General features: G+C 35.3%; 1 protein-coding gene across 1 annotated transcript; it reads left to right on the forward strand.

Moving 5' to 3' along the window:
- The first annotated feature begins 18,251 nt into the window (after positions 1-18,251).
- On the forward strand, positions 18,252-48,570 carry LOC110686823. Its single transcript, XM_021863413.1, has 9 exons — positions 18,252-18,559; positions 25,347-25,415; positions 25,498-25,622; positions 25,714-25,874; positions 26,202-26,271; positions 29,978-30,032; positions 31,477-31,560; positions 45,393-45,436; positions 45,588-48,570. Exons 1-9 carry the CDS (start codon positions 18,488-18,490, stop codon positions 45,688-45,690), a joined length of 783 nt encoding a protein of 260 aa, XP_021719105.1. The 5' UTR covers positions 18,252-18,487; the 3' UTR covers positions 45,691-48,570.
- The last annotated feature ends 23,519 nt before the right edge of the window (positions 48,571-72,089 follow it).

Here is a 72,089-nt window from a genome sequence, read left to right on the forward strand (position 1 = left end):
AGTCTACTTTTCAAACCAATTGGAATCAGATTAAAATCTTTTGTAGATAAAAAGATATGGCCGAAATAATGGATGGAAGTCTACTTTTGGATAGAGTATTCTAGAAGACTATAATAAATCCTAATAGCTTTAGGAATGATAATTAATAATAGGCCCTCCTCTACATCATTGGACCGTATGTAAGAACCAAACCGGGGCCCAGTTTAGTATTTTGGTCATAACTTCCACATTATTCATCGGAATTGGGCTTATAATATATCGTTGGAAAACTCTTTTCGAGCCCTATCCAACTACACTATTATTGGACCCTTATCATGGAAAAAACTAAACTGGATTGGCTATTTTCATAAAATAGAGCAGGTTTTTGAAAACAGAAAGAAAGATTTTAATAAAAACTAACCGCAACACTAGACTTTTCACACTTTCACTTCATTCGATTATCATTCGACGCAAAAGGTATTCATCACTGGGTTTGGTTTTGGAGAGACACAATTGGGTGTCTACAATTTGCAGAAAACTTATCACAATTAATATTGCTAATCCAAGAAACAAGCATGGCAATAATTGTGTTCCAATCCGATTTTGTGCACGGTGGAATAAGCTCGATGATTGTTCCATCTAAGAACTCAAATTTCCTTCGAGATTCTAGCGCCATCTGAATATCCGCGGCCCAATCATCATAATTTATTATCTCCGCGTAATCAAGTTGGAGTTTATAAAATCACTGGGTCGGTCTGTGTACCAAGATAAAAAGGAGAATTCGGTTCCATTTTTTACGGTGGTGGTGGCGGTGGTGTATTGCCGACCATGATGTGTTTTGATTAATTTTTAAGAGATGGCTCTAATACCATGAGAAATATTTGTGAGATCAAGCTTGAGTTTATTCATCAGTTAGCCAAGAATATAAATCGAGTACAAAACATTATAACCTTAGGAAATATACCATATTCTATCCTAGGCAAAAGATATCATATCACAACTTAACATAATTATCATATCTTCACATAATTCTATCTTAACATTTTCTTCCTCTAGCTAGCTATTATCTCTAATATAATTACTTAAATATATTCTTCCTCTAGCTAGCTATTATCTTAACACTTTATTATTACTTAAAGTCACTTCTAAAGCCTCATCTTATGATACTTCTATGTAATCCCGGCTACCTAAGACTTCCATTAATTTATGATTAGATTTCTTACATTCATTAGCATAATGTTCTAATTCTCCACAAGACCAACACTTGCATGTTTTCTTTTTCTCAGGGCAATATGTTGCATTTCTGAAAAACCTAATTGGTTTTCTATACTTGTGTTTATAGTACTTCTTCTTATAGGTTTATCCACTTGATCCATCAAATTTATTTTTCTTATAATTCCTTTTCTTACTATAGTTTTTTTCTTTCACATCCATAGTTATACACTACAAGAAAATAACCTTTTTGTAGCGATTATTTTAACCTTTAGTATCGATTGTAATTGCAACAAAAAGTTTTCCCAACGAATGGTCATTCTATACAATATCCCCCGTTGCCTTAGCCTTTAGTAGTGGTTTTCAATATCGCTGGGGTTGGCCTCAATAATCGATACGAAAAACTCCATCCAATCGTGGTGATTATTGTAGCGATTACAATCGCTATAAATGTTTAACTCATTTTCTTAAAGAAAAAAAAAAACATGCGTATGATCTTTACAAGATTCGAACATGCAACCTCAAACTCTTATATTAAATGTTTCACCAATAAGCTATGACATATTTTATGTATTCTTTGTCAAACAATTTTTATATATCTAGTGTTGAAAATGCTTTTCGTATCAATTTTTAGGATTTAGTGGCGATTGTAAATGATACGATTTCTCAAAATTATATAAATGTGTAAAAATAGTGTGGATATGTATTATTATGTTTTCCGTATCGATTTTATATGGGAAAACCATAGCGATTGTAAAAATGATACGATATCCTTAATTATTTCACAAACATACTTGCATATTGTAGAGAATGTACAATCGCTACGAAAAGAGATTTTTCTTGTAGTTATTTGGGAAATCCCAACAAGTGAGAAATTGTCTCTTCATTTGTTGAGTTCCTGCAACCTCTCTACATTTCTTTTCAATCCACTTTCTTAAGAAGGAAATCCTATTACCTAAGGCATCCCTAGCTAAGAACCTCTCTATATTCTTGATACTTTTCACTAATTTTTTCATTAAGATGACTTGGTAATTTATCACAGAACATTCCAAGATTTGTTTCGTTTTCACCAATTTTATAATAATAAATAAATTTCAAATTCCATAATATAGTTCTCTACATATTTCATATTACAGATGGACAAATTACTTAACTTTCTTTGATATTCCATTCTTTTCTCATTAGGATCAGCTCTAAGACCAATAAATTTCAACTCAATGTATTGACATTGTTGTCTAAACATTCTAGTAGGAGATTCAATTCATCAGCTTAGTGTAGTTTTGACTTCTTCCTCTATACCATCATACCAATCTTCTACACAACCATAGAAACTATGTTCGATATAATTTAAGAAATTTTCATAATTCCATTCAGTGTTTAGATTAAGTACACTACTCATACTCTTTTTTCATTGATTTAAAACATCTTGTCTATCTCTTACACCATCTATTTTAAGCTTATAACCAGTTTGACTTATAGGTTCAAGAGTTACTTCTTCCTATTTAGGAATTTGGTTAGGCATAACCTTGATACTAAACCAGGTAGTCTTCCCTGGTATGTATCTTGGTCGTGTACAACTTCCTTCTCCTTGGTACCTAGGTCTTTGGATAACATTGTTTACATTATTAATGTTTTCATTAATAATTCTTCTCCAACATCATTATTATCCATTATTCTTTTACCTAGTTTATTTTCATCTTTTGTTGGACAACTTCTATGGGTAGAAAGTCTAGATCATTTAACTTCATTCACTAGGTGAAAAAAGGCCTTTGGCCGCGGTTCAAACCCAGTCTAAGGCATCGGTTTGAACTGCTGCCTATGTGAGGGGTGCCAAAAACCATATATTTAGCACCGGTTCAAAACCGGTGCCATAGGGTAAAATAGGCACCGGTTAACCGGTGCTATATGCCCACTTAGGCACCGGTTAACCGGTGCCTTAAACTGCTCTCCCGCCAATTTTTTTTTTGGTGGTAGCTATTTTAGGCACCGGTTGCTGCCTAACCGGTGCCTATTCACCAATTTTTTTTTTTGTTTTTTTTTTCCAATTTTCGTGCAATAATATTTATAAAAAAAAACCTGTTTCCAGCAATAATAATAACCTATAATTCCAGCAATTATATTAAATATAATAATTAATAATATTATTATTATAATAACTAATAATAATAATATTATTAATTATTACAATAAGATACAAAAATAATATTAAAAATAAGAATTAAATTATATATATAGATATAAATATTCCCAAACGCAATACAAAAAAAAAGTTGCTTACATATACAAATAATAGTAAGTACATATATAATGAACAATAAGTTATATAGTTCAAAAGTTAACATAAATAATTTACAATTACAATGCCATTTACATGTTGAAGGCAAAACAATATGTATTTTATCAAATATTACCTATATGACTTCTATGTAGCCCATTTCCTACATTACTTATCAAATGAAGTATTTCTTTCTCATAACATGTCAATGTTGGGTAGTTGTATGTGTGTAAGCCCTAAAATTGTATAGGAGAGCATTTTATTAAGGTTTATGACGCTTTTTACTCAAAATGGCCCGAATATGGCCTATATGACTTTACTTTGCCCATTTCCTACATTTCTTAAATGAACTTTATTTATCTCATAACATGTCAATACTATCTAGTTATAGGTGTATAAGGAAAGAAATCACATCAAAAGAGCATATTAACACAAAATGGCCCTAATATGGCCCATATGACTTCTATTCAGCCCATTTTCTACCTTTCTTGTGAAATGGCCTTTTTGTTTCTCATAACATGTCATTGTTGGGTAATATTAGGTGTCTAAGGCTAGAAATCACATCAATATAGAATTTTAATAAGTTTTAGGACTTACCTCATCAAGCTGTTGAGTGTCCGTACAATGAGTCACAATGTCAAGCATGAATCTCATCACATACAAAGCACAATCAAGTCCATTCTCTTGTTGTGCGCACTAGCATATGACAAACAAATCACATCAGTGAAACATGCAAAGGAAATGAGCAAATATTTACTAACATAGATTTTCAAGATAATCACAATATCATGTAAATTACCAACGGTGACTTCCATGTTGGACCCTTTGGAGCACGACAATGTAGCTTCTTCATAACACTGTAGTAAAAAAAAAAGTACATTCAAATTTGATTAGTCGTATGATTACTAAATTAGTTATTATTAGCAATAATCATCACTAGGTTGCTATATATATTTACTTTTTCAATATAGACTTCACGAGCCACTTCTCCGATGATCGAGCTGAATCAAGGTGATAAATTATGTTAGTGGAATTACAAATCATCATGAGGCTCCAATGCTCCCTACATAAGTTCATAATATACAAGGTAATTAATATTTAGGAGTCAACATATAATGAGGCCAAATCGATTGAATTTGACATGGTTAGACTTACTCTCTATAACATGGGGCGAATATGAACTTGTCTCCCGCACGCGCTGATTCTCTGATACTCTGTTCAACATAGTACAACACGTCATGGGGGTTGCCTATGATTCTAGTAGTGGATAACTGCTCAGGGCATAACCACCCAACTTTACAAGGAGAATCAGTGTCAGTTAAGTGCTCCTGTAGTGCTCTGCGTGCATGAACATTGAATAATTTATCAGATGTAGGATAATCACCATCAATTTGAATAACTTGAAAAAATTATAGATTATGTGGGCATTGAAGTACCTCATGAATGTTTGAATGAGGGAAATGTTAAGCTGTGCACCACGTAGAAATTCCTTCACATCTTCTTTGCTGATCCATGCAATTGCATCCTCATCATAGTGGAACATTGCCTTAGGAAGTGCAACTTCCATGGGATCGACTAAATGACAAGCACGGTTGTGAAGAAAGGTCATGTCAGCAGAGAGCGATTGAAGAACAATGTCTTCAACAAGTGGAGTAGGTGGCATGGGTGAACCTTTCGAAGAGTGCAACTTCGACGCTTGTTCACTATTGGACCGTTGTTCACTTAGCTTCTTCTTAGGTTGATCAATTCTTTTAGGCTTCTCCACCCTCTTTCTCTTTGAAGTTTTTCTTCCATTCGAAATCTGAAATAGTTTGAGAAAGAATAAGTTTCAACTCATAATCACTTATACATATGTAATTATGATATGGTTTGAGAATGTATAAGTTTATTAGTTGAGAAATGAAGAAAATAGGCAAGTGAGTAGCCATTTCGGCTCAAAATGGCTTTATTTTGATGAATTGGACCCAAAACCTTAGAATTTGGCGATTTTTATGTAATTTCTAATGACAAACACTTATAAATATGTGATTATGAGTTATTTTGAGATGCAAGGAGTTTATAAGTTGATAAATGAAGAAAATAGGCAAGTGAGTAGCCATTTCGGCTCGAAGTGGCTTTATTTTGATAAAATGCGCCAACAAAATTAGAACTTTGCTTCTTTTATGCAATTTCAACTCACAATCACTTATACATATGTAATTATGATATGGTTTGAGAATTTATAAGTTTATTAGTTGAGAAATGATGAAAATAGGCAAGTGAGTAGCCATTTCGGCTCAAATGACCTTGATTTTGATGAATTGGACCCAAAACCTTAAAACTTGGCGATTTTTATGTAATTTAAAATGAAAAACAATAATAAATATGTGATTATGAGTTGATTTGAGATGCAAGGAGTTTATAAGTTGATAAATGAAGAAAATAGGCAAGTGAGTAGCCATTTCGGCTCGAAGTGGATTTATTTTGATAAAATGCGCCAAAAAAATTAGAACTTTGCTTCTTTTATGCAATTTCAACTCACAATCACTTATACATATTTAATTATGATATGGTTTGAGAATGTATAAGTTTATTAGTTGAGAAATGAAGAAAATAGGCAAGTGAGTAGCCATTTTGGCTCAAATGACCTTGATTTAGATGAAATGAAGAAAATTGCTTAATTTTTTTTTTAAATATGCAACTTCCGCCGCACCGAGACACCCGAGGGAGCCGCCCCCGCTGCCGGAACAGCGAAGGCAGCCCGCGCCGAGGCCACAGCAGCCCCGACAGGTGGCTGCCAAGGCTGTAGCAGCCACGGCAGGTGGCTGCCAGTCTGCTGCAGCCTCGGTAGCAGCCTGCCTGGGCTTCTGCTGCCTCGACATCACTTGCTTGTGCTTCTACAATAGAATTCATCCACAAGAACAGAGCTAGGCTAAGTCCTACCACTATTATTGCTTAAGCGCATTCATCCACAACAGAATCGACTCACTAAACAAAAGTCGAAAAAAGTCCGTACGCGAAGCCCTACCCCTACGCTTGAATGAACTCCTGAAACATCCACTTTAATTGATTCTACTTCATCTCCCCCGGGCACCCCTTTCTCTCCTTACCAGCCTGGACAAGACGGATGGGATGAAGGATAGCGGACAAAGCAAGCCAGCCAACAAAGATTGATCCAGTTGCTGTTCGGGACTTTCCCGGGGATGGGAGTCCTTCATATCATATGAGGATTCACCTCTGAAACTCGAAAGAGGGTCCTACCCTACGCCCGACAACAAGAATCGCCTGAGCCAATCAGTTGTTGCCGACCGTGCTTCACTTCTGGAGGCCTTACGACGGCTACTTTTATTGAAGAACTCGGCGTAACGACAGCTTTCGATGGCAATCCTTGATTTATTTCGGAAGGGGTGCGAAAGAGTTCAACACTACGCTCATTTCGTAGATCTACGATTTCAGGGTAAAGGATTTTTGCTTAGCTGCTTAGCGAATCCCCTTGCTTTTATGAAACTGTTAACATTATCTTTGTTTTTCTCGATGCTTTGAATAGCTATCCGAATAGCAGAAGTGCAATCATTTGCGAAAGCTCTTTCTTCGCGCTCTTTTGAATCTAAGTTCTATTCATCCTCGGGCACTCTTCCGAAAACGATCTGATGTCTATATGCTTAACACATGAAATGGGCCTTGGCTAGAATAGCTAATAGGCGGGTAGATTGGTTGTCATACCCCTGTCTTTCCTCTTTCTTACTTCCGAGTTGGTGAGTCACTTGCTAGTGTCGACATAAGCACTTTCTCGGTTATAACTGTTAGTCCTTCTTCCAGCGTAACCATTGGATTCCCAGGAAGAGACGAAAGATATTCACGAAGAACAACCAAGTGGATGGAAATAGTAGAGCCAAGCCTTCTCTAAAAGAAGCAAGTGCAAGTCCCAGGAAAGCAGTTACTAGCTAATGCCAGAGGATCTTTGCTTGATTCGACTTCTGCCTTGATGTGCCTCCTCCTTTTTCAATATAAAATTCGAGATTCACTAGGTTGGTCAGTCACACAAAAAGGAGTAGCGAAGGGTTCAGTTGCATTAACTTCTGCGGATACGAGGGAGAACTCGCTATTCCTAATACTAAGACTGCGTCTCTTGCATACACTTACAAAAATGCAGATAATCTTGAATGATCGTCGGGCATTTTCAGGTGGCGAAAGCCCAATGTATTCATTTTTTCTTTGATTTCGCCCGTAGGCGCTAACAAATAAGTAAGAAGCAGGTCCGATAGTGAAGGGAGAACACTTGCTTGGTACAACTCTCATGCGGACGTCCTGCTTGATACAAGCAATCAGTAGAAAATAAGACAATAGGCAGAGGCTATTAGTCAAGCGGGGGATTCCCTTAGGAATTTAGTGAATATGATAACTTCTATTCTATTGATCTGGAATTGGGCCAATACGATTGATAGGTAAGGTAGTCGCCTTTTCAGGGAATGGGCTAGAGGCTCGAGAGACCTCTGTCCACGCGTGGACTAGACCGATTGAAAAGATTGGAAGGCCGGGTCAGGCAAAAAGACGGGTATGACTCTCCTAGAAGAATGGACGTGTAGAAGCATCTCGATTAGTTTATACCATTTGTAATTGGTAACGAAAAGGATTGTTGATGCTCTGCTTGTACACAAGAAGTCGAATCCGGCTTTTTCTTTTTATTATTAGGAGTATGCCAGGTACTGCTTTTGGATGATCATAGGCCCTCAGATAATGATTGTGTCAGTGCATGATGACCCGAAGTCTTAGTGTGGCTGACAAAGGGGCTTACAAGAATGAACTGTTGAACTAGCTCGCGCGGAAAAGATATATCTGTTAGTAACAAAGAAAGTGCTAATCTCGCAGTCAACTGTTAAGAAGCGGCGGAGAGAGGTGTAAATTATGAATCAGCAAGCCTTCCAACAAAGGATTTCGCAGTGGAGATTTGGTGATAGGCCTGCGTTGGCACATAAAATAAAGACTTTCCAACCCGACCATTCAAGGGTTGTAATAGCTAAAGCTATGCTTTTGGAAATAGACAAGATTGAAGCTCCTTGCTTGGGTTCGGTTATCATTAATGTATAGGGCCACTTTGGGTATTGAAGTGAAGATACTTGCATAAATAGAAACTTCGGGCGTAGAAGAAAAGCCCTTTCTGATACGTCAAAAAAAAGAAGCCGATTCTACGCCGTAAAGGAAGCGTGTGCCCAATTACTAACCAGGAGGTGGTGTTCATCAAGCCCTCCCTCCGGACTTAACCTAGACCTTTTTCCGGCCTAAAAACCCTTTCTATCTAAGCTGGAGTTCCATGGCTCCTCACTTAGAGAGCACCCCAACCCCATTTTCGTTCGGGTGATAAAATAATAGAATATTCACCGACATATTCGATTTAGATAAACTGCGCCGGGATTAAGCCCTCTGTAGTTCAATTTCTTGGTCAAGGCTTCCAAAAGCATAGCTTTAGCTATTACAACCTCGAGGTAAAGTTTGTTTTGTAACAGGTAAGCCCGTCTTACGGAGCTCGGCCTGCTTTCGCATTAACTCACTATTTGGTGATTTGGTTCATAGCAGCCTAAGGAGCTCTTTTTACACGCTACGCTCATCCTCGATGACGATATCGTCATCGGAGATGAGCGGATGGCTGAGCGTTATCGCGAGCTAATGTCGTAACTGGAATGTCAAAATTTCGTTAGAAAAATCGTTAATATCGTCAGTTGGTGCTTTGGAGTTTGCTAAGCGGTTCTTCGTACGCGGAGTGACTAAGGACTTGAGTCCTGTCTCCTGCTGGTGATAGTCAAGTCTCTCTCCTGTCTTGTGCACGAATGGGATTATATGAATATATAAAGAAGATATAGGTCTTTGGATACCCTAATGTGAACTCCTTTTCTTCCTACTAGGAGTTCAGTGTGCCAATTGCATTCGAATCTAGATCGACTCCCCAAAAAGATTCTCCACCCTATGAAAGAAATCCTATTGGCCCTATCCCCTATTTGAGTAAGGCTGAAAGCATCAGCACGCACAAAAGCAGAAGGAATCCAGACGCCGGCCAGAAAGATTCAAAGTGGAAGAATCCGTGCGTGGAAACAAATGGGGAAAGTTGAAAGCGGATCAGGAAGCCCCCGCCCGCTATGCTCTTTATCAACAACGCATTCATTACATTCATTCCATCATTCAATACACACGGAGAAAAGGAGGAAACACTCTTTTTACTACCCGGCTGCTCTATGTATTAGCACTAAAGACGTCGGTAGTCTCAAATCCGTCTCTATTTCCACTCTTTATTGGCTCGTTTCGTAAGAATAAAGTAGTCAAAGTAATTGCGTCTATCATTGAAGGCAGCCAAGAGTCACTCAGGGCTTTATTCAGCTCGTTATAGTCCATTAGTGGGTCTAAGGCTAATCTTTCTTGTCCGGTAAGGAAGCAAGGGAGCCTCTGGCTTCGCCCCTTCGTCTTGCCGCAGCTGTGATATAATCTGTCTATACCTTACTCGGTTAAGTCAGATTATTCAGTAAGATATGGTTTGATGTTTGAGGCTTCGCTTCACTGTTAGCTAGGTTCAGGTCTTTCCCCCTCCTAGTAGTCAGTCTGTTCTTTCGAGGTAAACGAGAGTCTACGTTTAGTTGAACGTAGCCCGCAGAAGTCAAGAGGTTGGTTATAAGGGCGACTTCCAAAGAAAATTAAGACGAGGGAAAAAAATGAGCATTCCGGAGTTACGCGCCTTTTCAGTAAAGGAGCGAAAGGTTAGATCTTAGAAAGTCAGCGAACAACATAATGAAGAAGACTGCGAAAGTCAAGTATGGAAAAAATCTGGGAAGAGAACAACGAGATCTCTGAAAAGGAAGAGGCAAGGAAGTAGTCAAAATGTTTAAAAGGATACAACCCGTTCTTGGGCTTAAGACTATGCGCGTCGCGTGCTCGATCTAGCAATCTTGGACAATTGTTTTGATGAACTGTCATTAAACTAAAAAAGAAAGAAGAGAAAGAACTGGGAGTTGGCGCCTGGTTGCTTGTTTACCAAGCCATCCCGGCAAGCTCCTCCAGTTCGATTATTATTCTTGACTTGACTTATTATTATAAAAAATACTCACTATCCAAATGAAAGACGATCGATTATCTACCCAAGAAGATAGAAAGTCCCACATACGAGAAAAGGTCACAAATAGAGTTGAACCAAGTAACATTGCAAAGGCATAATGATAGTAGGGTCGGGATATCCCCGCCCTCCGAACCGGACGTGAAGGTCTCCCCTCATCCGGCTCTCTGCAGGATAATCTCCACTCACTGCTTCCCCTAATATCCTCCCTTTACCACATCATGGGGGTTTACAGGAGATCCTAGAGGCTCGCTCGGAAAGGCTGCTATACTATACCTTTTGACTTAACTCTACTCTAGTAGTCACTAGACTCACTATACTAGTCCGTCCGGCTGCTCTTGCTGAAATCATTACTCTTCATTCTCCCGTGCTCTAGCAATTGCGCTCTCTAGACCACTACCATGTAGTTAGGTAAGGACAATCAATCCGTAGTGACGGGAATGACGGAATGAATGGGGATCCCTATCAATATAAAAATATTGAAAGAATATATAATTAGTTACACTACCTTTCTCTCACTCAATAGATCTATCTGGTCTGATACGGTACAGTACAATACGAGACGATAAAATGCAATGGGATGGATGGTAGAAGGCTGCCTGCGCTCAAAAGCGAGAATTCACTTGTCCCCTTGTCCATAGGGACCTCGTGGCATACAACCGAAACGACTCCCGCCAGATAGCCGCCCCTTTCTTTCTTTCAGAACCTCGTGGACGAAAGAAAAAAGGGAAGTTTTAAAACAGGGCACAGAAGGCTCGCGAAGTAGACAGCTCAGCCCCCTAACCTTGATATTCTATTAGTAAAGGGGACTCTATCATGATCTTACGAATTTAAAGATCTCAAAATGGAAGAACGAGTTCTTTTGCTGGCCCCTCTCTCTAAAGGGGCGTAAGCACTTCACTCGCTAGAGTGAAGAGAACGAGAATGGAACAGCGAAAATGAATGAAAGAGAAAGAGAAGGAAGAAGGGACGCGGTTTTTTTTTTTTTTTTTAATTAGGCACCGGTTCATTTGGCACCGGTTCAAACTGGTGCCTTTTAAAATTTTGGCACCGATTCAGGCCAAACCGGTGCCTTTTCTCTTGTTATAAAATCCCGCCCATTTCTAGCTCGGTTTTGGGCACCGGTTTGGCCTGAACCGGTGCCATATGGGGGCTGCCTATTAGTGATTGGTCCCATTTGTTGATATAAAAACTCTTTCTCTAAAGTAACATAGTTATTTTCCTCTATTTCATTATCAAAAGCAATTCCTTTTTGTAACACCCCAATAATTCTCTCTTAAAACCTGTAAATACCTTGAACAAAATCCAAGAGAATTACTGGCGTGCTACCGCCACGTGTTTAAACGTTAAGGCTTTATCAGAAAATAGCAGCGGAAAAACTAACTCAGTTATAATTAAGTTTCAAAACCAATAACCAAAACCAAATTAAATCATACAACTTGGAACCATTAAGGCCCTTATTCAAAACCCCACAAAAGTAGTAAATAAATAAAACCAGAGTTTAAATAAATTCAAACTTATGAAAAGAAATAAACTGCGAATAATAACCAACTCTCTACTCAAAATCCCACAACCCTGATGCGAATGTTGCGTATGTAAGAACCTGTGATTAATCTGCTCCCCAATATTACAAGTGTAAAAATTGGATCGTCACAGGGTCATTGAAAGGCGAAGGTCATGACCAAAGAAAGACACACAAAGCACGCAATCAGCAAAGCTGAGTACATACAAGCTGCAAAACATTAAAGAAATCTCTAACATGCTACTAATAATCAACCATTACGCATCATTAGTTTATAGACTCGGCACATGACTCAACTATTTATATTACTAAGACTCCATTAATTAATAATAGGTAAATCATTATTTTTATTCATTGGATTTGGCAATAGACAAGGTTGTCCAACCCGTGCTCCATTTGGAACATCAATAAAAGAAAAACCCCATGCCTCCTTTCGGAAACATCAATAAACACCAACGACCACGGGCGCGACTTCGTGACCGTAGTTAGTATGAGATCTCACCTAACTCCTAGTTTTAAAAAAATATATTTGAAATAAGAGATTCGTAGATTAGACGACCTCGAGAAAAGTACACGGCTAATACCCCGTGTACCCCAACCCCTGATTGTCATTACTCCACAAGTGCACCAATCCAGAGTTTTATTGCTCATCCATCTTGCACTTTACGTGATTTACAGGTTTAGACTTGGTGATGACTCATACACATAACAATACAAACATTCTAAACACAATTCAATCAAACAAGACAAGTTTACAATTTCAATTCTTGATTTATTAGTGACTGTAGACACCCATTTGTGTCTCCCCAAAACAAAACCCAGTGATGAGTGCCTTTCACGTCGAATCATAATCGAATGAAACGAAGTGTGGAAAGGTCTAGTGTTGCGGAAAGTTTTATTTCTTTTCTCTTCTCCCTGTTTTTGAAAACTTTATTTTTAAGAAAACAGCCAATCCAGTTTGGTTGGTCCATGATATGTGTCCAATAATGGTGTAGTTGGATGGGGCTTGCAAAGACCTTTCCAACGATATATTATAAGCCCAATTCCGTTGAATATTGAGGAAATTATGGCCAATTTACTAAACTGGGCCCGGTTCGAGCTTTATGTACGGCCCAATGATCTAAGGGAGGGCCTAATATGATTTATCATTCCTAATGCAATTAGGAATGGTTTTGGTCTTCTAGAATCTTCTAGAAGGTTCTTATCAGTCCTAATTCAATTAGGACTCTTCAGAGTTTTAATCAAGATCAAATAGCATTTTTGAAGAAATTATATTATTTTATCTTCCAGTACGGTAAATCTATCAGATTTTCGAAAACGAGTTGAAAACCAGTTTGGCGTCCAACCCCAGGCCTTGGCGCCAGACGCTAGCCATTGGCGCCTGGCGCTAGCCACTGGTGCCAACTAGCCAGGCTGGCGCCAATGTGTTTTTTCGATCTTCAGACTCTGTTTTGTTAAATTATCTTTTTTGGATGATTTTCTCTATAAATATCGTATCAAAAACTCCGTTTTCATTCACGAATTCTCATCAACAACTAGTTTGAATTAGCATTCATCAATTCTCTCATTCTCAAGTATTCTTTAGCATTCAAAACTTTGATTTTCAAATACAAAATTCCGCATTCGCAAGATCTAGAAACACCTAGCCATATTCGAAGTTGCCTTCGCCCTAGACGTGAAAGGTTTTAATTTCTGAGGGTTTGGTCCCAAATCTCTCTTTCAATTATTTAATTTAATTGTTTTGATTATTATTTTCCTTGAAGTTACTAACGCGTGTATTTTGTTATTAGAAAGAGGTACGAGGCATCCAAGTAAGTACTTTAATGGTTTAATTGATATTATGATGTAGAAATCATGCTTAGATTGTTATTTTGATTCCTAGTATCATGTCTAGGGTAACTTTAATATTAAGTATGATTAAAAGTACGATGCTTCTTATATTCTTCCTAATATTTATTCATGCTAGTATCATGTTAGGGCTAAAGATTTGATTTTTATTGCTTAGTGACATGCTAGGATTTGTTATTAATCTTGTTAGTATCATGCCTAGGATCTTGCTATGCTTTAACATGATTATGATTATAATTATGATTGATATTATTATTATTAATGATGTTGATTATTAATGATGTTGCTTGATATATTTTATTTGTTATTGCTTGATCACCTTTCATGCATGTTTAAAGGGAATTTGGTACTTGTCACCACGCTTAATAAGATAATTAATAATCTTGTTAGGTTAATTGTGATTATAAATTCAAGTGATCGCCAATAATAGTTTATTTGTGCATTAAATTCAACCAACATAGATTAAACAAGTTTAGGGTTAATCCTATTGATTGAATGTTAGTCAGAAAGCGCACATGAATACGAGCAGAATAAAGTAGAGGTCTATTATTAGGGCAGGTTCAATCTCTTTTAGGTTGGATTTGTACCATCATCCCCGAACCCTATTTTGGTTCATGACCTTATGGAGTTGACGATCTCTTGGATCGTTAAGGGGTGTAACCTTCACCTCGTGAACGGTTTATAAGTTCCTTAAAAACTTGTTGGCGACTCTTTTGCTTTATCTTCTTCTCTTTTGGACGCCACCGTACTTTAGTGTATGGTCACAGTGGGGTTCAAGCTAGTGGGATTTTAAAGGCTTGAAATTATTCCCTACAGTGACAAACAACACTTATTATTTAATCCTTTACTACCTCGGTGTATAAACACCTTGAGTGCATAAGGCACCCCAAAACCTTAACCTCGTCTTATAAGACTTGAATTCTTCCTTTACTCATCCTGTTTGCATAATCATGAATGAGTAATAAATAAATCATTCCACAAATCACATACCTTTGCCTCTAAGCGCACCTTGCATAATTAGAGCACAAATAATTCTTGCAATATAAAATAGTGCACGTCATACGAAAATTCACAATGTATAACCAAACAATTTAACTCAGTCATCCCTATACATGATACTAAGTTCTCGATCCGTCCTTAAACATGCACCTAAAAGAAAGGTTTCGTAACTCGTACGTACCTTGAATAATAAATGAATTGGTATGCCACTTTACTATCTAGAAATCACCTTCAATAAACTCCTCTCCTAAACCAAACAATAACATCTCAATCAATACCCAATCAATCAAATTTACAGCAATACTAACTTATTTTAAAACCTTTAAAATCCAAATCAAACAACACTTTAAAACCTTCCCTTTAGTTAAAATTAAAGGCTTATATATAGTTCTTTAAATTTTCTTCATAAAAACCTTAAAATACACTCTTATACATGAAATTACAGCAAGTTTAAAGTTTAATAAAAATCTTAAAATTATTTAAAAACCCCTAATAATCTCCCTTTTTAATGGGTGATTAAACCCTCTTTATAAAAAATCAAAAGTAGTACTTAGAAACTATTTCCAACACTTAAACTTCAATAAAAACATATATTTATGCTTAATTAACTTTAAACATAATTAATTTTATTAATCAAACTCAAGGATAATATTTTAATTATAAAAAAACTTCGTTAAAATAAAAAAAAAATGCCCGAAAATCATATTTAGAGGCTGAATTTGGCCACGAGAACACATGGAAAACACTATTTTTGTCAAAATCGGATGAGTTCAGAATCTGATCGGGATTAAAACGGGATTAATATTAACAAAAGGAAATCTAAAAATTAAAACCCGAATTTAAGTTTTAAAATAATCTGAAATTAAGTTAAACTAATCATTAGTTATAATCACCAAAATTTCAAAACATCATTATTATAAAATCCCTAAATCAATTGTTCATAAAAACCCTAAAATCATGATTTTCAATAATTAAAAACCCTAGGTTATAAAATTTACAAAATCTGAAAATTATGACATTATAAAATCTGAAATTATAAAGTTTAATCATCAAAATACAACTTGATACTAATTAAATTACTTTCAAACAATAAAATCAAAATCCATAAATCAATAATTATAATTATACAAATTAATAAAACAAAGGAGAGAGAAAATAAGACTAACCTTTTTGTGTGGGAAATTTTTGGGGATTAATGGAGTATTTATAGGAGAGAATGTTGTAGGGTAAGTAACAGGATTGGGCCTCATAAAATTAATGGGCCAATTAGGTAAATGAAATGGACTAGGCTTTGTTTGTATGATCATGAATTGTAGAACATTGGTTCATAAAATAGTTTGTGCTAAAATAATTTTCGACCAATATTAATAATTTGAAACTTTTGTAATTAAATTCTGGAAAAGTACAAATAAATATTATAAATAAAATAAAATTTCATTTATAAAATATTGAAAAATACGGGGGATTACATTTTCGGAAATTAAATTTATGATTTCGTTAAGCTTATCAGGGTCTTCTTTTTTATCGAATAAGACTTGTAATTCTTCAAGCGTTTTCTCCTGAAGATGATGGCTCATTTTTAGCTTCTTTGTTTTTTTTTTCTTGGTTACTAGTTGGTCTTTTAGGGAGTGATCCCGTAAACTTCTTATTTTTATCTAGATTTTGAAAATGATATTTTTATTTATAAGGAATAATTTTTTCTTTACTAGGTGATACTTCTTTGTTAAATTGATGTCTAACTTCGTTTGTTAAAGCAAGTTGTACTTGTTTAACTTGTTCTTTTAGCTCATCACTTAAATTTTTATTAGTCTCTGATATTGTTGTTAATAGCTTATGTTCACTGCTCATGCGACGACAAATGTATGTTATCAACTTCAACTTTTACAATATAATAAAGGACTGGACCAAAATTATTAGTATTTTCAGGTATATGATAGTAGTGCTTAAAATCAGGCTTCTTACACTCAGTAGAAGGTCTAGTATTTTCCAGTGTTACTTAATTGTTAATTAAATTAACTATTTAGATTTATATTATGCGTATGGCTCTAATACCAAGTCGACACAGCTACTAAAAGTAAGATTGAAATTTTTTAAAATAGTTATTAACAAGACAACTAGTAAATTTGCTTAAGAAAAATCAGGTTATTTAAGATCTTTCACTAGATATTATTTTTATACTGCTGAACTGTAATTTTCTACCACTAAGACTATTAATTATATTATTGAAGTTTGACAAACTTAATAGCTTATTTGAAATTTTCTCTAACTATTAAATTGAAATCAGCTATCTACTACTATGAAATAACTTAATAGTATTGAACAATAAATTTGTACTACTAGGACTTAAAATACTACAAGGGGGTGTTAAATACCGCCGTCCAAATTTATTTCCACCACCATCATTTCAAGCAAATTGACAATCTAGCCCTTACTATTTTTTTCCCATTTTCATTCTCTAACATTAGTCGATAAACCACAACCGTATCAACCACCACCTTCTACACCGCACATCCACAACGACGGCGAAAGTCGACGAGAAATGGATAGTGATCGAGGTGGTTTGATGAAAAAAGTATCAAGGATCAACCAGAGCTCCACGATAACCGGTTTTGACCTCCGGTTACCGTGGACGTTAAGCGGTTTTGGGCTCTAGTTACCATGGTCAACTAGAGGTCAAAACCGGTTACCATGGACGGTAATTGGAGCCTAATTCAAAATTTGCTCAATTTTCTTAAAAAAAATTTAATATGGTGTGGTTGGTAACCAGAGGTGAAAACCGGTTGACCACCACCGGTAACCGGAGGTGAAAATTGATTACCGGCTGCGGTCAACCGGATTTGGTCGCCGGTTAGGTGTTGGCAACCGGTTTTCACCTCCGGTTACCACCCACTTATTTCATAAAAAAAAAAGAAAATCAGAAAAAAAAACTAATCGGAAACTACTTACCTCCTTTCCAACCATTCCACCGTAGCTGTCGCCGCTGCCGCCGCCGATGTCTAAGTCCGCGCCGCCTCCACCGCCTGAGCTCGCCGATGCCTGAGCTCGCCGCCAATTGCTTCCTGGTAAACCCCAAATATGTGGTTGTGGAGTAAAAAATGTGGGTGGTTGGTGTTTGAGGAAAGAGAAAAAAAAATAAGGGTGAAAGATGGGTTTGGGTTTAGTAAGGGAAAAATTGTTAGTTTGCTCGAAATGATGGCGGTGGCGATAAATTTGAAGGGCGATTTAGCATTTCACAACAACAGTGGTACTACTTTGATTTATGAAATACTTTAGATATTTATGGTTTGCGAAAAGTCTGAATTACCCTTTGTTATATATTTTCTCATTATCTCATACATCATAGACTTTGATTAGTACTTTACTCTTGTGGGTTGTGGGTTGTGGCTTTGATTAGTCATTCCCCATCAGACGATTATCCAACTTTTCGTATTCACCATCTCACTTTAACTGTTGTTTGAATTTCACAATTCAAACACTGTTCAAAAATTCACGAAAATTGATTTAATCTTTGTATGAATCTCATAATTTTTGCGGAAAGACGAATGATTCTCACTGCAACTCCAAACTCTTTGAAACTATGAAATCAACGTTACGACCCTGTAGCATCGTTGTTGTTGCCGGCAATGTCAAGAAATCTCAATCCACTAAGGTACATTTATTTTTATTTTTAATAATTGGTGAGTAATTTGCTAATTAAATTGCATGTCAGCTTGATTATGGAGGAATATCTGTTTACTTAATATTTGAGGATTGAGTTGCATTTGTTTGGGGAATAATGATTAAAATTGTTGGTAAATAATCTGTACAATTTTAGGATGTTTGGAAATGATTGCCTATACATTTTTATTTTTTAGGATGTTTGGAAATGATTGCCTATACATTTTTATTTTTTAGGATGTTTGGATTTTTGGAAATGAAACTAGATTATTACTGCCTGTTATATCCTATTTGTTCTTCACATTTGAAGGCGAGGATCTAATTAAAAAACAATGAATCATGGTAAGGGGAAACAATTATAAAAGTGATTCTATTTTCCCATTAATTAGTTCCACTATTTAATACCCAAAAAAAAAAAGAAAAAAAAAGGGATAAGAGGTGATTGTGCAGAGATGATGATAAATAAAAATTGAAATCAGCATTGGAAAATTCAATTAGTGGAAATTTGTTTAAATTGTTATATTGAAAAGAAATAATGCTCTATATGGATACCTGAATTTCATTTGAAATTCTGGAATTGGGTTAATTATAGTGTTTGGATGAGTTGGAATTTGAAATCTGAATTTAGCCCAAATTCTGAAATATTTAAGAAAACTTCATAAAACTAAAAATTTGAAATAATGAGTCAAAACATGTCATTTGAAATTCCCAACCTAACCCAGCCCCAATACTCAAACACCTACCTTATATATTTAACCCCAGTTCATCCCTTTCATCAAATCCTTTCTTCATGATGATGAAAATATTTATGTTCGCTCGTCAAGTTCGTCAAACTATTATCGCACTATCATCAACTTTCTTTCTCTCTCCTCCATTAAGCAGTCTCTATCTTTCCTCCACCACCTTCGCCTTTAATGACGGCGGCTTCGACGACGGGTTAATGAAATCTTCGGATCCTATGTATAGCAGTGGGTTTGGGGCTACAAAATCTCAAGTCTGGATATGATTAACCATTTTTTTGGATAAGAAGTGAGTAGAAGATCTTTGGAATTGATGATGATGAAGGTTATTGTTTTGGTTATTGAAAAATTGAGGATTTTTATACACTAGTTATTAGTTAAATTAATTAATTTGTTATTAAAATTCTAAAGTATTGCCAAACACAATGGATACTTTAAAATTCTGGATTTAAAATTATTGTTTTTCCAAACAAGTAATTTGGAATTGAAAGCAAGGATTTAAATTTCTAGAATTGAAATATAGAAATTGAAATGAGATTATTGTTTCCAAACACTGCCTAAGGTTATTTAATTTGGCCCGTGGCGGATCCAGGAATTCTAACTAGGGGTAGCATAGAATAATAAAGGGAAAAAAATGAAAATTAAAAAAGCTCTATATTATATACTAGTATTATCATTAGCCTTTAAATTTTAAAAATTCATTTTTGTAGATGATCAAATTATATTCTATTTATGAATATGGAATAACTAATATTCTATTTTTGGATATGACCAAATTAAAAAGTATTTCATAGGTTTAATAGTATATTTTGTATGTATTCCTCCAAATTTACTATTCAAAAGTAAATATAAAACTATAAAATTATTTTATTTAATATAAATTATTGATTTACTCAAATTAAACTAAATAGTAAATATATTAATTAATTACCAAATAAATATGTGCATTGAAAAGTGCAACAAAAATTGGAAGAAGTTTTATCAAAGAAGGAGTTTTTAAGGATAATATATTATTATTATATTTGGTATTATGTACGGTGATTAAAATAATTAAAGTATAGGTATATATATTTTGTAATTTAAAATTTTAAGATTCTACTAGTATATAACTTAAATGAGAGTTTTTACAAAAATTAAATTATGTACAAATATAACTATAGTTAATCTATTTCAAAAAAGAAAAAAAAAATCAATCTAAGAGACCTGTTATAAACAGGTCTTTTTTCTTTTAACAAGGAAATCATAGAGAGAAAAGGTTAGAACCTAAAAGACATGTTTTATATAAACAGGTCTCTTTTCTTTTGACTTGGAAAGAAGCGGTATTGTTGGCATTTGTTATAGCAACTCTAAGAGACTAGTTATAACAGGTCTCTTAGAACTAATTCAATTTTTTAATTTTTTTTAATTTAATTTTTTTTTCCAGGGGTAGCATGTGTTACCCCTTGTGCCTTCGTGGATCCGCCACGGATTTTGGCACATTCACCAAATAAATAGAGGAAAATTGATTAGGCTTTTTTTTACCATACATGCATGAATAGATTATACATGAGAACTTTTTGAACCTTCTTAATCGGGAAGTGAGTAGAACCAAAAGGATCACCAGAAGTATATTGTAATTGATTTTATTATCATATTTGTACTTGCTCCGTTCTATGAAGATGTCATTTTACGTTCAAAGATCAAGAATTAAAAAATGTAAGTAGGTTCCATTTGACTTTATAGGGTAGAGTGAGATATTTGTATAGAGACAACTGCAATAATTTGACTTGTATATATGCAAAAGTTTAACTATAATTATAAAATTAATTATTAATAGAAGTATACAAAAATGATAAATGAAAGTATACATTGAGGAGGTTGTCTAAAGCAAAAATTACTCTTTTTTTTTTAATGACAATAACAAGTGTCCATTGGTACTTTTAGTACGAACAAGACTATTGGTACTTGAAGACCTCATGTTGGATTTTGTACCAACATGAGGTCTAAAAGTACAAGCGGATATTTGTTATTCTCATTAGTGAGGAGAGTAATTATTGGTGGAGACTTTCTCCCCTAAGACCGTCCTGTCACACAATAATAATTGATTTTAATCTTTTAGTAAAATGTGGTCAAAATTGTGTTAAAGTCAAATTATTGTGAGAATTTAGGAGCAAAGGGATTATTAGATAGATAAAGTGGACCTATGAGGTCGGGTAAGGTTAGAGACTTTTCATTGTCATTATAGGATTAAGGTGGAAACAGGAACATTTTTGTGGAAAGACTTCATATGAAATATTAAAACATCTTTATGAAACAGATGGAAAAATGAGATTGAGTATTTTATCTCTCTGGGGGTGGGTTTGGGAATGGTCAAGTTAGAATATACTGGGTAAATTTTTTGAGTAATATTGTGTCATTTACTTGATTATGAGGGGTTAGGATAACATATTTATTGTTTCTGAATGGAGGGAATAATTATTTGCATATGAATCCAAACTTGTGTTTTTTAATTTTCAAGGTTTCTATATTCATTAGCTCTGTTGATCTGTGTATGATTCTTTGTACTGATTACACCAATGTTTGTAAGATGGGCACTTGCTTTTATTATCTGTGCTTTCAAATGGTTTGCTTTACAAATAGTTTAATTAAAATTTGCATAAGAATCCATCAACCCAGGGGATTCAAGTTAATAATTTCAATGAGAAAAAGGAAAGTTTTGCGTGCCATAGAGCATTGTCAATTTACCTATTTGCTTCATTATCATGTCACTATTCAGGCTAGTAGGTTCATCAGATGGAGAAAGGTCTGAGAGGACAGAAAAAAGGGATTTTGTAGGCCATTATAGTAGTATGCCTACCTGAATAGCATCAGAGATCTTGAGCTCTTGTCATCTAAGCATTATGTATGCGATTCTTTAGCTAAAGTGGCCTTTTAGGATTTCCAATAGTGAGGGATAACGAGTTTATATAGAATAAAACATCAGATGGAAGCATGAGATTGAGGTTTTAAGCCATTAGATAGTGGAAGAAGAAGGTTTCAAAATTTGTCATCTACTCGTCTCATGGGGTGGGCATTGGGAATATTATACCTGAGTGTTGCTTTCGAAATATTTTGAGGGGTTTAGAATTATAAGTGAGGAGTGGGATATGGGGCTCTTTCTGAGAATACTAGGAATAGTCCTGTAGTGATTGGTTTTTGATGTTCTTAGTTCTGAATCTCTTTAGGATGTTTTTTTTTAAAGAAAGCTAAGCTGCAGCAGTGGCTTACTGGCTTGTGGAACAGCAAATACAAAGTTGCGACATTAGTTTCTCTTGGTCCCCTAATAAATGGGCCAGAGAAACTAATGTAGAAAATATATCTGATGGTTAGGTGTAATGGATATTTACAGAGTCTTATTTAGGGCTTGTAGTTGCTTAAATATGGAAATTTCATTGTTTAGAATTATCTTCCATGACTATACTGAGATAGGGAGGGCAATGGGGCGGGTTGGATACGGATGATGGTACCTCCATACCCATACCCGCCTAAAAATCTTATACCTATTCCCGCCCCACCACTCGTGGCGGGTACAATATCCACATCCATACCCGCCTCACCGGGTACAAGATAGGATCTATCCCCGCCCCATCACCCACTTGGATATTCATACCCGCCCCAAAATCGTCCCAAACCCATTACCATGATGCTATATTGTATCACATTAATGACATTTATATCAAATTAGGTTAAAAAAATTGGGACTTTCACTATTCAAGCTTATTGGGTCTTAGGGGCCGGTATCAAGTTTCATAAATTCTAAACTCTTCTAAAAGAAATATGGTGCGGGTATAAGGTGGGTACGAGGCGGGGTGGATATGGGGTGGGTCTACTCTAAATTTCATACCCGCCCCATCACCCATGCATGGTGGGTACACATTTTATACCCATCCCCGCCCCATCACCTGCCAAACCTCCCTCCATTCCCGGTGGGGCGGGGATGGGGCTACATTGAGATTGAAGCTTCTCCAATATCCTGCATTCCTGCCTCTTTGCATAGCAGTGACAAATAAAGAAGGATACAAATGGGGAATGTGCTTGAAGAAGAAATTTAAAATCCTGCATAGCCAATGCTTTTCCAAGATTCGCAGGTTTAACTATTATGGCTAGTAACTAAGAAGAGCCAAATTGCCTCCTTTCTCTAACTTTGATCTTTCACTTTTTGTTAAATTATTTTATCTTTTTCTGGTAACAGTAAATTAGATTAACACTATGTTTGGATAATAATAGTGAAGGGAAAGGGAGGGGATGGAAAAAGAGGGGAGGGAAAGAGAGGTGAGGGGAGGGAGAAGGAGACCTTTCATTTTCCTTCCAAATCTCTCCAAGAATGGTGGGATTTGATTTATTAATAGTGGAAGGAAAATGGATCCCTCCAATTCCCTCCCCTTCCCTCCTTACGCTAGGTATCCAAACAAGGGAAGATGCATCCCTCTATTTCTCTTCTCTTCCTTTCCCTCCATTTCTCTCTATCCAAACATAGCGTAAGACTATATAAACTATGAAGCTGGTTTTTTGGCACTTTTATGACACATAGATTTAAATTTTCTAGAAGTGGTGCATTTTTAGCTGTATGTGTCATATCTTGATTTTGGTGCACAATAGTACATGAAAGCCGCTTGCCACGTGAAGGCTTTTACTCCCTACCTCTCCTCTCACTTTGGTCACTGTAACATACTTTCTTCATTTTCAGCTTTTCTTAGATCACTAATCAGAAAATGTGTTCTTTACAATGGATGTTTTCCTCCTTGAATTGTACATAGCTGATATTGAGAATTAAATAAAGTTCTACACAGCTTATATTCAAGAAAAGAGTGAAAGTTACAAGTGGATGCAATTCTGAGTAGTATCTACTTCTTTTAGGTCCTTTGAAAGTTTGAATTTTATGCCTCATTAGATCATCCTTCGACTTGACAAACGTAACTGCATAGAGAAATGATTACTTTTTATTGGCTTCTGGTCTAAGTTTATATATAGGAGGTGAATGTCCTGAAGTGGTTATTAAAGGGAAACGCCGAAACAGTTTCTAATTTTGAGGTTGATCTATTTGGGTTGATGCAACCTACTCTTGAAGTCTATTGCTACTCTTCTTGGAGATGATGGAATATGGGCTAAATTATAGTCTCAAAGCATCAGTACTTTCTTTCATCTTCCTTTCCTCTTGTTTTGTTTCTCATTCTTGTAAGTCTCTTTAGAAGTACTGGTTATGACTGTAATAAAAAGGAAAATCGAGACCAAAATCAAAGGAACAAGTTGAGATTTTTGATTGATGAAATGGGAATTACATTAATTAAAGATAACAGATCAAGCTTTCTGGATGATTGATTCACTCTCAACTAATAAACTAAAGTAAGTTAACATTCTCAACAGTATTCTTCATGATATATCCGTCCCTTATCTCCTCTATATATAGGAAGCCTGTTTTCATTCTCCCTCTCGATACACATTTACTTCGTTTTTATTTATTCCTCAAGCCGCCCGTATGTTATAATGTTACAATATATGAAGTAAGCAGTTTTAGGTACCAAATTCACTTTAATTTGTTAGTTGGGTTTTTCATGCCAAAAGTAGTTTAAGAAGTTAGCAGAAAGGAAATTAGTTATGGTAATTAGAATTTAGAAGAAGCTTTTTCCTGTACAACAATTGATTGTCTTGCTATCTTGCATACATAGATGAATACAGAGCTGTAAACATCATTCAAGAAAAAATATGTTCCTCTCGTTTTCTTTCTAAATTCTGATCTCTCTCTCACTATTAGTTTCTCTCTTCCTCAATATTCTGTCATTTCTCTCGACATTGCAGTTAGTCCAAGACTCCTGCATCATCATAACTGTACTAAAAATTCATATCCTGAAGTGTCTCACTACAGTTCCACTTGCTATTTTTGGGAATTATATCTAAGACAGTATTCAAGTTTTCATTTGTCAAGTTGCTTAAAACTTTGTATCGATTGATCACTAATGTGAATGCGTCTTTCTTGAGGACTGCTAACAAAGATTTGATGTTGATTAATTTGGCCCTCTGTAGGATTCTGAACCTCCTCCAAGGATCACAACAAATGTTAAACAAAATTTGCAATTTTTGAAGTTATGGAAGGTATCAAAAATTTCTAGTGTATGAAGAGCTCTGGTTAGTTTTGATGATTTGACCTTTAATCTCCAGATAGTTGTTTTTGTAGGAGTTCAAGAGTAAACAATCCAGCACACCTAAGCCAGCTACTAGCTATCCTCGAAAAAAGGTGGAGAAGGAAGACCTTCCCCCAGATACAGAACTCTATAAGGATCCAACCTTGGCACTCTATTAGTAAGTTTCCTCCTGGGTCAAACCTATAGTTGATTTAAGTTTTGCTTCTCAACTTTTGATGAAGATATTTCTGTTCAACAATTGACTGCAGTACAAATCAGATTGTTGACTGTGCTGCCCCTGTCTTGCTTGTTGATGGTTATAATGTTTGTGGCTATTGGGTGAAGTTGAAGAAGCATTTCAGTAGTGGACGACTCGATATAGCCCGGCAAAAGTTAATTGATGAACTTGTCCAGTTCAGCTTGGTAAGAGGTTTGTGCTTTGCTTCTCAGATTTTGCAATTTACTGACTAAAGATTTCTGCATAACAATAACAATATATAGTCACAAAATTAAGGATTGTAAATCAACAAATTAAATGAAAAATAGCTCTAAAATGTTCCTAAATGTTATAGATTGAATATTGGGTATCTAAAGAAGAAAGCCTATCCACTAGCTGTCCATTGAACATGTGAAAATCTTTAGCATTTGCATGTGTGTGTGTGTACTTGATTGAAATGGCATGGCTTGCTTTGGTTGTAACTTTGCTGTTAACACTTTCGCGCCACTACTTCTATCGTAATTTTTAAAATTTTGACAGAAGTAAAGGTGGTGACTGTATTTGATGCTATGAAGTCTGGACTACCTACTCACAAGGAAACTCTTGCCGGGTATGCTCTTCTAAAGCTCAAGTGACTTTCTCTAAGCTTCTTTAGCTTGTTGTGGTCATCTAATCATTGGTAATTCGGAGATACTGGCAGCTGGCTATTTTCAAGCATCAATAATGACAAAAAAATAAAGAAGTTGTTATAACCCTGGAATCATACCCTTAAAGCTGAAAGTGCTGACAAATATGATATCAGATTAATTGAAATGTATCCCATTCATCAAAAAAAACAAAAAAAAAAAAAAAAATAAAAAATTGAAATGTATGAATGACAGCTTTGTGCTACTCTAAGGAAAAAAGTACTGCAAGAAAGTCACCAGTTGTGTTGTCGGTAGTATTCTTGATGCTGCTGCTGCTGAGTTCTTTAGCAGTGGCTATTCATGATCAACAATTAGTGCTTACTTGAGTGCACTAATATATAATTATCTCGTCTATATTTTTATCTGTTCCATTTTGACTTGTCACGCATGTTAATACACAACGTTGACCATTCATATTTTAAATTATTTATTTGTAACAATCATAAAAGTTGATATTTTGGAAGCACACATCTTTTAATTTAATAGTAAAAAAATATGGTCAAAATTGTTTGTATTTTTTCATTAAACGCATTTTCTAATTCTTGGGCATCTTAGAAAACTTTCTGGCTTAATGAGTTTCAAGGAGACTATTTTTATGGTCATACTGGACTAGTTCTATATTCATGTTTGACTCATCTATTTCTTCGGATCCATATCCTTTTTATGCTTTCCTTTAGTTTCAACTTTACTCTATCTTATTCCCTTAAGAATTTGACCAAAGTTTTATTTTTTAATGTGATCATTCTTATGCGATTGTGATACTTCTCCAGCTCCATTGCTAACCAGCAGATTAATTAATCTTTTCATTTGAACCCACATGAAATATAATATTAACATAAGAGGGCTAATGGTGGTGCAAAAAATACTACCAATACCCTTTGTAGAAGTCTTATTGTAACCCTTCACGATGCTTTTGAACCTCTTGGGAATATTTGTGAAAAACTACTTAATATTTTTTAAAATAGCTACCTTAACAACTTATTTTACTAAAATATAACTACCTAATATCAAATAGGAAAAATTGTCAAAAATAATACAAATTTTGAGCGGTCCACTTAAAACAAGTCAATCTTTTAATTATTTGGAAATAATACAAAGTGTAGGGAGTATCTGCTTTAAACAAGTCATAACTTGTTGGTAACTTGATTAGCAGGTATATGAGACACGTGTCGTTATTTTATAGGTTACACTGACTTTGTGAATTTGAATTTATTTAAAGTTAATAATTTTTAAAAGATATAAAACAATATTTATTATTATATTAATTATTAATATAATATATATATATTTTTTTTTTAAAAAAAACAACAGCTATCTCCCTAACAGCCACTTACCCCGACTTTTATATCTTGCTGGCGCTGCCCCCTTCCCCTCCCCGACATCCATACCCCCTCCCTTTCCCCTTCATGACTGCCACGGTGCCAACTACCCACAAATCCCCAACTAAAACCCCAAACCATGCTTAGAAACTTCGTCAAAACTCGAACTTTTTGATATCACCTCCGATTTGGTATAATTTCTCAATTCAATATATTTCGATATTGAAATCAGTTTTGTTTGTTTCGATTGAGGTTCCTGATTTTGATTTTGAAATTTCTGGATTAAATTAGGTCATTGTAATTTAACAAACAATTAACAAATCAAGGAAAACAACAATTGCAGTTCTCCATCTCCACTACCATCACCACAACAACAACAATCATCGAACTCAGAGATCTCAATTGTGAGAATTTCAGCACCAGGAACTTTGATCTATCCATTATTCGAGGGTCGGGGATGGAGCGTTGAGGGCTTCGAGGATGGGGGGAGCGGCTATGTGGGTTTTTCGTGGGGAGGGGAGTGAGAGCTGCGCTGCCTTTTGGGGTTGTTATGTTAGTTTGCGGTGAGAAAGATGGTGGCAGAGGTGCGGTTGTTGCAGCAGGTGGCTGCTTGCGGTGTTGGATGGTGAGAGGAGAAGGGAGGCTGCTGCTATTGCTCGGTTTGGTGGTTGTGTATGCAGCAGCTTGAGGTAGACTGGTGTGGTGATAGTGGATGCAGCCCATATAGGGGAGTTAGGTGTTGTGGGGGAGGAGGGGTGGCTGGTGGTGAGGGAGGGATGTGTTTTTTTTTTTTTTTTTAATTTATTTTATTAACTGTTAATTTAATTAATTATGATTAAAACTATATATTTATAAGTTAATTAAATTCTTAAATGAATTTGTAAAAAAAAGAAAAAATGTTAAACGGTTATATAGGTTGTAGGTAAAATATCCCGTTTAAAGCGGATAGTCCCCTAAGTTTGTATTATTTAGAAATAATTAAAAGATCTACTTATTTTCGGCGGATAATTTAAAGTTTGTATTATTTTTGACAATTTTTCCTATCAAATATGATGGAATTCATGCAATTATTCTAGTGGGGGCTATACCAATGTTTTACTCACCCTTTGAACCCTAATTACCATTAATTACACACCAATAATTAATTTATCCCCAAATTGAAGTCTGAGAACCATAACTGTGTGATAGACTAGGAGTAATGACTGATTATACAAAATAAACATGGGAAGCTGTAAACTCGAAAACCATAACTAATAACTTGAAAACCATTGTTAAACATACTAATTACCAAAAATATTAACTATAAACATATGCCATAAATAATAAGTTGAACACCATGAGTATTAACTTGAAAACCATAACTAGTCACCTAAAACACAACTAACCTGAATAGGCGAATAGCCGAATACCATAACTAATAAGTCGAAAACGATAATTGATGACTTTAAAACAATTACTAAATTTAAAAATTATAACTAAACCGAAATAGCCTAACTAATAACTCAAAATCGTATATAATAACTAATAACTCAAAATCGTATATTATAACTTCAAAAGCCATAGCTATTACTAAAAATCATAACTAATTACCAAAAATCATAACTAGACCCAATCCTATAAGTTATAACTAATAAATGAAAAACCATAACTATCACCCAAAATCATAATTGTAATACATGTAGATTTTAGGTACACTAAGCGAAATTTATGTATCACATACATAATATTGAAACAAGGATCACATGCATATACATAGTATGGAACTACAAATTACATAATAGTTAAAGATTACAATTATTGATGCGTGACTTCCTCGCTTTGTTCTTCCTTCTACACGGAGATTTAGAGCCCTAACAAATAGTCCACAAGCCTGTGTTAAATCTCCATTAATGCTAGTTGGAACAGAATAACTTGATGTTCATTTAAATGGAGAATGTAACCGACTATTTAAGAAAGATGGTGGTGGTGGGTGGGGGAAGGAGAAGGTTATTGGCCAAATGCATTTTTCTGGAATGGGATGCTCTTATCTTTTCAGGACTTGCCAATCCTCATGATTTATTATGGAATAAAATACCTGTTAGTGTCCTTATGGCTAGGCTCTCAAAAGTTATTTAAATCACTGTATCCTCCTGTTGTATCTCTCTCTTTGTCATAATCACTTTTCAGTTTGAAGGCATCTTCTCCTTCTAGGTTGTATCCTTCTTTCATTTGACTCTTTTTTGTTCTTGATTAGACAAAAGAGTAATCCGTTAGTTCATGTGTTTTATGTTCATGTTGCAATTTTTACAACTGTTTAATTTTTATTTTGCAGGGTGGACATAGTTTTCTCTGGGGATTCTTGTGCTGATTCATGGATAGAAAAGGAGGTACATGAATTATTTTGCATACTCTATTTGCCATAGCATTTAAGAAAATTTTGAAGATTATAATTCACCTGAACGTTCCTAATCCTCCTGGTTGAATTCTCGTTCTTCCTCTTTCTCTGCTGGTTTTTTTCCTCTACTTTTCTGTATACAACAAACTAACCTGTGCTCAAAAGAGAAGTCTAGTTAGAATCGGATCTTGTGAGCTAAACATTAGATAATCACTTCCTGATCAGAAAAGACAGAACCCAGTTTATCTGAACAGATTTGAAATTTTCTAAAGTTACTTATATACACAGTCCTATCTATGTAGCACTCTATCAATTATCATTTCAACGAACCACTAATCCCAAGTTATATCATCTATCATTTATGATACATCATAATATCAGCTTCTTCTAGTATACTTCCTCTGTTCCAAATTAGTTCAAAGGTTTCTTTTGGCACATATATTAAGGTGATGTGAGAGTGAAAGGAAAAAGACAAAAAATGTTTATACTATCGTGCCTTTACCTTTATGCACCTACCTTCATAACGGCCAATCTATTTGACAAGTTAACAGAACAACCAGTTGCAACCCCACCCATTTCATTTATTACTTAGCCATCCCAACCTTCTTCTTCACCTTAAAACCTTCTCTCCACTCCCTTTCCAAACTAACAACCCAACCATTCTCTTCCTCATCTTCGTTACCTCCCAACATTGCCCTCCTTACCATCGTCTTAGGTTGCGATTTCCAGACTCCCTTTTTGAAAAATCTCCAGAGAAGCCAAAGGAGGGAGGTATGGTAGGAAAAGGGCGGCAAGTCCAGTTAGGGTTCAAAATTTGGTTATTGATCATGGCCTAGATTCACTTGTCAGAAACATTGCTGGTGAAAAAGATATGAACTCTTACATGCAATTTTGCACTTTTATAAAAGGATGCTTGTTTTTTGTGGAGAGAGAGAGAGAGAGACGAGGTGAGATTTATATTCTAGGTAATTGTTAGATTGAATAAAAGGATTCATCAATTCATTATTTAAGGGTTTACGCGATTGAACAGGTAAAACTATTGTGAAGAAGATGAAGCTGATGTTAAGGATGATGATGGAGTGAGAAATTTAGGATTGATATGATATAGTGAAAGGAGATAGAAGAGGGGTAAGAAAAATTAGTGAGGGTAGAATTTACATATTTTCATGTATACCTTATCAAAATTAAAACGTGTCAGTTAAGAAGAAACTTTCCACAAAGGAATATTTGCCGACTTATCTAGACCGGGGAAGTACTTTTTATTATCTTTTTTAATATACCGAGTAAGAATTAGCGCTTGTTATCAAACTAGCACTTGTTTATCTTTTTGCTCTAACTTTAATGTCTATTTGATTTAGTTCAGTTATGCTGCTTGGAATTTTTACTTGTGCTTAGCATAATTTTCCATTTTGTGTCTTTCCTATTTGTGAAACCAGGTTGTGGCGTTAAAGGAGGATGGTTGTCCAAAGGTTTGGGTAGTGACATCTGATCATGCCCAACAACATGCAGCTCATGGAGCGGTATGTAATCTTCTAAGTCTAATTTATAAGCAATGAGTGTGGGAAAATGTGAAAAATGATGAGGGAAGTTCATTGGAAAAGGTTTCTCTTATTCTCAAAGATTCTCCAATCATCCCTATCCCTTGTAGAACTTGAAGGCTTGAACTATATGTCGAAAGAAAGTAGATGATACCTGAATGAAAAATTTCTAGACACTTGGGATATTTTAATTAAAGCACCTTGAAGTTCCTTGCACTTTGTTTTAATCAATATCTACCAAATGGACAGGTAAAACACTAATTATTTCCTATTAGGAAGATTTTTGTGTCTTGCCACTTCATATTGATTTTAACATGCCATATTTAGGGCATCATGATACATAGTTCAAGGCCTTATATGCTAACCAATGACTAGGTAGAGGCTACATATTCTACAAAAAGAGCACCAAAGTCTTTGTCGGGTTGATCTCTCCAAATGCCAAATATAGTATTTCCCCTGCTCCATAAACGTTGCAATATGTTGAGTTTTACGCTTCCCATCACACAAATTTAACCATTATCACCTATAATTTTCAGTAAGTAAAAATTATAAAAAGCTGATGTATTAAAGTTTAAAATGAGATGAATCTAACAAGTCACACAAACTTTATTTTCTTTACATATGATTCACAATTTTTGGTCTAAGAGACTGGGTGAATAGTGTAAAAGTCCAGCTACAATACAAGGGGATCGGAGGAAGTAGCAAGTAAGAAAGGAAAACAAATGAAAAATAAAGCAAAATTATAGGAGTGTAATAAGTGGAAGCAAGACAGTTTTAGAATGCTATTCATTTAAGCCTATCTATTTTAGTAGTAAAGCTTTCTTATTTATATTGAAAGTTTTTATAAAAATGATGAGAGGGGAAGATGAAAAACAGAAGAAACGTAAAAAACTATATTTTATTATGGAGTAATTGGTGTAGAATAAACAAATTATTAGGTGGCGAGGGGCTGATAAGATTACTAGTATCATTATTAAGGGTACCAATTGTAGTCGCCCTAAACACATTGTACCTGACAATAGTTTTGGTGTTTTATGTTTGTACATCAATATTATTAAGGTTTTTGTCCTTGGAGTTTCGAATGGTGGTTTGTATCTTATCATTGCAAAGGGGTTTTCCTGTAAATAATTTGTGTTACTTTTCGTATATTGTTGTTTAATTTCTTTCCATACATTAGAGTGGGTGTTAAGAGGATGAGATTCCGACGAAGGTAAAGAGTAACTAGTAATGGAACTCGTAAAGGTAATATGAAACAGATAAACCAAAATTTCATAGTGTGGAAGACTATTGTTGAAGACAATTAGCATAAAATAATTTGGATGTATGTGTGGAGAAGGAAAGCACACAAGTTGGAGTGGGCTACGTAAGAGATGTAGTATGATATCTTAGGTTAGATGGATTTAAAGGTCTTGTTAGAGAGGTGGCCAGCGGTAAAGAATTTGCAGTGATTATTGGGAATTGTGCGAGTTGAAAATGGAACATTGTTTAAGTTTACAAAATCACAATACCCAGTTAGTGTGTTATTGCAAGATGCCAATGAGAAAATTCTAGATGGGAGTTGTGCGAGTATGCCCTATTGTTATTGGCTTTATCACCAAAATTCTAGACGCCCATTATGCTATGGAAAAGGAGAAAAGGAGAAAATTACATTCAATGAAGCAACACTAGTTGTGAGGAAAAAATGTGCTACTTGATAACACAAATAGATGTTGTGGAGGGTTTTAAAAGAGGGAGAGAAAATGGAGAAACGATGACCCAAAATTTAGATTAAAATCTTTGCCAAGAGATTATGAGTGTCAATTATTGTTGTAAGAAGTGCCACATGCAATGTAATTGCCCAAAAATAAGAAAACTTGAAAAATTTAAAAGATAAGGAAATTTGGGCAAGGTGAAAGTGAACAAGGAAAGGTGATTTCTCCGATGTGGTTAATGGTGATGATTTATATATGACTTAAATTGATAACGAGGATATGATTCTATGTAAGTGGATGTTAGATTTGGTTGCCTCAATTCATGTGTGTTGTGACAAAACAATTTTTGATACCTTTTAAATATAAGGTGATTTGACAGGGTAAAGCCGTATCCCCAAATCAAAAGTAATTCCTAAATCCTCTAACTAATGTAAATAGGGAAGTAGGGTCGAATCCACGGAAAAACGGGTCTTTCTATTCCTGATTAACTAATATAATCTAGATTATGAAGTAACCAATATATAAGTTTGAATATGAAACTAAACTACGAAGATTAAGAATAGGAAGAAAACAATGAATAAAAAGGATCTAGGGCATAGGTTCACCAATAAATAATATTCCAGGGTAGAATATAATAATCATTCATCAATGCATACATTAATCAGATTATAAAAGGCTTTCGCTACGTATTATAATCACACAATTAATTTACCGGTATTAAATCTCATCTTTCGAATCTTGACTTAAGCATTTATAAATTAACCTGTCTATTGAAACTAGACCTAAACATCAATTCTCATCTGTCGAATATCGAATCAATATTGTCAAACTCATGCATAAAAGATCAGGCCTAATCTAGTCACAGAGCATTAAATCAATCAATAGGAAATTAATCTAGCATTGACAATCAACAACAATAAATTACCCCTTCATATTATTTATGGATCCCCATAAACCCTAGAAATAGAACTACTCACTCATGATAAAAACTAAACTAATCAAAGCAATAAAGCAAGACATAATCAAAGGAATGAAATAAACAACTAAGATTAAGAGAAGAGAAATAGTTACCAAAATAAATCTGGAATTAAAAGTAGATTAAGAACAAAGGTATAAGAGAGAGAAAATCTAAGAAAACACATAAGAGAGTAAAGAAAAAGTAAAAAAGAGATCCTAAAATCGTATTACAAAGGAGTATTTATACTCCGTACAAATCCTAAACTAAAACAAACTTAAATGACGAAATTAACCCCTAATAATTACACGCGCCCGATCGGGCGCGCCTTTTTGCTCTTCAGGTTAAATCTCGCGCCCGGCCGGGCGCGTCACCGGGCGCCGACCTTTGCTTCTCCCGCCCGGCCGGGCGCGCCTCCGGGCGCCAGCCTCTTTGGCCGGGCGGCTCTCTTGGGCCACTAATTGGACGATTGGGCTCCAATTCTTCGGGCCAATCTGGGTTTCCTCTTCGGGTCTTGAATACTCGGTCCAAATGCCCCGGTATCACCTATACCGAGCCTTTAATCACCGGTTCGATGGCTCTAACCGGCCCTGGGCTATAAACTCTGGTCGTGCTTCTCTAGTGCTCGTGATTGCTCCAAAATATCTCGGGAAAATACTCTAAAAATGTAAATCCCTGCAAAAGTCAACAAAATCTAAACACTAGAAAATACCAATTAGTAATAAAAGTGGCTCTAAAGAGCCAAAAACACTACTAATTATGACCAAGGGACGGGGGTAAAATACTATATAAAATGGACACATCAAACTCCCCCAAGCCAAACCTTTGCTTGTCCCTAAGAAAAGATCTCATCAATGAGTCAATAAATATGCTTCACCCCAAAAAGTAAAAATCAAACACAAACGATTCAGGGTAAATCAAATAAACATGCTTCAAAATCAACCAATCAAATCCATCCAATTACCTTTCCTCCCTAACAATTGTCAAATAGAGCAAACCACAAGAGCATATAGAATCCAAGACTAGTGCTCACACACTCAACTCTCATTTATGTGGCGAGTAAAAGATGTACTTGATCGCTCTCCAACCAACCCTTTTATGTGAACAATGCCCTCCCAACTCACACTCTCGTGTGTATAAAACAATGAACGCTCAACCTACTAGTCGACTCGAAATATGTCAAATCATAACTTGCATTGATAAACAACACTTTCACATTCATACAACTCTATGCACAAAGGTCGGAAGGTCTTTAAATCTTGTAATGTAAGGCTAGGGTAAAGGGTAGGAATCATTTGAGAATAAGTGAGAGAAAAGCTATGCTTAAGGGAGCAAATCCTAATAAAGCCCATGATTAAAATAAATAATGATCAACATCTCCTACATAACCAACTCTAACATCAACCAAATATACTCCAATCATAATAAACAATCCCAACTCTTACAATTTCACTCATAAAAATATAATAATGAAGAAGTGGAGTGAATGAACAAACTTTATTTCCAAACTTGAATTTTTCATCGAAGCTTTATTTTTATCTTTTGATCAACCTCCAACTAGAACATTTGAACATTGAACATTTTTTTTTTCCTATTGAAGTTTACTTTTTTTTTTTCACTTCTCTTTTTTTTTTTTCATAACATCATGCTTTATTTTTTTTCAAGAAAAATATAACTTCCAAACTCATCAAAATAAACACGATAAAAAACAAAAGAACTTCTCAAAAACCCACCCAAATTGTGCAAATAATAAGCACACTACAAACTCCCTCACCTCACTCACTAATAGCTCCCCCAGGCAAGCTTGGGACTAGTAACCAATGGGGCAAAATAGGCTTGTAATGTGGCTAACAAACAACAAAAAGTCAAGGCAACAACATGGGTAGCAAGAAGGGAACAAATGTATCTACAATCATCTGGAGGCTACCTAAAAGAACAAATGTCTTCGTCCTCCTCAATGTGCATAATAATGAATCATATAAACATTACTTATAGTTGCAAACCAATACTCAAATTCAATGACATACCAGGAACTAACACACATTCCTAACCAAGTCAACTAGTCAAACACTATATTCACAAGTAGTTGGGAAAAATTGATGCATGTTAAAGTTTCAAGGCAATCAAACATCAAATCATGATCAAGTAATCCACAATGATTATCATCATATACCAAGGATCATAACAATATTCTCAAGTAAGAGGCACAGGGAAGCATAATTTACAATTCATTGGAACGTATTTTTGGATTTTTTAATTTTTTATTTTTTTGTATTTTTCATATATAAGAAAACAATAAAACTAACCTAGAAAGCAATAAATCTAACCTAAGAAAACACACCAAAAATAAAAGAAAAGAGAAAAAGAAAGATACCAAATCCAAAATCTCCCCCAAGCCAGAATCAGACAATGTCCTCATTGGCTCGGGCACTATCCCAGCATAGCTAGTCCTGATCATCCTCATCAGTGTAGCCGAACCCTTCACCTCCACTGCCACCTGCACCACCAAACTGGGTCAGAGTCAACATGGGGGACGGAGTGAGACATGCGAGGTGGAGAAAACGCCACCTCGGGCTGAGGCTGGGGTGGTGGAACTGGTGGTGGTGGTGCTTGCCCCCAAGCGTTGGCAACCAAAAGATCATATGTGTAGAATGGTTGCCCTGGGGGAAAGGCGGTCAAGTCAGGACTATGTAGGGGAAAGATGGGCAAAGGCTGCTCGCTCCCACATACAGCAAAAGGGTGTCTGCTCGCTATCAGGTCGTACCCACCCCAACTCCTCAAAATACCTAGCAGTCATATAGGTATCTGGTCCACAGTTGGTCAGTTGGTGGGGTCCATCCTCTACAAAACCAGCCTTTTTCAATGCTATTCGAGTGATAAGGCCTCCTATACGGATGGGGGTGCGAGATGTGGTACTGGCCGTGGCAGATGGTGAATAATATACCTGCCTATGTTCAATTTCCCGAACCCATACACAGTGTCCTATGACAGCTAGTTCGTTACTTTGGGCGTTATGGGGCTCGTTCCTACCCAAAAATGGTAATGTTAAATGTAGTAGCCACTTAGCCAGAAAATTGTTGAGAGTAACCTCATGAGAGTTGTAGCCTAAAGCTGCTTGAGATTAATAGCCTAAAGCTATTTCTATCTTGTAACCCCTTAGTTCATTTATTAATCAAAGTACTCAAGCTTACCTCCAAGATTACCATTAATTAATTACAATTATAGTGCGTAAAAATCAGTCTTTGACAACTTGATATCAGAGCGGGACGATCATGGCCGGAGGACCGTCCTTGAGTCAGCGAGCTGACGCGGCGGATGAGAGGTTGGAAGTAGTCGAGTCACGGCTGAAGCCAATTGAAGAGAAGTTCACTCACCAGGTTGCCTCTATCGGGCGTGCGATGGCCAAGGCGGTGAGTAAAGCTATGATGGACACTCAAAAGGTCATCACTGATAATTTCGCGGCGTTGTTTGAGACGGAGAAGAAGCGGCCGGAAGAAGATAGAATTCGGTTGGAAGGCCGGATTGACCGTCTCCGAAGGGATCAGGAACTCCAAGCATCCATGGTGGCAAGGGAGAACGAGAAATTCCGAGAGGAGGTGAAGGCATCCATAGCCGCCGTGGCTACGGTGCCCAGAAATCGACCACCAGTAATCCAACGGCGAGAATGAGGTGCGCACTCCACTCAATGGGGCGTTCGGAATGCCAGGGTGGAGGAATAGGGACCCACGAGAGTGGAACGACGAGGGCGGGGGTGGCGATGTCAGATGGAAACCTCGAAAACTAGACATGCCGGTGTTCGAGGGTAAGGACCCAGACAATTGGGTGTTCGCGGGCGAAGATGTATTTCGACGTTCACCAACTTTCTGACGAGGAACGCGTGACCGCCGCGGTGGTTGCGATGGATGGCCCCGCCTTGCAATGGTATCATTGGGAAAATCGCAGGCGGCCCTTTGCCCATTGGACAGATCTGCGGTGTAGACTATTGAAGGAGTTTCGACCACCCAACTCCGGCACGTTGCAGGAGTAGTGGCTGGTTGTGACTCAGACGGGGACGGTGGAAGATTACAAGAGGAAATTTATTGAGATGGCATTTCCCCTTGAAGACATACCAGAAGTAATTATGAAGGGCCAATTCATCAATGGGCTGAAAGAGAATATTAAGGCCGAGATCCGAATGTTGGGCCCAACAACTTTGGATCGGGCCATGGATTTGGCTGGGAAGATAGAAGAGCAGGATCGGGTCAGTAAGGGAAAGACAAGTGCCGGGCCCTGGCGGGGCGGATCTAACCCAAATGGATCCGGATTCGGGGGATCCAACAGCAAGGTGGGTGGAGGCCTTATTTCTACCTATGGGCTTCCTACCAGTCCGAGCCCAAGCAAGAGTTGGCCCAAGGGGAGGGAATCTCATGGGTCTGTAAGCTTAAACAAGCCTAATGTGAGTCATTCCACCAAATCAGTAAATGAGCCACGAAGACTCAGAGAAGCAGAACTACAAGATAGACGGGCTAAGGGGCTGTGCTTTCGATGCGATGAACGGTGGGGAGTTAAGCATCGGTGTAATAGAAAAGGGCTGAGTGTTTTGATGGAGGCCGAAGGGCCGGAAGAGGTGGAAGACGAGGAGTATGAAGGGGAGGAAGATGCGGTGGAAGCATCCTTGTGCTCCGTAGTGGGGTTGACCAACCCAAAAACTATGAAGCTTAAGGGGAGTATCTTAGGGAGAGAGGTGCTAGTCATGATCGACCCGGGGGCAACCCACAATTTCTTGTCACTTGGGTTGGTGGAGGAAGCTAAGGTGCCCCCGGAGAAGAGAGGGGAATTCAAAGTGTGCTTGGGAAATGGGGAGACCGTGAGAGGAAGAGGCGTGTGTAGAGGTGTTAAGTTGATCTTGAAGGGTGGAGTGACAATAGTGGAGGATTTTTTGCCATTGGGGTTGGGCAATGTTGATGTAATTCTCGGAGTACAATGGTTAGAGAAGCTAGGGGCGGTGACTACAAATTGGAAGACTCATGTTATGAGCTTCAAGGTGGCGGGTGTGCCAACCACGATAGTTGGGGATCCTAATCTAGAGAGGACCCGCGTGTCTCTCAAAGCTATGATACGCACCCTTTGCAAGAATAGGAGGGTGTTCTCGTGGAGGTTAATCGGGTGGAGGATCAAGGTGAGGTACAAGGGGGAAGTGAGGTACCACGGTTTCTAAGGGGGGTCATTGAGAAATTTGAGGGGGTGTTCAACATGCCTTCCGGGTTACTACCCCACCGCAACCATGAACATGCCATAACCCTCAAAGGAGGTAGCAACCCGGTGAGTGTTAGACCCTACCGGTACCCGCAAGCACAAAAAGATGAAATTGAAAAGTTGATCAAAGAGATGATGGATGCCGGCATAATTCGACCATCTACTAGTCCCTTTAGTAGCCTGGTCTTGCTAGTAAAGAAGAAAGATGGGTCTTGGCGCTTTTGCGTCGACTACCGTGCTTTGAACAAGGAAACAGTGCCGGATGAGTACCCAATACCGGTGATTGATGAGCTCCTTGATGAGCTACATGGAGCGGTGGGTTTCTCAAAGTTGGACTTGAAGTCTGGATACCATCAAATTCGGGTGAGACCCGAAGATACCCACAAGGCCGCGTTTAGAACTCATGAGGGTCACTACGAGTTTTTGGTGATTCCTTTTGGGTTGACTAACGCGCCGGCCAATTTTCAATCGTTAATGAATGATGTGTTTCGACCGTTTGTTAGGAAATTTGTCTTGGTGTTCTTTGATGATATATTGATTTATAGCCCGGTCTACTAGTCCCTTTAGTAGCCCGGTCTTGCTAGTAAAGAAGAAGGATGGGTCTTGGCGCTTTTGCGTCGACTACCGTGCTTTGAACAAGGAAACGGTGTCGGATAAGTACCCGATACCGGTGATTGATGAGCTACATGGAGCGGTGGTTTTCTCAAAGTTGGACTTGAAGTTCGGATACCATCAAATTTGGGTGAGACCCGAAGATACCCACAAGACCGCATTTAGAACTCATGAGGGTCACTACGAGTGTTTGGTGATGCCTTTTGGGTTGACTAACGCGCCGACCACTTTTCAATCGTTAATGAACAATGTGTTTCGACCGTTTTTGAGGAAATTTTTCTTGGTGTACTTTGATGATATATTGATTTATAGCAAGAGTGAGGAAGATCATGAGGAGCACGTGAGGTTGGTGCTAGAGAGGTTGGCCGAAAATAGCCTCTATGGTAACCTCAAGAAGTGTGATTTTGGGCAAAAGAAGGTGGCCTACCTTGGCCACATAATTTCGGCCCATGGAGTGGTAATGGACGGAGAGAAGGTTGAAGCCATTATGAAGTGGGAAACTCCTAAAAATTTGAGGGAATTAAGGGGGTTTTTAGGATTAACCGGGTATTACCGCAAGTTTGTGGCAAATTATGCCCAAATTGCGCCACCACTCACCTCACAATTGAAGAAAGATTGTTTTGGGTGGTCCTTGGAAGCCACTCAAGCATTTGAGAGCCTTAAAGAAGCCATGGTTAAGGCCCCCGTCCTTGCCATTCCCGATTTCACCAAGGATTTTGTGGTGGAAACCGATGCTTCGGGTTTCGGAGTGGGAGCGGTTATGATGCAAGATGGAAGACCCATAGCGTATTTTAGCAAGTTATTGGGGGTGAGGGCTAAGGAGAAATCAATTTACGAGAAAGAAATCATGGCAATATGCTTGGCTATTGTAAGGTGGAAACACTACCTCCTTGGTAGACACTTTGTAGTTCGGACCGATCAACAAAGTCTTCGGTACATCACGCAACAAAGAGAGGTGGGAGGTGAGTATCAAAAGTGGATGAGAAAGCTAGTGGGGTTCGATTTTGAGGTGCAATATCGACCGGGAGCATCTAATCGTGTTGCCGATGCTCTTTCACGAAGAGATCAGGGAAGAGTGCAATTGAGTGTAATGGTTCATTCTCAAGTGGTGGATTGGAAGGAATTGGAAGGGGAAATTGAGAAAGACATATGGCTGGCCCAAATCAAAACGGGCATGCTGAGGGGTGAGGAGAGCCCAATAGGCTTTCATTTAGATGGGCAGAAGGTTATGTTCAAGGGGAGATTGGTTTTGCCTAATTCCTCTAGATTTATCCCAATTCTACTTCACGAGTATCATGACACGGCTTCTGGCGGCCACGAAGGGGAGGTCAAGACCTACCTCCGTCTCGCCGCCGATTGGTTCTGGGTGGGGATGCGACAGGCAGTGGATGACTATGTGCGGAAGTGCGAGACTTGTCAACGGAGTAAGGCGGTTCAGCGGAGTCTGTTGGGGTTGTTGCAACCCTTATCAATTTCGGAGGCTATTTGGGAGGATATATCTATGGATTTCGTGGAGGGGCTACCGCTCTCCAAGGGGATCAATTCAGTGCTCGTAGTGGTTGACCGGTTATCAAAGTATAGCCATTTCATAGGGTTGAAGCACCCTTACCCGACCACTTTGTGCAGTGCGGCTGCACGGATTTCCTTCCACGATCGTCTCCGATCGAGATCAGGTGTTCATGAGTATTTTCTGGCGAGAGTTGTTCCGGTTACAGGGCACCCATCTCAAGCGAAGTACGTCTTACCATCCCCAATCGGATGGCCAAACGGAAATTGTAAACAAGGGACTAGAGTCGTATTTGCGATGTTTCATCTTCGATCAACCCAAGAAATGGGCGTATTGGCTGCATTGGGCCGAATACGCCTACAATACTTCCCCTCATACCTCCACCAAGCTCACCCCGTTTAAGGTGGTGTATGGGCGGGATCTGCCCAAGTTGTGGCGTTTAGGGCGAGGGCAGACTCCGGTGGACCAGGTGGAGGAGACGTTGAAGGTAAGGGATGAGATGCTCGATGAGTTGAGGGTTAATTTGTTCAAAGCCCAACAATTAAGGAAGGAGTACGCTGACAAAAAAAGGCGAGATGAGCAATTCAAGGTCGGCGACAGGGTATTCCTCAAACTCCAGCCGTATCGGCAGCGTTCCTTAGCCATCCGCCCTAATGAAAATTTGGGGGCGCGCTACTATGGCCCATTTCAGGTGGAGGAGCGAATTGGGAAGGTGGCGTACCGCTTAGCTCTGCCTCCCACTTGCAAGATTCACCTAGTGTTCCATATTTCGCAACTCAAGCGCGCAATTGGAGACACTCCGGTGAATCCGACCATACCTCCCCAACTCACAGCTGAGATGGAGTTGGTGGTAGAGCCCGAGGCCGTGTTGGAAGCTAGAGCGGTAGGGCAGGATGCGAAGCCAGAGGTGTTAATCAAATGGCAGGGGCTCCCTCAATTCGAAGCCACTTGGGAAGATGCAGCCACCTTAGCGGAGCGTTTTCCGTCCTTCCACCTTGAGGACAAGGTGAATCTCGAGGCGGGGTAATGTGATGGATCCGTATTTGGGCCAGCCCATTAAGTCTATCAACGAAGGGCCAAGAAGAGTAATGTGGGTCAGGCTCATGGGCAAGTCAACACCAACGGTAACCAAAGAAAAAAGACAGAAGCTGAGATACAATTGGAGGAACAAGAGGAGCGTTAGCTTTTGTCAAGGAAGCTAATTCAGGAAAGAAGACAAGTTCGAAAAGGAGGATTCACTACTTTAGTAACAATGGCAAAAAGATTGTGTTCCCTATGCTGTGGAGGTCAACTATTATTAGTTTTTGGTTATGTTAGTGCTTGAGTATAAATGGTAATGTTGAATGTAGTAGCCACTTATCCAGAAAATTGTTGAGAGTAACCTCATGAGAGTTGTAGCCTAAAGCTGCTTGAGATTAATAGCCTAAAGCTATTTCTATCTTGTAACCCCTTAGTTCATTTATTAATCAAAGTACTCAAGCTTACCTCCAAGATTACTGTTAATTAATTACAATTATAGTGTGTAAAAATCAGTCTTTGACAATTTAATGGGTTAAAGTGAAATTACAATTCACCCTTTTATGGGAGTGCTAATAAGTAGAAGAGAAACAATGATAATTATTATTGTCAACCAAACCTTTAATTACTAGGCAATGATTTTATTTGTAGCTTACAAAATATAAAATTGTTGTTACCTTTTTAACACACCCTTATAAACTTAAATTTTGTATTTATAAAAGAGGATTGTGAAAATATGGTAAGAGTTTTTTTTGTAGCATAATTAGCATTAGCAAATTGAAAGAACTGAGGATTATTAAAGCAATTAAAAAAATCTCTTTCCTGGACAACTTATGCTCTAGTAACAGTCCGTGGAAAGAGCTTGAAGATATATTGCACCACATGAATTGGTGAGAAGCTGAAGGTTAAACATCTACTCCTTCCGTTTTTAAATACTAGCTCCATTTCTCCATGCGCGGAGTTTTAGGAGAAATTGGAGAAAGTACTAAAATATGGAGATAGTGGGGTTGGTGGAAGGTAAATTTGAGGAGAGAGAATCTAAAAGTAATAAAATTGGGTCCACTAGTTGAGAGAAATGAATTAAATATTATAAAAACTTTCCAAATAAGGAAATGGAGCAAGTATTTAAAAACGGCCGCAAAAGGAAAGTGGAAAAGTATTTAAAAAGGAGGGAGTATGACTTGAGGAAGAAATAAAAAGTCATTGAGGCTAATAGTGCGTATTAACTGGATGAAAGGCATGTACAATTATACACAATGTGAAGCATGCAATTTGAAGCTTGCTTTCTTTACAATATTATTCTCTAAAAAAAACAAGTTTGAGTAGAGATGTAATCTTTAATAAAGGTGGATTTTGGAAATGGGAATGGGATTGGGATTATTAAACTAAGGAAAGAGAAGTGGTTGGACTTCTTAATTTTATTCGTTGGGTTAAGGTAAATCCAAGATAAATATCAATTGTCACGTTTACTCAGTCCAAATTTCGTGAGCTATAACTTTGGAAGTGGAGGGAAGGGTAAACTGGTAAAGGGATCCCCACAAAGTTTCGTCTATGAGATTCGTCCTCCCTCGTGGCCAAAGGTTATGAGATAAGTTCCTAATTAATTGCATCTTGGTAAATAAATGGCTGGGCTTAAATATTACAATGATATTTAAGCTATTGAAAGGAGATCCATACAAATTGTACCAAATGTATCCACTTTGGCTTCAAAAGTAGAACCAACTCATGTTTGAAGGATTAGCCTCATCTTTGAACACATCCATCTTGCTTGTTAAGAGTTGGTTGGACTTAAATATCAAAATTATACTTAACTTTTTGATACAAGTTCCACAAAAACCCAATCAACACTCACTCACTAGGTCATAAATGTGTCCACTTAATAAATATAATGAAATATCAGCCTCATCTTCGAACACACTCACACATCTACGGTGACAGAAATGAAGTTGACGAAGTCGATTTATTTTGCCTATGTGCTAATCATGAACTCGTCAACTTAGGAACCCATTGGAAAAGAAGATTGGAGATGCTAGGAAAGAGTAAAATTATTTTGATGAAGAAAAACGATTTGGTGAAAATATCTGTACTAATATATTAAAAAGTATTGATCGATACAAGCAAGATTTGTAGCAAACCATCTGTACTAGTATATTAAAAAGTATTCCTAAATAAATTTAGAAGCCACTAGATATCTTACTTTGTGATTCACATACAATTGAAATTATTGAACATACATGTTTTGTGCAAGACTTGACCTAAAGCCTCAAGTTTGTAAATTAAATTTATAACCACTGAACCATGCAATATCTGATTAATTTGTAAGGGTATTGCCCAGTCTTAAAACCTAGTTACATGTAAATTCAAGGTGCTAGTTATGAACAAGTCTTTGTAGTTCGATATTGTGAGAATGTTGAATTCTGATGGAGCATGCCATCATTGGATGATATCAACTTGACATTATATTTGTCTTCCTGAATAGCTTTTTGAAGTATATTTACATTTCATCAAACAGATTGGGCCCCAGAAACAGAAAAAACCCAGTCACCAATCTTTCTAGCTCTTTTCTCTTTCTAATGGGTATTTTTTTGATCTTCCAACACTGTTTAACCAAAAAAAATCTGGGTTTCTGATAGTTGAGAATCTATTTTGATTTCCACCAATTTAAATGGGCTAGATATCATCTATTTTCCATTTTATTATTTATTTATTTATTATTATCACTACTTTTATTTATGTATGTATTATAGATGACATGGTTTCATTATTGTCTCACTTTAGAATTTGCTATGGTTTGCAGATAAAGGCTTCAAAGGAGATGGAGAGAATGCTTCAAGAGCAGAGGTGTGTCATTTATGTAAAATGTGATGTTGCTGCAGTGCAACTTTACCTTTTAAGCAGCTTCAAATTCTAGTAGACTTGATCGTTTGTCATGCTTGCATACTTGTTTTTCCATATTATAGATGTACAATCTCATTCCAAAGTTAATTTTCAGATCGACTTCCATGCAAGGGAAATTGCTGAAACACAATTTGGATACAGAAGTTGTAGATGCTTTGAAGGATCTTAAGCTGAAGTTGTCCCAAAATGGGTCATAACAGCGTGAGATTATAGTTGGTGTTGCTGTAAGTGTTTTCTTTGGTGTATGCTTTAATTTTTGTAAATTGTTTGCAAGGATGATATAAAAATCTTAACAGTTCTTCCATTACATGTACAAAGTCATAAACAAAACAATATGATAGGTATATGAGGAGTTGAGTACCGATGAATTTGATTTAAACACAACCCTTGAGGCACCACTTTGCTCTCTCCCACATCATTTGATGTATCTTATAAACTAAGTTCAAGTAATATCATTAACCAATAAGTGATTTATTATCATTAATCAAGGTCTAATCAGTCCTTAGCTGGGTTGATCTGGTCCGATAGTTTGTAAATATAAGGTGAAATTCAGGGGTAATAAGGTGTATTAAGTTGATTTCAGATTACTTTCGTTGAACAGAATGCTTGATAATGATTTCATCTCAAATCAAATTTAGTCACTAGATTGTCTTGGTGGACACTTTTCTACCCTTTCATGTAAATGATTATAAAGGTAATGGAGATGAGAAAAAAAAAAACAATTAGAGTTGTACTGCAGGCAGTCGTTACTCATATCAGAATAGTATTTTGCTTTTTTTTTTTTTTTTTTTTTTTTTTATGCCGAAAAATTTCTTGAAATTAGATACTGCCACTATCTTTCAGGCGCTTCCATCCCCCCCCCCACCCCCCGCGATTATCTCCTTCTGTCTACCATCTCCAGCTCCCAACCAAAACCACCAGAAATACCCTCGTTTATCCTACCTGTGTTGGCCGCAGCAGGCGATTGATTGAATGAGAGAAAGGAAGGTTTAAATGGGGTGGTGATGCCTTAGGTTTTTGCGGTATTTCTTTGGTAGACTAGCTTCCAATCTAAATTATGCTCCCTCCATCCCCAATTAAACATTTCATTTGTCTTTACACACATTTTAGGAAGGTATAAAATGATAACATAGATGGATTTAGTTGATTAAAGGTAAAAAAAAAAAAATTAATTTAAAAAAAAAAAAAAAAAAAAAAAACGTAATGGGGTTTGGTAGATTAAAGTTGTGTATAACAAGTAAGATAGTGGGATTAGTTGATTAAAAGTGAACAAAGAATGTAATGGGCTCTAGTGACTATTTAAACTTGGGTGGTTTTGTAGATGGCTTGATAGTGTTAGAGAAGACGCTAGAAAAAAAAAATGGATTCAGGCTTCGAGAGCCGTGATGGAAGAGAGTTGGCCGCAGTTAATTCTGACATAATTATTGTACACATTCAGGGGCAGTTTGGTTCGCATGGGGTACTCGAAATGGAATGAATAAAGGGAAAGGAAAGGAATTTGTTAAGTTGTTTGTTTTGTATAACAAAGGGAAACAAGCTACCACCACACCACCACCACACAAGACCTATTATCTACCTTCTCCAGCCACCATACCACTCACCGCCCCTATCCCACCACTCGCTGCCCCTCCCTCGCCAGTGCCAGAGCTCCTCCATCCTAGGCCAAAAATCCCCTCCCCCGAAAAACTCCCCACTCCAGCAAAAACCCCAAAAACTCACCACCCCCTTCCCCATACAGCCGGGCGAGGGTGGGAGGAGGGCCGACTGGCTGTTTTATGGGGAAGGGGGTGAATTTTTTGGGTTTTTGCGGGAGTGGGGAGTTTTTCGGGGGAGGGAATTTTCGGCGAGGGACGGGGGGAGCTTTTGGTACAAAAAATAGGCCTAAATTCAAGTTGGTTCCAATATATTTGTTTTTGGTACAAAAAATGTGCTTATTTGGTACTATGATAGTGTGATATCCCTTATGATTTTTGTAAATGTGCTTATTTCCATGTAAGTTTTGTAAATGATATTGTATTGGCGGAGGAGACTGTAATTGGGTTAAACAAAAGCCTAAGAAAGCAAAATTAGAGTTAAACAAAAGCTTAAGCAAGCATTTGAAATAATAAAAGGAAAACTTGTTTAAAAGGGACATATATGTTCACTTATTTGTTTGGAAAAACCTTATAAAATTAACGGTTTTTTACCAAATGCCCCCAAATTATTTTTTATTCACCATATACCCATGAAAAATTTTAAATTCACCATATACTTATAAACTTAATAAAAATGTCACCAAATGCTCAATTGACTAACGGACGTTAAATCTATTAGTCATTAGTGTTAAGTATGCCAAGTGGCATAATTTATTGGTTGGATTTTAAATAAATTAAAGTTTAAAATAATTATTTGATTAATAATAAAAAAAATCCAACCCTCCATAGCCACCCCTAGCCACCAACCACCACCTGCGCTGACGACCCAACCCCAACCACCACTCGTGCCGATGACGACCCAACCCAACCACACCGCACTAGCAACCCAACCTAGGCGTCGTTTCCTTCCCTTGAACCACCCTTCCCTCAACCTCAACCTCAAAACCCCATTTTCTCCCTTGAAAAATCCTCCCCTCCCCACCGTCGACTTCCACACCCACCTCCTTGTGCCGCTGAACCCAAATCGCCCCTCCTCATGCCATCTCAACCCTCTCAAACACTATGCCAAACCCGAAAGAAAAAAACCCAAAATTCAAACCTAGGGTTTTAATTTTGGGATTTAGGATTTTGAGGTGGTGTTTTCAACCAAATTGGGCAGCAACGATGTGGGAGGAGGGAATCAGTTTTGTCGGTGAAGGGTTTCGAGGTGGTGGCTAGTTTTAAACGAAGGTATAAAAGTGGGGAAAGGTTTTACAGTTTAAGGGGTTGTGGTTTAATTTTATACGGTTTAAGGAGAAAGGCTTGGGGGAATGGGTGGTGCCGACGTCAGCGCGATGGGGAAGGGGATCTACCGCCAGCGGCGAGGAGGGTGGCGGTGGTGGGGAGGTGGCCTAGCGTAACAAAAGGTGGTTGGAGGTGGTTTACTTTTTTTCTTTTTTTTTTTTAAAAATAATTAATAAAATATTTTTTAATAATCAACAATATGCCTCAACGTGGCGGACTTAACGTTAATGACTAACGGAATTAACTGCCATTAATTTTGTGACAATTTTGTGAAACTTCAGTGTATATGTTGAATTTGAAAATTTTCATGGGTGAATAAAAAAATAACTCGGGGGCATATGGTGAAAAGTCCTTAAATTTAAAGTGGTGAGAAAGGACCTGATAAGTCTACTTTGTTGTTTGGAGGGACCTTGAGGTCGGAATCTGACCATTGACTTTTTTCCTCCAGCGTTGACCTTTCACGTGATGTCACGTGAACTTAAAAAATGACTACTCCTTACTTTTTTCCACGTTTTTCCCGCATTTCTCCTTTTTTGCCCTAATTTCCCCCCAATTTCTCTCTCTCCTCAAAATCGTGGGTTCCAAACCTTAATACTTTCAATTCTCTATTCAAAGGTCGACCAAATTTATTCCATTACTTCAATTAAGTACGTTTTGCACCAGGTAAGGTTAATGTGTGTGGTTTTTTTTCTTTAATTTATTTGTAATTGAAATATTTTGCAAAATTAAGGTTTTTAATGTAATTGCTTCTCAAATTTTGTGGTTGAACATCGTAATTTGGGGACTTTGTGGACTCCTCAAATTTTGTGGTTTTGTTTTTAAGCATAATGAGCCGCTGTAAGAATCTTTAATTTTGTGGACATGGAAAGGGATAAGTAGATCTAGGGTTTGGAACAACATATTGAGGAGAGAGAGAATTTGGGGGAAAAGGGGGAAATGAAGGGAAAATGTGGGAAAAATTAAGGGGAGGGTCATTTTTTAAGGTAAAATAAGAGTCACGTGTGAGGTCAACGCCAGAGAAGAAAAGTCAATGGTCGGATTCTGACCTCAAGGTCAGCCCAAACAACAAAATAGACTTATAATGTCCTTTCTCACCACTTTAAATTTATAAGGTCCTTCCAAACAAATAGGTGAACATATATGTCCATTCTAGACAAATATTCCATAATAATAAAAAAATAAAAAAATAATAATATAAAAAAAAAATTATAAAACTAAGGCATAAAAAATAACCAATGTCTTCTTTTTTTTTTCCTCACTTCGTTTACCCTTTGGGGCTTGGGCTAATTCAGATTCAGAAATGAAAACTGGATGGTTACATTACAGTTCCCTATCATGGGATCAGACAAATAACTAATACCTTTTTTTTTTTTGTCAACCTATATCTAATTCTTGTTATTAAATTTGTTATTCCTAATATCATTCCCTATAAATTAATATTTTGTTTTCAGAATAAAACATAAATATGACTTATTTTGGTAGTTAGGCATCTTGTGTATGAATTGAAGGTTACATGTAAACCTGGGCACGGGCCGGGTTGGCCCGCGTGCCGCCCGGCACGGCCCGCCGTTCGGCGCAGCCCGGCACGGCCCGAATTCAAGCACGGCACGGCACGAAGTTCAACACCCGTGCCACGGGCCGTGCCACGGACAGGGTTGAGAATTCCCAGGCATGGCCCGGCACGAGCACGGGCATGGCCCGCAGGCACGGCCCGCGGGCCAACGGTAATGTTACCGTTTATTCTAGCTCTAATAAGCCAAAAAAACGGCTAAAAAACGGCTAGTTTTTTGCCAATTTGCTCCCCAAAAATTCTATAAATACTCACCTCCATTTCATTCCCAAATCACAAAATCACAATCTCTTCTTCTTATCTCTTATATTCTCTAAATCTCTAATAATCCTTATTTTCTTAAATTCTCTAATTATTCTCTTAAATTCTCTAATTATTTTCCTAATATCGGAAAAAATTAAAAAGTTCGTAATCGTAATTAGTGGAGCGTTGAAGCACGGTTGTAAGATCTAAACTAATCTTAAATTTATTATTGTTTAATTGTTATTATTAGAATAATCTTGTTTAATTATTATTGTTGTTAATTGTTATTGTTGTTGTTATAATTGTTGTTATTAATTATTATTATTGTTACAATTGTTGTTATTATTTATTTTTGTTGTTATTGTTATTGTTATAGTTGTTGTTATTAATTATTATTATTGATATTTTTATTGTTAAAATTGTTGTTATTAATTATTATTATTATAGCTAACCACTTTTTATTAAAAAATTAATTGTTAATTATGGCATCGAACAACCCATCATCTAGGTCTAGGGGGAAAGGCCGACTTATCCGTAGCAGTAGTTCTAGGGAACCACCAAATACAACGAGCCCCCAAATTACGAGTCAAACCAATGACCCCATTTACTTCCCCCCGAGCTATGAGCCATATAATACGTCGGGATTTCCAGCACCACCACTAAACCAATTTCCACTACCACCATACCATTTCCACCTAATTATATCGGTGATCAACAAAACTATTGTTCTAGCCAAGGTAGCCAAGAAAGTACCCGAATTCCCTCCGGTTCTACCCCTTCTACTGCCACTCCCACTAGTCTCACTACTAACCATCACACACATCATGAATGGTTAACCGAAACTGAGATGCTACTTTTGAAAAACCGAAGGAGTGAGGTATGGCGTTATTTTGTCCTAAGTAAAGATGGTGAACAATGGGCAAAATGTAAAACATGTAATAGTGTATTCACGGCAGTTACCAAAAACGGGACGGGACACTTATCTAGACACATGAAAGCTTGTGCAAAACCAGCTAGTGATCCAACCCAGCCCAAAATTTCCCAATTTCATCCATACGACTTTACATACAACTATGAGAGGGATAGGGATGAACTAGGAAAAATGATAGTACACGCCGAACAACCTTTTCTTTTCTCGGAAAGTGACGCATTCAACACCTACATTAACAAAGCACTACAACCCCAACATAAAAGAATCTCTAGGAAAACCGTTCGTTCCGCCGCAATGAAAAATTTCCTAGAGTACAAAGTCCGGTTACAAGCCGAATTGAGTAACCTTAACTGTAGAGTATCTTTAACAGCCGATTCTTGGGATAGTGGTTATAAATATCACTATTTATGTGTGACTTTCCATTGGGTAGATGATCAATGGATGTTACAAAAAAGAATAATACATTTCAAAATGCTGGAATACCCACACACCGGCATTAACATTGCTCACCATTTAATGCAAGCAATAGACGAATACAACCTTCGAGATAAAATGATGTCTATGACTTTTGATAATGCAACCTCTATTACATACACAGCTAATCTTATCAAACAAAACTTAACCGATGTACTATTAGACGGTGAAGCTCTTCATACTAGATGTGTTTGCCATGTACTTAACTTATGTGTACAGGATGGAGTTCGGGCAATTGGCCCATACTACAGCAAAATCAGAGATGCTATTATGTCTATTAATAGCTCTAACATGAGATACCAAGAATGGAAGAGTTTTCTAAAACAACAAAAGATAAGGGTAATAAAAATTAGAACCGATTGCCCAACTAGGTGGAATTCCACCTATGACATGTTAACAAAGGCAATTGAGTACAAGGGCCCGTTAACATTATTTTACAACCAAAAATTTCCACAAAATGCTTTGTATGATGATGATTGGAAAAACTGTGAAAGATATATGCAATTTTTACAGTTATTATATAACATGACGTATTGTTTTTCTACTGTTTACAATCCTTGTGCTCAAAACTTTCTTTCTAATGCATGCTTACTCGCCCAACTTTTCGCAGATCATCGCCATCAAAGTGATTATGATCAGTATCTTCCAGCAATGGAAAAAAAGTGGCGTAAATATTATAGTGAGATTCCTTTGATTTATATTTTTGCTTCCATATTAGATCCTAGGCAAAAGTATGAAAACACATTTATGTTAGTTGACATTTACTTTCAATGCATGTTTCTTGACGATGATGTAGAAAACTATAAGACTAATGTGAAGGATCAGTTTTTTTGCTTTATATAGAGTCTATGAAGCCAAATATGGCACCGTTCCTCGCTCAGGGCTTTCCCAACCATCCAAAAACGTAAGTAAGAAGGCCAAACATTTATTTTCACAAGCTACTAACTTGATTTCAAGGTTTTCAGGTGATTCATCAATCAGGAGAACGCAAAGCGACGTCTCGGAGTTGCAGATGTACCTGAGTTACGACTTCACCAAAGGCATGGACGACGATGAGATAAACAGCCTCGACCTCCTTGCATGGTGGAAACAACAAAGCTCGAAGCATCCAACTTTGGCGGCAATGGCACGAGACATTCTTGCTATCCAAGTTTCCTCCGTCGCCTCCGAACGAGCTTTCAGCGCATCCGGAAGGGTTTTAGACGATAGAAGAACAAGTCTAAAACCCGAAACACTAGAAATGTGCGTGTGTTTCAAAGATTGGTTGGATGCGGAAAATCGCTCAAAAAACCGTTCTTACGACCACAACGACAACGAAGAAGGAACCTCCGCTTCCGGTTCGGGTTCGGCTAGTTCCCAATCTATGCAACTAGTCGATGACCTTGAAGGCGAAGGCGAAGACAAAGACAAAGACGAAGACGAAGACGAGCAAGAAGAAGGAGAAGAAGAATAGACAATTATTGTATATTGTACGATTTTAAAAATATCAATTTTATCATTTTCCAATTTTTGTTTAATACCATCATTGTATGATTTTTATCATTGTTATCATTGTACAATTTTCTCAACTCAAGTAATAATAATATAAAGTACGCATTATTCACATCCAAAGTCCAATTTGCCTTTTTTCCCTGTTTTGTTACAATTTGTAAATTCATATTAAAAAAAAATAAAATTATACCAATTACTAATAAATCATAAACATTAAATTTTAAAGTAATAGTATAAAGTAAATATATAAATATAAATATTGAATATACAAATTATAAAACATAAACATTCAACTTATAATTATAAAATTCATAACTTAATAACTTATAACTTATAAGTTATAAACTTATAAGTTACCTTATAAAACTTATAATTATAATTTTATAACTTATATACATTATAAACTTATTAATTTATAATGTTGTCTTAAAAAAAAAAAAAAAAAAAAAATTGAAAACTGCACCAGCCCGCAGGCCGGCATGTGGCCGGCACGGCACGAGCCCGCCAGGCACGAGGGTCGTGCCGTGCCGTTGGCTGGCCTGTGAAAATGGCCGGCACAGCACGGCACGAAATCCTGGGCCCGCCGGCACGACCGGCACGGCACGAACCAGCCCGTGGCCCGCCAGGCACGGCCCGCGACGGCACGGTGCCCAGGATTAGTTACATGCTTAAATCTTATACAGGAGTGCTTTCCCATAATAATGCTCTAACTATTATCAATTCCATAAATACAACTACACTTTTATAATTTCCCGATCTACTGTCCACGTCACCATAAATGTATAAAACTGATTTTTTTTTTTAATGGTTTAATACTAAACCGCTACTTGAGTTAGTGGTTTTCATTTCAGGGAAAACCGGCAACTCAAGTGGCGGTTTCCATTTTAGGTATAAAAAAAATTAAGGGAAGGAGTAATAGTAGAAATGTAGAATAATTGTTGAAAAATTAAATTGAGTACAATTATTCAGGGATGAATCAGATGCAAAATTAATTATACTCGTCCAAGGCTCCAACCCAAACAACAAAAAATACAAAACAAAATAAAATCTTGGTTAGGAAAAAATCGGAGTAATATGATTTTAAAGAGAAAAGGGGAAGAACAATGAGGGATATATACAATAAACTCCTCCAAACTCTTTGACATTGGTGGCAAAGGCGGCAAAGGCCACGGAAGACGAAGGTGGTGAAGGTGGAAGATCGGCAGGCGAAGGCGAAAGATGCGGTGGTGCTGAGTTTTAAAATTGACTGAAAAAATTGAGAAAGGAATTTCAAGAAAATTCCACGAAGCTTCAATTATCCAAGCCCCAAAATCTCATGCCCAAATGGATTTAATTTGAAGATGTTGAAATGGAGAACGAAATTTGTAGATTGAATATGAGAGTAGTTTGAGTGGGAAGCTTCTTGGTTTTAACGACATAAAGAGAAAGAGTCAGAATGCAAGGTTTTATTTAATTTTGATATCATTAAAACCGCTACTTTAAATTAAATCCATTTGGGCATGAGATTTTGGGGCAAGTGAATTGCTATTTGTCACAATGAAGTTACTCAAGCTATATTATTAAAAGACTTTTATGCCCCTTATTATTTTGAAATAACATAAACAATCCAACCATTACTAACTACTAACTTTGTCCTACCTTGACCATACTCAAGCCTTAGCTCCACATTGACTATCAGCTCCACCACCCACCTTGACTGTCCACCACCACGACTCCACCTTAACAACAAACTTGACCGATCCCACAACGGTTGACCACTAACATTGAACTTTCCGTCCAATAAAATGAGTCGACGATTGTCTGCGTTCATATCGGAGGCACTTGGTGGGGACGACAAACCTTCGACGCACGTATGTCGGACTTTTTTTTAATTTTCGTTGTACCCGGTCGCATGCTATATGCGACTACACCACGGTATAGTCACATGTTACATGCGACTACACATATAGCATGCGACTATACCGCGGTATAGTCGCATGCTATATGCGACTACACCGAGGTGTAGTCGCATCACCGGGTACCATTTAAATTTTTTTTAAGCAAACCGTTTAATTTATACTAATTAACTTTTAATTATTATTAAAAATAACAAAATACACTTAATTTAATTAGTAAAATTTATTGATTAAAAAAAATTAGTAAATTTTTTTTTTTACAACGAAAATTAGTAAATTTATGGGCTTAAACAAATAACAAATTTGCCAAAAAAACAAGGGCAGATGCGTCATTCAATACCGCAACATAAGTAATTCTATTGTGGCATTTAGTAACCCCCCTTGGATAATTGAAGCTGCATAGGATTTTCTTGAAATTCCTATCTCAATTTTTTCATTCAATTTTAAAACTCAGCACCACCGCATCTTTCGCCTTCGCCTGCTAATCTTCCACCTTCACCACCGTCGTCTTCCGTGGCCTTTGCCGCCTTTGCCACCAATGTCCAAGAGTTTGGAGGAGTTTATTGTAGTGGTTTTCTCGGGAAAAAATTATTTATTTAAATTGCTGACGTGAACAGTAGATTGAGAACAGTTAAAAGAGTAGCTTTTTTATGGAATTATAAATCTTCCCAACAATATTTAGGGAAAGCACTCCTTATACAGATAACTTTAATTTTTTTAATTTGATGATGATATCAAATAAAAAACAAATAGGGAGATTACCATGTGGCACATATAAATCATTTGGACTGCCTTTAATATATGTTACCTATCATCAAAAAGATTGGGCCCTAAAAATAACAAAAACCCATAGTCTACCATTAATCTTTTCTAGCCCTATTTTTAAAATAGGCTTTTCTTTGATATTCTTTCCAACACTAATTTTCAATTTTTATAAAAATATCTTGGTTTGATATTTGAGAATTCATTTCTTTCAATCTTCCCCATCAATCAAAATGGAACTTCGAATTAAAATCTGAAAAGACTTGCATTCTACACCGCAATTATTGTATGTTAGACTGAACATAGATTAAGTATCCCTTTTGACTCCTACATTTAGGTAATGGAAACTTCATAAGGTACCTTATTTATTGCACTTATGATTAGCATAGTGTTTATTAATGATATATTTTATATGATTCAAATATGGGTAATAGTATTCAAAATGTTTAAATATGATAACCTTTTGCAATAAATCAACAAAAAAATGGGACCCAAAGATTGATTTAAAATGCTTGGTGGAGTAGGGGGAAAGCCGGGGAAATCACCTTGTGACTTTGAGGTCACGAGTTCAAGCCCCACCAATTACAAAATGCTTGGGAGTAGGGGGATTCTCTTCCCTTACCTCCCCTCTCTACTCTCAAGCGATGACCTGCGGAATTGAGCAGGCTAAACCTGTGAGAGGTGCCAGCTCAATAGGGTCCTTCTTCTTACCTTTAAAAAAAAAGATTTATCTAACAGAAAGAAGCAACGTTTCATCAAATAAACCAAGTGGACCAAACTCGACCAATATCAAATTAGCCCTATATGCATACGTTGTGTACTTGTGTGCGTAAAATACGAAATAGATAGCTATGCCAACTATTTGTTGCTGGAAAAAAAAAAAAAAAAAACCTACACCTTGAGCAACTCCAATGATTATATATAGGGATTTGCTAGCAATTTCCAAAAGTCTCTACCTATTAGCTTGACTATTGAATTTAAAAAATATAGTTATCTTGCCCACATTAGTTTGCTTAAGAAAAGGTTCCAAATAATAGGAGATTGACCTTTTAGTAAAATGAAATTTAAAAAGTTAATTGAGAAAGCCAAACTCATTCAATAGCAAGCTAATAGCTAACAATTGAGGCATAAACTAGCTACAAAGAAGGTTATTTAAAATTCCAAGTGACATTGCAAACTAATTGGACAATTAGCTTACAATCGGATATACTAATTAAATTCATAAATCAAATAAGTTTATTGTTAAAAGAAAAAAAAAAGTTGAAAAGGTGTTTTCTTTCCCTTTCTCAATAGTTAATTATGGTAATCAATTTTGTTTGACTTAGAACATTTTCTTTTTCTTTTTTTTTAAGAAAAAATTGCTTTAAATTTGATTTTTATTTTTGAAATTAACTTTAAACATGATTTTTGAATTGGAAATTATAACATTTAATATTTAATTTGTATAACTTGGCATCAATTATGCCCTTAATTTACTCCACAATCAACTATAATTGAAAATTCAAAAAAAAAATTCCTTAATTAAATTGTTTATCAGATGTCAATTTTTTGTACTTTGTATTTATTACTCTTTCTAACTGAATATGATAGTAAGAGAGATATACACATTATAAGTGGACGCCACTCCCTCACCCCTTGACTAATATGCTCTATGTGTGTGTCCTAAAAAATCACCATTTTCAACAGCTTTAGAGGACATAAATAAGATTTATCAAATTTGATTCCATCCTTTGTGTTCTTTCACAACATTGCCCATTCTTTCTCTTTAGGGTTCACTAAAATTAGGAGTGTACACATCAAAAATAGTAAATTTTCTTTCTATAAATTCTCAATATTTTATTTAAATTTATGTGTTTATTTGAATAAAACCACATTATTGTTTTATTGTAGTAAGTGCTCTTATAATCGGATTTGTTCAGTTTGAGTAATTTGATTAGTCCAGTATAGATGGTTTATTTAATAATAATAAAAAAAAATATAATGTTGGAATTGAAAAAGAAATTAATCACTCAATTAGACAATTGCATATAGAATTATAGATAAATCATACATAAATCATCTTCATCAGTAAAATAAAGCAAAACTCTTTTGTTATAGAGTTTGGTAACATACAACAATCTATCTATAACTATAACTAAAATAAAAAACACTTACATCACCACTACATGTCAATTTCTCATAAAAAATTTCCCCTCCAAAATTGGTTATGACATCATTTTTATCAAATTTTTTTCCTTCCAAATTCAATAATAGGAAAATAATATTTAATAAATAAATTAAACTGTGAACATAAATTAACCAAAAGCATATTAGTGGTATTTCTCTTTCCACATTTTGTGAATTAATTATTTTATATTGTATTGAATTTTTTATTCTAAATCATGCATCGCACGAGTGCTAATCTAGTATATAATAAGATAAGCGAAGGAGGTTTGATATGCAATGATCATAGCTTTATTGCCTTGAAGAAAATTAATTTGATTAATTTTTGTGCAATAATTAGCTGAATTTATATATATATATATATATATATAATTTTTGTAGCTATTGTATAGCTTTATCAACAAATTAATCTTATTATATAATCATATAATTAATATATAAAGCTAAACTTTTAGCCAGGTCACGTGGCAGCGACACTTGGCGTTCTAACTTTTCGTCAAGTGTCGTGCCACGTTGGATAGATTTAAATAAAGTTCATAAAATTATAATTTTATTCAAAAAAAAGTTATTAAATTATTATTTTAAAAAATTATCATATAAATTTATTTTTTATATCATAACATTTTTGGAGCAAAGAAAGTAATTCAAATTGTAAAACATACATTTATAATATATACTAATTGGTTAACATAATATACTTTATAATCTAATTGAATTTTATTACTATGTAGACATGTCAATTAGGGTCGGGTCATGAGTCATCTCGGATTGGGTCACTTCAGGTTACAATTCAAGAAATGTTTAATCCTTGCCCAAAGTTTTGGGTTGAGAGTCAACCCAACGGATTTTGAACATTTATTTTATTTAATTTATTTGTTGCTAATTTTTAATTTTTTTTTAATGTATTAAATCGAACATTTCCACCAACATTACCATTATATGCCTACTAGATAACAAATCGTGCCAAAAGCACATCAATTCATAACTAATTTTATATCAATGATATACTTTAAAATTTGACATAAAAATTAAAAATTTATCTTAAAATTCAATAAACAACCCGCGCATCGCACAAGACACAAAACTAGTGTTGATATATACATATTATATGAGTAGATTAGTATTAAACAATTTTTTTTTACAATTGTATTCAACATATTATTATAACATTGAAAAAGTTAGATAATCTGAATTATTAATCAATTTCAATTTCTTATCATTCTGATTTTATTCCTTATTTTAAATTCATTCCATCCTATATATTAATTAATTAAACGCTCCGTGAAAAATGTTTTAAAGGAAGTATGTGTGATGTAAAATCTTTATTATGCATTGGAAACGTACCACACCATCCACTCAACAATTAAACACAATGACAACAAGATCAATTGACTTACAATAAGACTCAAACTCGAGACCAACACCATGCTAACCCAAAAAAAAAAATTATAGCCTTTTGAGACAATGATTAAAAAAAAGGTAAAACCTCTTAACTAACATTTGAAAAGAATTAGAATCTAATATATATATATATATATAAAGGGGAGTTTTTCCCAGAGATTTTAGAGAGCCACGTAGGATTTTGTTATTTAAAAAAAAAAAAATAGAGCGCCTTAATCCTTTAATTTATTAATTTTACCCTACCATTATCTTTCTACGGTTCAATGAACTGTACAAAACAAAAAATGAAAAATTAAAATTATCATACTAATCTAATGATTTATCTAATTATTTCAAATAAAATATGTTAATCCTATTAACAAGTTTCACGAGTTTTCAAAAAAGTTATATATATAAAAAAAAAAACATAATTTGTTATGATAATATCTAAATATGGATGACTATTATCTCATGTACAATCTAGAATATTCTAGAGTTGGGTATTTGGTCTTATCCATTGATGGAACCCTAGGTAATGTACATTATATATATCACGTACTAGATGGAATATGAAATACAATGTAACAATCTTCCCTCATCTCTCTGTATTTTTTCTTCCATATTTAACACGTTATCAGCACCATTGCTAGTCAACTGAGTAAGATTACCAAACATTTATCTAGAATCCCATATTATTATTATCATGTAAGTATGATTGCAGCCCATAACAAATATAATTTAACATTTATCTACTTTTGATGCTTATTTATTGGAATATCAACATATATAACGAATACAGAGCATGATATATAATTTAAGGTTCCATTCTTATTTTTCTCCATGCTAACGTTCTCATCTTCTATTTCGTTCTTATTTATGCATGACTTGTATCAGATTTATTTATGCATGATTATAACGTTTAGTACATATTTTGGATACTATTTATATATACTTATCTTTTAATATTGTCTAGTGAAAAATGTCGAACCTTGCCAAGCTCGAATTTGTGACCCTTGATATTACCGGAAATAATTATTTATCATGGGTGTTAGATGCTGAAATACACCTAGATGCTAAAGGGCTTGGTGAAACAATAAAAGAGGCTAATAAGGCAACACCTCAAGATAAGGCTAAAGCCATGATTTTTCTTCGCCATCACCTCCATGAAGGGATCAAAAATGAATATTTAACTGTGAAAGACCCACAAATCCTTTGGAGTAATCTAAAGGAAAGGTATGACCACCAAAAAACAGTGATACTCCCTAGATCTCGTTATGAATGGTTGAATTTGAGATTGCAAGATTTTAAATCTGTTAGTGAATATAACTCAGCTATGTTTAAAATAACTTCTCAATTGAAATTATGTGGAGAAAATATTACTGATGCAGAAATGCTTGAAAAAACATACTCCACTTTCCATGCTAATAATATTGTCTTGCAGACACAATATAGAGAAAAAGGTTTTACAAAATATTCTGAATTAATATCTTGTCTTCTTGTGGCTGAGCAAAATAACGAGCTGTTAATGAAAAATCATGAATCACGTCCTACTGGCTCTACTCCATTCCCTGAAGCGAATGTGACAACCCATAACGGGAAAGAAACTAAAAACAGAGACCATTCCAGCAATAGTGGTCGAGGTAGAGGTCGTGGTTGTGGACAATGGCGCGGCCGGGGTCGTGGACGTGGATATGGTAGAGGTCGTGGAGGTCATTTCACAAACTCACATTTCCACCAGAAGTGGGAACGTAGGGATGAAAAAGAGAAAAGTGAAAACAATATATGTTACTGTTGTGGAGGAAAAGGTCATTGGTCTCGGGTTTGTAGAACTCCAAAACATCTTATTGAACTTTACCAAGAATCCTTGAAGAAAGGAAAGAAATTTGAGGCAAACCTTGTTCTTGAAGATGGTGAAGGTGATTTTGATTTTGGCAATGCAAATCATTTTGATGTTGCTAATTTTCTTACTTCCCCGGAAGGGAATAATTTTGATTTTGGCAATACAACTCATTTAGAAGTTGTTGATTTCTTCACTGCCCAGAAAGGAATAATTAATATTATATTGCTTTGTGTCAGTTTTAAGTATTAGACTTATGTTTGCTCATTCTAGTGATTTACGTAAGCTTTTTTTTTCGTTGTAATAAGGACTTTTGCTTTATAAATTTAAGAACTATTTGAGTGTTTTTATTGATTTATGTATTTTATCATCTTTATTTTTATGCTTAATATTTTGACATGTATTTTATTTCATGAAGAACATGGATATAACTCAAGTTCGATTTGCTATGAATGGTGAAGAATTATGTCTTGCTGACAGTGCAACTACTCATACAATACTTAAAAATAAAAAATATTTCTTTCATTTGATGATGAAAAGAACTAATGTGAGTACCATATCGGGTAGTACAAATATCATTGTGGGCTCCGGAAGAGCCACTATAAAGTTGCCTTGGGGAACTGAAATTAAAATAATTGATGCTTTATACTCCCCATTGTCTCAAAGAAATTTATTAAGTTTTAAGGATATTCGCAACAATGGTTATCATATTGAGACAATCAATGAAGAAAATAACGAATTCCTTTAAATCACAAATATAACTCAAGGCTCAAAACATGTTTTGGAGAAACTACCTACATTCTCTAGTGGTTTGTACTACACAAAAATCAATGCTATTGAAGCTCATGCTATAGTAAACCAGAAGTTTTCTGACGATTTTGTTGTTTGGCATGACCGGTTAGGCCATCCCGGTTCAATAATGATGCGAAAAATAATTACGAATTCATGTGGACATTCTTTGAAGAGCCAGTAGATTCTTCATAATAATTTTTCATGTTCTGCTTGCTCGGAAGGCAAGTTGATTATTCGCCCATCACCATCTAAAATTAATTTTGAATCAATTAGTTTTCTGGAACGTATACAAGGAGATATTTGTGGGCCCATACATCCCCCATGTGGACCATTTAGATATTTTATGGTTTTAATTGATGCATCAACTAGATGGTCACATGTGTCTTTGTTATCAACTCGTAACCTGGCGTTTGCGAGATTACTTGCCCAATTGATTAAGTTACGGGCACATTTTCCAGATACTCCCATTAAGACTATTCGGCTTGACAATGCTGGTGAATTTACATCTCAAGCTTTTAATGATTATTGCATGTCCATTGGGATAAATGTTGAACATCCTGTATCACATGTTCATACACAAAACGGTCTAGCAGAGTCATTAATAAAACGTATTCAGTTAATTGCTAGACCATTGCTTATGAAATCCAATCTCCCAATTTCTGCTTGGGGACATGCTATATTACATGCAACAGCACTAATTCGCATTAGGCCAACAAGTTATCACAAGTTCTCCCCATTACAATTGGTTTATGGTCAGGAACCAAATATTTTCCATCTAAGAATTTTTGGATGTGCGGTTTATGTTCCAATAGCTCCACCACAACGCACTAAGATGGGTCCTCAACGGAGGTTGGAGATATATGTTGGGTTTGAATCCCCGTCAATAATTATATATCTTGAGCCTACAACAGGGGATTTATTTACGGCTCGTTTTGCAGATTGTCATTTTAACGAGTCACTTTTTCCAACATTAGGGGGAGAAAAGAGGGAGCTGGAAAAGGAAATTAAATGGAATGAATTATCATTATCCTATCTTGATCCTCGAACTAAACAATGTGAACTGGAAGTTCAAAAGATAATTCACTTACAAAGTTTAGCGAATCAATTGCCAGACTCGTTTGCTAACCCAAAAAGAGTGACCAAGTCACATATTCCAGCTGTTAATGCTCCATTTAAAATAGATGTCCGGAAGGACAAAATAAAATTGCTAATGAGTCTAAACCACGCCAGAAACGTGGAAGACCAATAGGTTCCAAAGATAAGAATCCTCGGAAAAGAAAAGGAGCATTGATTGATGATGGTCAAATTGAAGAAACAATTTTCGAAGGATCTCCAAAAGAGACTTTAGACATGATACAAGAATAAATTCAGGTACCTGATAATGAAGAAATTTCAATAAATTATATCATGTCTGGAATTACATGGAACCGAAATCAAATCGACGTCGATGATGTTATGTAGCATTATATGTTATGGATAATAATGAGGATCATGAACCAAAATCCATTGAAGAATGTAGACAAAGAAATGATTGCCCAAAATGGAAAGAACCAATTGAAGCAGAATTAAAATCTCTTGGAAAAAGAGAAGTATTCGGACCTGTAGTCCGTACACCTAAAGGTGTAAAGCCAGTGGGATATAAATGGGTCTTTGTGCGAAAGAGAAATGAAAAGGGTGAAGTTGTAAGATATAAGGCACGCTTAGTTGCACAAGGATTCTCACAAAGACCTGGTATTGATTTTGAGGAGACATATTCTCCTGTGGTGGATGCAACAACTTTTAGATTTTTTATTAGTCTGGCAATAAGAGAAGGACTTGACTTATGTTTGATGGATGTAGTCACAACTTATTTATATGGCCCACTAGATAATGACATTTACATGAAGCTCCCAAAAGGATTCAAACTGCCAGAAGCAGCAAAATCTAGTTCTCGAGAACATTTCTGTATTAAATTGAACAAATCTCTTTATGGATTGAAACAATCTGGGCGTATGTGGTATAACCGTCTAAGTGAGTATTTGTTGAAAGAAGGTTATAAGAATGATCCTATCAGCCCATGTATTTTTATAAAGAAATTTGGATTAGGATTTGTTATAATTGCAGTGTATGTTGATGATTTGAATATCATTAGAACTCCTGAAGAGATTTCAGTGACTGTCAATTATTTAAAGAAAGAGTTCGAAATGAAAGTTCTAGGAAAGACAAAATTCTGCTTGGGGTTACAAATAGAGCACCTAGAGAATGGAATCCTTGTGCATCAATCAACATACATAGAAAAGGTTCTTAAAAGATTTTCTTTGGATACTACACATCCATTGAGCAGCCCTATGGTTGTAAGATCACTTGAAGTAGAGAAAGATCCATTCCGACCTCGGGAAAATGATGAAGAAATTCTTGGTCCTGAAGTACCGTATCTTAGTGCAATTGGAGCACTAATGTACCTTGCAAGTCATACACGACCTGACATATCATTTTCAGTTAATTTATTAGCAAGGTTTAGTTCATGTCCAACCCGAAGGCATTGGAATGGGATTAAACATTTACTTCGTTACCTTTAAGGTACGAAGGATATGGGTTTATTTTTCCCAAAGTTGTCCAAAGAAAATTTGATTGGTTTTGCAGATGCAGGTTATTTATCTGATCCTCATAATGGTCGGTCACAAACTGGATATGTGTTCACATATGGTGGTACTGCCATTTCTTGGTGTTTCATGAAACAAACCATTGCAGCTACTTCTTCCAATCATTCTGAGATTTTAGCAATTCACGAGGCTAGTCGTGAATGTGTATGGTTAAGGTCGGTAGTTCAACATATAAAAGAAGTTTGTGGTTTATCATCTGGGAAAGAGGCACCAACAACTTTATATGAGGATAACGCTGCTTGTATTGCTCAACTTAAGGAAGGATACATCAAAGGCGACAGAACAAAGCACATCTTACCCAAATTTTTCTTCTCTCATGATCTTCAGAAGAATGGAGATATAAATGTATTGCAAATTCGTTCAAGTGAGAATTTAGCTGACTTATTTACCAAGGCTCTTCCGACAGCAACATTCAAAAAGTTAGCTTACGGCATTGGATTGCGTCGTCTTAAAGATCTCAAGTGATGTAGTCATGAGGGGGAGTTAATGCGCGCTGCACTCTTTTTTCCTTAACCATGGTTTGTTTCCACTGCGTTTTCCTGGTAAGGTTTTTAACGAGGCAACATCTTATGCGCATTATAGTGTATTATTTTGTACGGATTTTGTAGTAAATGTTAGTTATTGTTTTATTCAATATATAGTCATCCAAGGGGGAGTGTTATGATAATATCTAAATATGGATGACTATTATCCCATGTACACTCTAGAATATTCTAGAGTTGGGTATTTGTTCTTATCCATTGATGGAACCCTAGGTAATGTACATTATATATATCCCGTACTAGATGGAATATGAAATACAACGTAACAATCTTCCCTCATCTCCTGTATTTTCTCTTCCATATTTAACATAATTACAAAAATTCTTAATATATGATTATTGTTATCCCAACTATCCAATATCACGTAAATGTAGTAAGTATAAAAACAAAAAATAAATAAATAAATTATTCATATAGATAACAACTAAAAAAATGATAACATTTTATATTAACAAGATAAATTACCATGTGCATATTCATGTGATTGGTGTCGTTAATAAAAAAAACATTGATATGGATAAGAATTAAATAGGATTTTATAAAGAATGATAAAATTTATGTAGAGAATATATGATGTATTTCAGCTCGTGTTGTGTGCGGCCAGCCACACCGTGTGACCACTTAAAGTAACCCCTATAACATTGATTAAGTAACCCCTGTAATACCAATTAAGTAACCCCTATATCACTGACCGAGTAACTCTATAACAATGATAAAGTAACCCCTTTAGCACTGATCAAGTAACCCCCATTACACTAGCAAAGTAACCCCTATAGTGGCTGGCCACACGGTGTGGCCAGCCACATATAAGACTTTGTGGATGTATTGTATTTCCTTATAAATAGGGCTTAATTTAATTCACAATACATAGAAAAATATTAATTGTTTCTTTTCATAGTCGGAGATCCCAAGATTCATGACCTTCGAGGATGCAATGGTAAACAATGATACCACAAGAAATATGTACCAGAATTACAAAGAAACGATACACTCTACACACTACATATTTAGACACAAGATACATAAATCAGAACTACAAAAAAAAGCACACATTTTTTTTTAAAAATATTTGTTAATATCATAATAATAATAATAAAAAATATCACAAATAAGTACAAAGTACTTAAAAAATAATACTCCGGATAGTATAAAAGATGATTCGGACAAAAAACTAATTCTAACTCAAAAGGCACATCCCATAAGCCAACCATCAATGTAAAATAGAGGGATATGTAATTACAAATTGACTATTTTTGTTTACCTAGACCGTTATAAAAATCTCAAACTTACATATTTGTATCTTAGTTTGACTGTTTTTCTTAATAATTGTAATAGACAAAAATTATCTGGCTTGTCCGGCCAAATGTCCATAATTTTGTGGTTTGTAATTTACATGATTAACTTAGCACCTCCCATTATTATTCCTGGACATTAGCTTAGTTTGGCTCCTAGCTTAATTATACAACAAAAATAAATACATTTAAATGATATTAATTTATTTTTTTTTATAAAGAAATTGTCCGTGAGAAAGGATTTAAGCAAAGTCAACTTCTAGGACGTTAAAACAAAGAGCTTCACGAGATACTTGCCAGCTTCTTTAATGTTTGCTAAAATGGCTCAAAAACAACAAATTCAGACACCAAACTAATAAAAATAATGGAAGTAAAATGAGCTGTCAGAGTTGCAAATCTAAAACATCTGATCCTACATTTTTCAATTTGGGGTAGCAAGTGATGTCAATTTGTAAAGAAGTTTTTTTACCTTTATAGAATCTTACCTAACGCCTTGTTCTTTTAGACTTCTTTGTATAATTTTTCAGTTCATTTAATTTCAGAAAATTAATAATAATAATAATAATAATAATAATAATAATAATAATAATAATAATAATAATAATAATAATAATAATAATAATAATAATAATAATAATAATAATTTACACAAAGCACTCTGTATATCTATATGTAAGTGAAGTGTACTGAATAGTTTTTAAATAGTAAAAACAAACAATATAAATAGAATCATTTAGTTAAATATAAAGCCTTACAAGTTTGATAAAAATTAAAAAAATTCTCTTTTTTCTAAAATTTGCTCTTGTATAGTACAAGTGTACAACCATGAATTATTTTCATAGTCAATAATAAGTCATATTTTGTATCCAAATACTTATATTTCCTTTGTTTCAAAAGTATTGGGTCACTTAATTTTAATATTTGCCAATACTTTAACCATTATATTTATATAAGTGATTAATCGAAACGACAGATTGGGACGAACACAATTACATTTTACTTACTAATATTTAATTTTATATATCATTAAAAAAAATATGATTAAATTTAAACATATGAACAGTGACACTAAAAAAAAAATTCTAATTGAATTGAAACCTTGGTAGTATACGAAATGACTAAGTCACATGTAAACGAACTTATTGATGAACTAATCTTAAGTTGCGTACATACACTTGTCTAAACTATTTTAGTTGTAAATTGTACTTATTAGCTCATACGAAGTACATTATTAACTCATATATTATCAAAGTTTGTTAGCCATACTTAATTCTCCCGCCTTAAGTACGTAAGTGAAAATAAGGTGAAAAATATAAGGCGAAAAAATACTTGCTACTTAATTTCGCAGTTATGTTTCAATCACTTATTCTCTAAATCTCATAAAGACTTTATAATCATGATTAGAGTTGTCAAAAAATAATCCGAACCGAGAACTCGATCTAAACCGGCAATGATCAGAAACTGATCTGTACCCGAACAATGTGGTGAAACTAGTGATCTGTAACCCGACCTGAACCCGACTTGATGTTAACCGACAACCGATTTAATACACTTTATGACCTGAACCCAACCTGCACCCGGTCTAATAGTAACCGTCAACCGATTTTATCCGACCCGACAACAATCTGAACCCGAACTAGTACCCGACCCAATTAGAACCTGAAAACAGTTATAACCCAACACAACCTATTTTGACCCAATTCATGAAAGATTTAATAAAATTTTACACACCTTTCGTATAGCTGGTGAGTTCTGTAAACCCTCAAATCCTCAATCCTTAACATAATATTGGTACAATTTGTTCATTGTATATACATTTTGTTTTCTATTACTTCGCAATTCGCATATAGCTAGGTTTGATAATGTTTAATCAAATTATGAATTTGATTCGAACCGAACCCGACTTAATTAGAAAAGGTAAACGACTCGAAATAATTTAAACCGAAATTAACCCGACCCGAACCTGAACTTGAACTTGATATGAGGCTAGATTGACCCGATATAATTTGATCCTAATTCAACCCGAAACCTGATTTGACCCGACCCGAATCCGACTTGAATATCCAAATTAACAACTCTAATCATGATATTATGAAAGTATAAATTGAGATGAATTTAATCTATAAAACTCCGCATAACTATGTGTTATAATACACCCGAATACACCCAATAATAATATACACCCGAGAGCCGCCAGCCCACTAGTGAAGTAAGTTTATACAATTAAGAAACATAACATCGAACATGTTAGACAATTTGCATATAAACACTTTTGTAGTTTTGTATAAATCCAATTTAAATTTATAGCAATATTAATAAATATCGGATATTTTTATAACTTTTAACCTACTTAGGGATAACTTTGAACCTAAGGTGATATAATTACTTTCACTTAACGAGATTAATTTTTACTCATTTAAAATAGTAACTTTATCATTAAAACATGAATAACTTTTATTTATATATCGGAATAACTTTCATTTGTTTTGAGTTAACTTTTAATTATTTTAGAGAAGTTTACCAAAATGTTTGTACACCAGATTATTATTATTATATAATAGATGTAAGCTCGTGCGATGCACGGTTCTAGTGAATTATTTTATTTAATTTAAAATTTTGTACATTTATGAAGATCATTCATTAGATATATGGATAAAATTTCTAATATTATAAGATAATTTTTTAATTTTAACACTAAATTATCTTTTGTTGTTTTATTTATTTTACATGACGCTTGAATTTAATACCCCAAACTAACCTTATTCATTAATTTTGCTTATGTGACAATTTAAATTTTTAATTCAAAAAAATAAAAATAAAAATGACAAATCTCGCTTTTTTAATTGATTAAACTAAGTCTTTTGCCTGTGCGTTTTTTTTAACATACTCGTTCTGTTTAAAATGTTAGTGTTATTTATAATTTTTTAACTACTATTTAAAATTATGGGGAATTAGTCATATAAGATTTAGTTTTAATTTTCTTTAGGATAACATGTTTCAATAACATTTTATAAAATTATGATTTAATATGTTTATAAGATTAATTAATGATTTAAATTTTCAATCGCTATAATATAACTTCATAGATTTCATTCTTCTATCAATTTTGGGCGAAAGTGTTGAACAAAGTTGGCTTTAATTGAGGCATAAACGTAATCACCTTGTGATTAAAAATAAGAAATTAATTTAATTTCATATATTCATAAAATAAATTAATTAAAAACTAAAGATTAGGCTTATAAAAAATTTAATAAATGTAAACAATTTATAATTAAAAATTATTAAAATCAAAATTTTTTAATATTTGCTAGGGAGAGATTAAATATATTTGCAATAAAAAATTTGCGTCCATATATGGTAAAAAAATAATTTTTTTTTGAGAGAAGATAATTATTAGTTTTTTATGAATAATTTAAATTTAAATTATTCACTATTCGTTGTTTTTAGCTATGTATTAAAATTCTTAAATCTTATTCGTCATTTTTGCTTAGGTGGCGAGTAAATTTTTAATTCTAAAATAAATTATTAATTTAATTTTTCATTGGACAAAATAATTATTTTTCTTATGTGGTGCGTCGAATGCTTTCCAAAGATGCTTATTTTATTTATATAATATTAGATTTTAATGAAAAAATGGTTTTAATCAATGTTGCAATATATATATATATATAAATGTTGCAATATATATATATATATATATATATATATATATATATATATATATGTTGAGACATGTTATAATAAACCTTTCTTTATGTAAAAGTAACATGTTCTTCTCAGCCAATTTGATCTTTTTATCAGTCTAGTTAACTTTTTTTCTTAACAATTGTTTTTATCGTGAATTAAGTTAGTGATTCATTCTAATACTAATTCGTTATAAAGAATTGACCAATTAGCTAGTTTAATTTACATGCGCATAGTCTTAAATTCAAGACCACATTAATATTTGAGAAATTTTTCTTTATTTTAGCATTCTGAAAAAATCTTCTCAAACTAGCTTTCCAAGAATTTGTGACATAGAACAATCATACGTACACCATTTAATTAAAATGACCATTGTACAAGTAGTACTACTAAATTTTGCGACGCATTAAATAAAAAAGATATGGTCAAGGGCAAATATGGTCAATTGGTCAAGTCAGACAGTCAAGGTTTTTGACCTTTTATTTATTATTATGAATTTAATATTGTGGGGAGGTGGAAAAGAAAAGAAATTTGCAACGGTTAAAGTGGACCCTAATTTGATAGATTAGTAAAGTCAAAGTCACATTCTTCCAATTTTGTTCCTCTCGTTGAGTATTTTGTCATGTACTAGTATTATTATTGTTGTTCTCGTGTTTGTGTTTTGTTATGATTTATGAATGATGTGTTGTGTTGTGGTATGTTTTGTTTTTGTTAATGGTACCACTACAATTATAACTACTCCTACTACAATTCAATGCGTCGGTGAATATAGCTTCATCTTACCCTACATTCTATCATGTCCAAATTATATCATCATCAACCAATCATCTTTCGAACGGTTTAAATTTTGGGATGAAATCTATATGTATCTTAACTAGTGTGTGGCCTTAGCGATGCTCCGGGTTATTTTTCTCAACACCTGTAATTGAATAGATAGGTTCATTAGTTATTATTTATTTATTCATTATTTGTTTAAAATTTATAATAGTTTCACATTAAACCTTTGAATAAATTATTTATGGAACAACTATTGACTAATTATATAAACATGTTCTTGTAGAAAAATTATATAGACATATCCTTTGTATATAATTTAAAATATAATGAAAATAAAGACATAATTATTATCAAAATAAATAACAAAAATTTATAACAATAGTTAATTTTTGTTGCTTTTATGTATTATCTCGTTGATCATAATTAGCAAATAATAGGATCAATTTTTTTTTTTTTAAAGAATTGCAGTTATTAAATATTCAAATCTCCATCCAATCCATATACTTATATATTTATGAGTCGAGTATTAAAACATTATTAATATATGGATGAGATGGTAAGACATCTATTGCATATTTTTTGTGGTTGTGAGTTCGAATCTCATGATACACATTTTTATTAGAATATGCTCATAGTTGAAAGATGACATGACGAGGGTGCCACGTGGCACATAAACGTTTTTAGGAACGCTTTTTAATATGTAATATAATAATAAAGTATAGATGTTATACCATGCATTATAACAATTATTTCATGATGGTGGTGTTTTGAGTACATCATATACATAAAATAATTAACGCGTTTAATTTTTTAACTATTCACATACTCCCTCGTCTTTTAATATTTACAACACAAATTTGTTCACGGTATTTAAGAAAAGTGGATTTAACACAATTTAACACACTTAGGTCATATTCTTTTGAGTTGTATTTTTATGCTCTATAGTACTAAAATTTGCTCTGCTCTACTCTATTCTACTCTCCTAACACCTACTCTGCTTTGTTTTGGTCAGTATTAAACCGTAATTAATAATTACATGTTAGCAATAAATAGTTAATTATTTTTCTTGGAATGATAAATAGTTAGTTATTAATAATTAGTAATTAATAATTAGTACTCCCTCCGTCCTCGAAAGAACGACCCTTTTGGGTTGATTTCGCGGGTATTAATAAAGTTAAATAAAAAGAAATAAAAGTATATTGG

This window comes from Chenopodium quinoa, unplaced genomic scaffold (assembly GCF_001683475.1).
Source record: "Chenopodium quinoa cultivar QQ74 unplaced genomic scaffold, ASM168347v1, whole genome shotgun sequence".
In the NCBI taxonomy this organism is placed as follows: domain Eukaryota; kingdom Viridiplantae; phylum Streptophyta; class Magnoliopsida; order Caryophyllales; family Amaranthaceae; genus Chenopodium; species Chenopodium quinoa.

Bases quoted from the DNA above. Each gene is read 5' to 3' on its own strand.
- LOC110686823 (XM_021863413.1), top strand. From the start codon at position 18,488: ATGAAATCAACGTTACGACCCTGTAGCATCGTTGTTGTTGCCGGCAAT. The intron at 25,875-26,201 runs GTTTGTGCTTTG...AAATTTTGACAG, and splicing joins CCAGTTCAGCTTGGTAAGAG to AAGTAAAGGTGGTGACTGTA. The intron at 26,272-29,977 runs GTATGCTCTTCT...TTTATTTTGCAG, and splicing joins CACAAGGAAACTCTTGCCGG to GGTGGACATAGTTTTCTCTG.